The sequence below is a fragment of the Dromiciops gliroides genome, chromosome 5, assembly GCF_019393635.1.
Source record: "Dromiciops gliroides isolate mDroGli1 chromosome 5, mDroGli1.pri, whole genome shotgun sequence".
Taxonomy (NCBI): Eukaryota; Metazoa; Chordata; class Mammalia; order Microbiotheria; family Microbiotheriidae; genus Dromiciops; species Dromiciops gliroides.
Window position 1 is genome coordinate 160668855 of NC_057865.1, and position 72089 is coordinate 160740943.

A 72089-nucleotide genomic window follows, 5' to 3' on the forward strand; every position below is an offset into this window, starting at 1 on the left:
AAATGAGGAATTTAACAGGAACACTGCCTCTAAAAATTGTTTCTCAGCTTTCTGATTTCCTTCTAATCTTCGTTGCATTGGTTTTGTTTGTGTAAAACCTTTTTAATTTAATATAATCAAAATTATCTATTTTGTATTTCATAATGTTCTCTATTTCATCTTTGGTAATAAATTCTTCCCCTCTCCATAGATCTGACAAGTAAACTATTAATTCCTTTTCTAGTTTGCTGACTATGGTATCACCCTTTATGTCGAGATCACACGCACATTTTGATTTGACTTTGTATATAGTGCTAGATGTTTGTCTATGCCTAGTTTCTGCCATACTATTTTCCAGTTATTCCTGCAGTTTTTGTAAAATAGTGAGTTCTTACCCTGGAAGCTAGAGTCTTTGGTTTTATCAGAGAGGAGATTAATATCCCTTTAGAATATTAAAGTCTTCAAAAGGTATTGAGAGAGTTAAATAAGACAAGGATAGTATCTGGTATCCTAATTTGTAATAGGGTTTCTCCTTTTTTGATGTATATAAAAAGGAGGTTAAAAGAATTCACAAGTATATAAAGGAGGAGAAGGGATATGCAATACATTATTTATATTCCCCACCTTCTGCCTATGAGTTTGGAAGGCACCATATTAATTTTTATTTTATTTTTAGGTTGTTACAAGGTTTTGCGATTATTGTTGTGGTAAAAGAGATTTCAAGCTATGCTAGTAATAGTGATTTTTAAAAAATGAAAAATAATAACAGAAAAAATGTCCATTAAAACTTTTTTTTAAATGAAAAGATGTGAAAAGACAAATTTACAAGGAAATGCAGAAATGCTTAGAAAGTAAAGTATTGAATTTATTGTAGATTTTTTAAAAATTAAGTAGTGTAGAATAGATTCAGGGTTTTAAACATGTGTGTGAGTATGTATGTGTTCTACTTTGTACACAGAACTGCTAATTTATTTTTGGGGGGAGTGTTGTTTGAGAAATCCAAAATTTAATTAAAAAAAACCCACAGCATTCTAGTCTATCAAGGTTTCAAGATTTCCTGATTCCAATGTTAGTTATATCCCTTTGGACTGTTATCTAATTTGATAATCATTCAAACTATATCTTTATTTAGGTAATTGATACATGTGGAAAAAGAGCAGGACCAAGGGCAGATTCTTTTCTTTTTTTTTTAAGGGAAGATTCTTGAGCCATTCCAATAGTGATATTGAACCATTAATTACTACTTTCTTTTGGACTAGCTACTCAGCCAATTCAACATATAACTAGTAGTATTATTATATAGTCCACAGCCCTCATTTACAAGAATAGAATAAGACAGGACCATAGATTTGATTTATTTTGCTTTTCCAGTCCTCCATTCAATCATCTATAATTTGGGAATAGTAGTATTTAACATTACCTGTTGTATAGAAAATCCTTTCTAAATCTTAAAGTTTTACATGAACGAGTTCTTTTTAATTTACTTCCTTATGGGGCAGCTAGGTGGCGCAGTGCATAGAACACCAGCCCTGGATTCAGGACGGCCCGAGTTCAAACCCGCCCTCACCTCAGATATTTGACACTTACTAGCTGTGTGACCCTGGGCAAGTCACTTAACCCTCATTACCAACCCCCACCCCCACCAAAAAAGTACTTCCTTATAAGGTAGATGTCAACTCTGCTGGCTCAAGAAAAGATAGAATATAAGAACTGGATTAGAAAAGAAACTCCTTGAGAGTAGGGATTATTTCATTCTTTGTATTTGTATCCCTAGCACCCTGTACCTGACACAAAATAGCCATATAATGAATCTTTTAAATTCATTAATGTATTTTTTGATTCTCTGACCCTATTTCCTCATTTCTTATTGTTTGCTGAAAGTCTCATCTGTCCTTTTTTCTGTCAATATTACATTGCTCTATTCACTCCTGTATGCATCCCACAGGATGGCTGTTTGTATGGATTTTAAATGTCCAGCGTTGCCCTACCCCATAATATTTTTGGCCTCTTTAATTTCTATTTGCCTATGAGTCTTCTGACCATTGCTGGCATAGCCTTAGAGTTTTACCTGTGTTTTGTTTGCTTGTATTAGCCCTTTAACACCCTCATGTGCTCACATCTTAGCACATCCTTTATTGACCCAGTCAAGGGAATATTTACCTTTTATCCTCTGGGAATTTTGCTCTACTGTGTTGTGGTGTTTACTATTTCCTCCTCCACCCCCAACTTGCAAAGCACTTGCATTGCATACATTCTAATGTAACTACCAGATAGCAAATAGTACAATTTTAAACTAGAGATTCTAATCACTGGCCAAAACCAGATTGTTCTCCTGTGGTGTCACCCTTACAATTGCCTACTTTACTTAAAAGCTCTGAATTGCTTAGATACAAGAGAAACCAATTTGAAAATGCATGGTTCACAACACATAATCTTGTCACTGGATCAATTCAATCCAGAGTCCTTTTAAAGTAGCTCAGACAGTACAACCATGTTTCCCAGAGATGTTTTATCAACTGGGAATTGAATTCTGACTTGTTTGGTGTCTGTTTAGTTAAGGCAACACAAAAGATATGCCCTTAAAATGCTTTTGTGATAGTACAGAAGCAACTAAAAAAGTTGTTGAAAAACTCTGAATACTACTCAAGATGGTACAATGCATTTTAAGTGAAGACAATCTGGGAATAGAATTCCAAGTAAAGAGCAGTGCTTTACAAAGTTGGCACTTGAAAATAAATGTTGAAATTTAAAAAAAAATAAATAAATCATCTTCACTGCCTACATCAACATTTTGATGGAGTGATTGTAATCATGTCACTCTACAAGCATCTTAGAAGAGAGATAGATGATTCAGAAGCAAATACCCTCTTCTATATAATGACCATATATATGGACTTTGTCAAGGTGGTAGATTGAATTGATGGTACAGTGAGGTTGGATTGTGACCACAACAATTATAAAGAGTTCTGTCATTAAAGACTTGGATGTTGAATAAAGCTGTAATCAATGGTCAAATTTTGATGAGTCATGGGTATAAGTATATGCGTGTATGTGTGTACATATGCATGTATATGTATATCTGTGGATATGTAAATAATGAAGACATATATACATATTCATATTTTATATAAATATTCTACAAATGCCATATATATGTATGTGTATTGTGCAATTTAAGATTCTAAGTGTGGATTCTAATCTGTTCCCCCAGTTTTGGGGGAAACTGACTAAAATCACTGATAAAACAAGTTTAGGTTTTTAAGGGTTTATTGGAAAATAGAAAGAAAAAGATTGAGAACAGAATTCCAACAGCCTGGCATTCCTATCTTTCCTCAAATTTCCTGTGAAGTCCTCTGCCACCACCACCATCAAGTCAGGAACCCAAAAGCGCGAGAGCTCTCCACGCAGGTTCCCTTTCCTCCTTCTTGTCTCCTCCCAGAAAATAGGAGGCTCCTCATGTTGATTGGCTGGTAGCCTTGATAGACAGCACCCATGAGTAAATGTCATTTCCTGACGCCAAGGAAAAGCCACAATGCCTCTGAGGCATTTTCCTCATGGTGGAGCTTTCCCACAGCAAGTCTCTAGTAGGTGGCATCATTCCAATCATTACAGTATATATGTATATATATATATATATGTATATATATATGTATATATATATATATATACACACACACACACACACACATATATATATATACATATGTATGACTAGAAAAGACAATGTATGTATATAGAGTGGATAAATATACAAAACTTTAAACGTACCCTCAAATTCCTAGAATTAAAGGAAGAAATACCACACAAATGATGCTCAACAATTTGGAGTCTTGAGGCCATAACCAACTGGTACTTTCCTACTGGCCCTACTGGCTATGGCTAAAAAAAGTCATACTTATTACTTCCATAACCCCAGTAAATCAGCAACAAAGTATTTCAGAACAATAAACTTTTTCCCCTGCTACTTTCACACAACTAGTTTCCATGTACAACTCTTTCCTCTTCTACCCTCCTTTTCCATTGTATTCTCAGAGACTTCTGTTCTATCACTAACACACCTTCCCCAATCCTTAATCTCTTCTCTTTATTCATACTCTTTCAATTTTCTTGCATTCAGAGGAATCTGGTTTTTTTGCAAATATAATACCTCTGACCACCTTATCCAGGGTTGGTTGTTGTTGCAACTCCCAACACACTATGGTAAGAGCAAAAGTGGACCTATTCCCTACTCCAGAACCACTTTCTGAAACTCCTTCCAATATAACTCAGCAACTTGATTTCCAATGAGCTTTACTACATTATCCTCATAAGACAACCCTGGTCCTTGATGGTTTGATCTATCAGCCTAGAATTAACTAATTTTCCCTCCTCTTTCAAGGAGATTAGTAACTGGTTTACAATATTTCCATCAAAATCTTTCTATTCAGTTTGGGAATATCAGATTATAAACTGACATCCCTTCAAAGAGAGTAACTTTTCAGTTTATCAATCTACTCAAAGTCCATGACCTACAGCTTTGAGATACCTGTCAACCTATAGGCATACATTAGATATGATAATTGTACATTAATTGGCTCTGCTCTGATACAGTATAATTTTCTTCACTCTTTATCAATTGCCATACATTCAGGTTTCCCTGAATCTTTCCTATTTATTGTTTCTTGTATTGCAGATTGCAGGAATGTTCCATTTTACTAATATATTGTAATTTATTCATCCATTTTCTCATTGCTGAGCATACACTATATTTTTTCCTTTTTTGTTACAATAAATAATGCAAGCATAGTTTCTTAAGGCAAAACCACCTCACCTTTCCCCATCACTAGTCTTATTAATAGTGGTAGGATACAAATAGGAATTGGGCATATAATTTTATTGATATAGGAGCCTCTCAGTTAGAAAAATATACATCTCTAGCAACGTAAGTCAGCAATTCTCTAAAATGTAAGTTCTTAGAGCACTTTCTAACATCTTTTAGAAAACTGAAATCACTTTCTTGGCTCTCTCATTAATCACTTATCACAAAGCTAATATATATTAGGCTCAGGACTTGAACCCAAGTCTTTCTAATTTCTAGTCAACTCAGTATCCAATATACCATGCTCTTTCTCATACCATGCTGCCTGTCATGTTGCCAATGGGAGCAGAATGGTGTTAAAAGGGCAGAGGGAACCAGAAAGTATGCATCTTTTGTTTTGTTTTGTTTGTGTTTTTTATTTTTAGGGCAATGAGGGTTAAGTGACTTGCCCAAGGTCACACAGCTAGTAAGTGTCAAGTGTCTGAGGCTGGATTTGAACTCGGGTCCTCCTGAATCCAAGGCCAGTGCTTTATCCACTGTGCCATCTTGCCGCCCCCAGTATGCATATTTAAACCATTTATAAACATCATTTTACTTTTGTGGTGAGATAGTTGTCCAATGAGTGGGTTAGTAAAGGAAATCTATCATTGACAATTCTGATATTCTTTTCATAAAACAAACAAGGAGAAAAATGGAAGTTTCAGCTAAATTGAAGAATACTTTAAAATTCTCTTCCCGAGAGACAAAGAAAAAAGTTGGTAGAGTTGAATTTATCACTTATGCAAAGTTTAAAAGAAATATCACTTTGCATATTTGGTTATGTTATAAATACAGTACTTTTTAATTTTTGCAAAAAAAGAAAGAAAAAGAAAGGAAAAATATGAAAATTATTTACATTATAATGTGTCAAATTCTTTTGTATTGAATGAAAAACTAAAGAAACTCTGAAGAATTCAACAATACTGTATTGAAGTAAATTAGCATAACTTTGATACACACTTCATTCAATGCAAACATAGGAATGTGCAAGGAGAGTATCAACAATGTACCTGATGTTGCAGTTGCTATTGTAAGCAAAGCCAAAAATCAAACATGCTTTCACTCGAGAAGCTTACATTTCATAATGAGAGGAAGTTGGAGAGAAAACCATGTTTTGTTTTGTTAATTGAACAAGTACAATTAAACTTTAAAATGATACAGTGTATAAATGAGTAACATAAAATGTGTTCAGGTGGATTACAAAATAATTGATGGTAGGTAGAAGGGATTACTAGCACTTACTAGAGATCAGGATATGTCTACTAGAGGACATGCAGTTTCTTTATTCATATCTGTAGAAGAGATCAGTGTCCTAGTCAACCCCTAAGTAATCTTTAAGTCTTCCCTTTCTTTAATGAATCATATTGAATTAATTGCCAAATTAAAAAAAAAATCAACCCACATAACATAATCAGTTTCTTGATCTCTACTTATATTTTCCACTCTAGTTCGGGCCATTTCTTTTTACCTGTAATATTAAAATTGCATCATTATTTAGTCTCCTTGAATTAAGTCTCTCCCTTCTCCACAGAGCTGCCAAACTGACATGCCCAAAGCAGACTTGACTCTTCTACTTCTCTGCTCAAAAGAAGCACCTCCTGGCTGTAGGATAAAATACAAGCTCCTGTTTGATTTTTGAAACCTTTCAAAATCTGGTTACAAATTATCTTTGCAGGCTTGTTACACATCATTCTCCCTTGTACTTTATTTCCTCCTAATTGTCCAGTTTCCCTATGCATACTATTCTACCTCACTATTTAAAATTTGCATAAACTGTTTCCCCTTCCATGTATAAACTCAGTCCTCATCACCACATCAATTAGTTTTGTACTTACATTAAGCTCCTCTAAATTAGTTGCCATAATGAAAACATTCAAAAAGCTTAAATACCACTTCATTAAGCAAACACTTGGCCTGATTGTCTGGTATAGATTTAACAGATAAAGGTAACATCAGTTTAGAATATATACAGAGATCTGTAAAAGCATGCAGTGAAGAATAGTAGAAGATTGTGAGCAATATATTTAATAAAACAGTGAGAAACAATGCAACTGAAAAAATAAATTTAAAGCAAGCTTGTTCAGATATCAAAATAAGAGAGGTCATCCTGAAGGCATTTATTGAAGAAAATGTCAGAACAACAAATAATACAATAATAATACAAGATAGAAAAGAAATTTAAATGTTATTTTTTGGCACACAATATTTTCATCATCACTGATAATAGATGCACCAAATTTGTATATCACATTATGATTCTTGAAAATACGTTGTAAAAAAGAGGAGATGGCATTGAATAAGACAAAGATTATGAAAACAGTTTGCATACATAAAATATTTATAAATATCTGTGCTTTAGCTCACATAATTTTGAATCTATTGAGGGATCAATCATCAAAGCACAGGAAAGAGCAAATGATATCAAAAGTGTGGAGGATCAGAAAATAATCTAGCTATTGATATCAAGTGATGAATAATTATAATTTAACAAGAATATTTATCCCTGCCAAAGATGTTCACTACTACCTTATAGAATATTTATTGAGGCCAAGATAAGTGTCAAAATCCCTTTTGGTTTTCTCAGATGCTTCTAGTTATGGGTAACACTGAGGTCAGGCCCAAGAACTTTGAGGATGCTTTATAAGATCCAAAATCTCTCCAACCTAACTGGACACACCAGAAAAGCCATAATTGTTGTCCAGATTATGATATACATCTCAACAAAATATAGACCTTGCCCACAGGTGTGTGTATGTGTATACTATATACTATGTCTATAGATAGACATAGTATACATATATATAGATATATAGATGTAGTACATACATATAGGAGAGAGAGAGAGAGAGAGAGAGAGAGAGAGAGAGAGAGAGAGAGAGAGAGACTGACTATAATTTGAATAGTTGAAGGACATAGGGCTGAATGGCTGAATTTCCTTTGGGACGTTTCAGTTCATTTAACAATTCTAAGCTTCTCTTTGAAGCAATGACCCATCTTTCAAACCTTAATGTACCTCTGGAGTGCTGAATGGTTGTGACTATAATGGAAAGCTAAACTACCATAGAACAATGCTTTATAGTTATGTATAGGCTGCAAAGCATTATAAATAAGGAATCACGTAGGAAAAGCATTATAAACCATGTAATCAATGCAATGAATGGCAAAAAAAGGATGGATTAATAATGTAGTGAGGTCAAAGGTTAACTAGTGCCCAGCCAATGAGTTTTATTTGTATCTAGGTATATCTAAATGTAGAAAATTTACATTATATATGTCATATGTGTATCTGTGTATATTATCTGTTTGATATATGTATAAAATATAATTATATATCACAAATAATTTTTTTTTCAAAATTTAAAAAAGAAGAGAGGATGCTGAGTGATAGTTTTTTTCAGTCACTTCAAGTGATATCTGACTCTTTATGACTACATATGTGGTTTTGTTGACAAAGATACTAAAGGAGTTTGCCATTTCCTTTTCCAGCTCATTTTACAGTTGAGGACCTGAGAGACACAGAGTTAAGTGACTTGCCCAGGGTCACACAGCTTGTGTCTGAGGACAAATATGAACACAGGAACATGAGTTTCTATGATTCCAGGCTTGGTACTCTATCCACTATGCCACCTAGTTGACCATGAGAGCAGTAAATTTTGGATTTACCAGTTCTAGAACCATTTCTTGAACCCTCTTTCAGACTCAGTTTTCTCATTTGTAAAGTTTGAATGATAATAGCACCTACTTCACAGTGTTTTGTGAGGACAAAGTGAAACAGCATGTAAAGTACTTTACAAGCCTTATAAAGCTACATTAATGCTTGTTATTGTTATGATATAATACTGCTATGATTGCCTTCTAGAATATGGAAGGAGAGCCAAGTTTTGGGAGGTACAAAAAAATTGTGAAGAGTGAGAAAAGAAATGAGAGTAGAAGGATTTTGATCATGTGAGTGGCCACAATGGAAGTAGAAAGCAGAACTGGATAGGAACTTAAGAGTGGGGCTGAGGTGGACATAAATAAGAAGGTAGGAAATTGTAGTGGATAAAGAGTTTTTGATTACTGAATACTAACTGTTATACATTGGATAAATAAAGTTAACTCTATGGGCCAAATTTCCTTATTTGTAAAATAAAAGGATTGGCCTAGATGTCCTCTAAGACCACTTTCAGCTTTTAATATATAACACTATGATTATACAGCTGATAATCATGAATAATTGATGTCAAAAAGGAAGGGGAGGAATTTTGCTAAAGAACAGGGCAGACCTACATAATTTCCAATGTAATATTTCTAGAGGAGAGGTCTGAATGAAGTAACAACTTTACTCAAAAAGCATATTTTCCCCCATTGTTTATAGAATTAAATACCCATACAAATTTTATACTCTGATATATAAAGATTTCCAAAACCTGGTTCCCAGCAATGATTCAGGAATTATTTTATATACTTCCTGCCCCCACTTTGTGTATTCTACATTCTAATGAAACCGGAACAATCACTATTGCTCCTTGTTTTCTCCTTGGGACTCTATCTCCTGCCTCCAACATTTGTATGTGCTCCTTCATATCTCAAATATACTCCCTCATCACCTTCTCTCAGAGTTTTTAACTAAGGATTCTTTGATATCTTCTTCATAGTCTTTTCTTATCCACCTAGTCATCAGTTTTCTTCCCCTCCATTTACCTAGTACTATAATTTGTTGTTACATATTGCTCCCTCCTATCTCAAATGATATAAAAATTCTTTGAGGATAAAATTTATTTTTTTCTTTTTTTATAATAGAAGAGGCATTATGCCTATCATAGTTTCTTGCAAATAACAAATGATTTTATATATATGTATATGTATATGTATGTATGTATATACACATAAATACGTATACATGTATATATGTCTCTCGCTATATATAGATATATAAGAATTGATTTCATCTGAAAAACTCAAATATAGACATTCTAGGATTTATTTTAACTAATAGTAACTTCAGAATTTTTATAATATAACTTTGAAGAATCACAGTGCTAGAAGAATTAGTGTATGACCCAGGTAAAATAATTAGTGAATAACAGAGCTAGGAATTGAATTCGGGGCTTCTAAATTTTAATTCAGTCTTCTTTTCTGAATACCACATTGCTTCTCTACTTCAAATCAAGAAGTGAGACAAGATATTATATATTACAGGAATTTGAGGGGCATCAAGATGAGGCTACTTAAAATAGGAGCATCAGAATAGCTTTATTAAAAATGTTCCTAGAAACTCATTATCAATTTTGCACACAATTATGTTTAATGTCTAAGACTGCATATGTTTGGGCTAATGTATTTGAATATTGTATAAAATATTCATGAACTTGACTAAATGATATGTAAAAATGTAGTAAACTAAGTTACTATTAATCAAATAATTTGTCTGCTTATAATAATAACAAATGAAATATTTAAAATGAATTCATATGCTTGTAGCATTCTTAAATATATAAGAATTTAGTCCTTGGAAGTGTTCTACAAATACCATTGGGTCCCTTGGGCAAGGAAATTATGGCTTCACAGTACTCTGTTGGACTGAATTCACTCAAATCATAGCTCATAAGACCACACCAATGTGTTAACCTTACAAATCATTCAAAGCATATAATCCACAGCAAAAAATTTTTTACCAATGTAGCATATCAAAAAACTAGCCCAAAACCACTTCCCTCACAAATGTGGGGGACACATTTTATAAAAGTAAGAAAAAGTATGAAGGAAGAGAGGCTGTGACTTCCACAAGCTGCAGATAAACCCATCTACTCACTCCCAAATAATGCCAAAGAAAAGAAGTGAACAAACAGAAAAACAAATGAACAAACAAAAAAGAGTAGCCTAACACACATAATTACAGAGTGAGACTATTTTCCAGCCAAAGACAGCAATTTGGATCACCTGCTGATTGGGCTGATAGAGGAGCTCCACATGCCATGTGGACCCATCCAGAAAAAGACAGAGTTGAGGCAAAGCACCCTGGTCCTGAACCAGTGGGACAAATCAAGTGGTGGCAACCCAGGGGGGGAGGGGGCCAGGCACACCAAGATTCTTACCATAGAGAATCAGAATTCAATCACACATCTGCTTCTGGCATGACAGGAATATGCAAAGAAAACAGCAGACAAGAGACAGCTTTCTTTTTTTTTGGGGGGGGGGGGGTAGACCAGAATAAACCCTCAGAAGAAGATAATAACAAACAAGCTCCAACATTCAAAGATTCCAAGAAAAACATGAATTGGTCTCAGGACAGGGAAACACATAAAAGGAACTTTGAAGAGAAGATAGGAGAGATAGAAGGAATATTAAGAGAGATGGAGGAAATAATGGGAAGAGAAATGAGAGCTACAGAGGAGTGTCATGAGGAAAAAAGTCAACAGTTTGAAAAGCCAAATGGCAAAGGAGAAGCAAAAGCTCTCTGAAGAAAACAATTGCCTATGAATTAGGATTGACAAATGGAAACTAGTGACTTTATGAGAAACCAAGATATAATAAAGCAAAACCAAATGATTAATTTTTTTTAAAAATAGAGAGAAATGTAAAATATCTCCTTGGAAAAACAGCTGACCTGGAATATAGATCCAGGAGAGATAATCTGAAAATTATTGGGCTACCTGAAAACGATGATCAAAAAAGGAGCTTAGGGGACAGCTATGTGGTGCAGTGGATAAAGCACTGGCCCTGGATTAAGGAGGACCCGAGTTCAAATCTGGCCTCAGACACTTGACACTTACTAGCCGTGTGACCCTGGGCAAATCACTTAACCCTCATTGCCCCAGGGGAAAAAAGTAGCTTAAATATCTTCTTCCAAGAGATTATCAGAGAAAATTGCCCTGATATTCTAGAAGCAGAAGGGAAAATAGAAATCGAAAGAATCCACTGATCACTTCCTGAAAGAGATCCCAAAATGAAAACTTCCAGGAATATTAGAATCAAATTCCAGAGCTCACAAGTCAAGGAGAAAATACTGAAAGCAGCTGGAAAAAAAGGAATTCAAATACTGTGGAGTTACAGTAAGTAGATCTAGCAGCATCTACATTAAATGATAGGAGACCATGGAATATGATATTCCAGAAGGCAAATGAATTGGGATTACATCCAAGAATCACCTACCCAGCAAACCTGAGAATAATATTTCTGGGGGTAAAATGGGACTTCAATGAAAAAGAGTACTTTCAGGCATTCATGATGAAAAGACCTGAACTGACTAGAAAATTTGACTTTCAAATATGAGATACTAGAAAGTCATAAAAAGGTAAACAGAAAAAAGAAATCATGAGAGATGTTAAAAGGTTAACTGTTTACATTCCAACATAGGACAATGATATGTCTAACTCATAGAGCTTTCTCGGTATTAGGACAGATGATAGGAATGAATTTAGACAGAGGGCACAGGCAGGAATTGATTATGAAGGGATGATATATGTAAAACATTTATTTTTTGTTATTTACTTTTTTGTGGAGTGGTTAAGGTTGGGTGGCATGCCTGGGGTTGTTTGAGGTGGTGAGGGTCTTGTGTCTGAGACCAGATTTGGGCTTGGGTCATCCTGGGTCCAGGGAGGGTGCTTTGTCCACTGTGACACCTAGCTGCCCCATGATGACTTCTTTAACATAAAACTGGGGAGGAAGAAGATTGCACTGGTGGAGGGAGAAGGTGAAAGGTAGAAAGGGATGAAATATATGAAAGAAGCAGGAAAGTGCTTATGGAGTTGGGGGAGAGATGGGGGAAGAGTGGGGAAGTGAATGAGACTTACATTCATACAAATTGGCTCAGACATTACTCTCATCATAGTTGGCTCAAGGAGGAAATAACATACACACTCAATTAGGTGGCATAATCTAACTCTGCAAAAAATAGGAGGGGAAGGAGACAGGGAGGGGTAAAAGAAGAGAGGAGTGAGTGGGGGAGGGGCAAGTCAAAAGTAAAACACTTTTGAGGAGGGATAGGGTAAAAGAAAATAGAATATAGAGTAAATATCATGGGGGAGGGAATAGGATGGAGGGAAACAGTTAACAATAGTAACTGTGAAAACAATTTTGAAGCAGAGACAAGAGTAATGTAAGATGATGATGACTGAAGAATTGATGATGATTGAAGCAAGATGAGGCTTGACTGATGAGGATTGATGGATGATGAGGAATAATTGATTAAGATGAGGATTGAATGATGAAGATGAGGAGGATTGATGGATGATGATGTTGACAAAATGTATAGTCCTTATTTTGCTGGGCTATTGTGAAGAAAATTCTTTGTCAGGTATAAGGTACTATATAAATGTTATCTGTTACTGTTGTTGCAATAATCAACCTAATGGTTTTATTGTAAGGAAATCTCTCTTTAAAATACTATATAAATGTAGTTCACTATTGTGGAAATTTATTTTGATTTGGGGACGCTGCATTTGGGCTGAGATTAAAAAGCCTTAGGCCCTCAGGTTTTTTTCTGTGTAAGAGGAGCTAGGGCCCCTACCCCTCCATTTCAGCTGCGGGAGGGCCTCTGAGCCGGGCTAAGCTGCGCTGACCAAAAACCTCAAGCCACAGGTGTGCCACAGTGCTGCCCATGTGCACAGCAGGGAGGCTCACAAAAACCCTCAGAGACACTGGGGTTTGCTCCACCCAGCCCCCAGCTTGGCCTGGGGAGCAGGGGCTCAGTCAGCCCTGGGGGTGGCCAGCCCTGGATTTCACCTGAGAGACAGAGGTAATAAAAAGGGTCACTAGAGATGCTGAGTTAGGGAGACAGAGAGGTTGGGAGAGGCTGGAAGATTAAGAAGAAAAAAGAGAAGAGACAGACAGAGGAAGGAGGGTATGGAGTAAGGTGCTTTTCAGGGGTTCATCTCTATGGCAATGAGAGAGCAGTAAAAGTGAAGCAGGAGAGCCAGAGTGAAAGAGAAAAAGAGTGAAAGTTGGAGAAAGCTGGAGCATACCCTAAAGCAAGTGGCAGCAATGGCCCTTATTATATTAAAAGTAGACAAGTTGTATAATTTGCATTTCTTAAACCTTATCTCTCACATTTATTTTTATAAATAAATTTTGCTTTGGTTATTTAATTAAAAGGCTTCTTAATCATTTGCTTATTAATTTGGGAGCAGAGCAGAGAAATTTTTAAAAGGCCCTAACATATTGGCCCATATTAAATTGATAGCAGTCAGATAGCCAGCCAGTCAAAAGTCCTCAGATTAGTCCTCCAGGTAGTCTAGTTAGATTAGGCCCCCCAAGTCAGATTAGGGCCCAGTCAGTAAAATATTTCCATCTTTTGAATGGTGACCACGGCAGGACTTGTGGACCAATTATAATTTTCCTACAGATATAATTTTTCCTATACTCATAATTTTTATAATTACTGCTATTTATTTTTTTTCAGATGAGATTATAGTTAATTTTTTTTACACTATAAAAAATGTTGATCAGGATGCTATCCAAAAGTCCTGGAAGGACCTGCATGAGCTGATGCAAAGTGAAATGTACTGTATACAAAATAACAATATTGTGAGATGATATACAGTGAATGATGGTTATTTTCAGCAATGCAATGATATAAGACAATTCAGAAGGTCTTATAAAAAATGCAGTCTCTTTACAGAGAGAGAACTGATGGTATCTGAATGTAGACTGTAGCATAATTTTTTTGTTAGTTCCTTTATCCTTTGTCTGTTTTCTTTTACAACCTGGCTAATGTGGAAATGTTTTGCATGACTGCTCATGTATAGCTTATATTGAATTTCTTGAGTTTGGGGGGTATGTGGGGAAGAAAGAAGGAAGAGAATTTGGAACAAAAAGTTTTTTAAAAATTGATGTAAAAATTTGTATTTTACATGTAATTTGGGAAAATAAAATTCTAAATAAAAATGTAAAAAAAAAAGTATATGTGTATGGAACTTATATATAGGTCAGAGTTATTTAGTGATGTACATGTAGAACGATGTGTGGCCAGAGTAGACATGTGGAAAGCTAACATACCTGTTAGAAGACAAGATTACTGATATTTTAATGGTGTTATTACACTATTACCAATGAGTCTTTACCTGGTTAGTCTTATGAGTTACATCTCTGATGTGTGTGTGTGTGTGTGATTTCTACAGGACCTCTATTCTCCATAGGTATTAGAAACTCTGTTAGTAGTTGCTCTTTACTTTTAAAGAATAGCTATCACTTAGAATTGCATGGCAATTTGTCATTATCATACATGATTACAGTTGCCATTTGGAAATGTAATATCTTTCTGCTTCCATTTTTTTTTCTGTTTGTTTCATCTGTAGTCAGTTATGGTGTTATTTTCTTCCTTGTAGAGCAAGGTGAGCAAGCTCTAGCACTGCAGTACTGGCTTAATCTCAGGCTTTTTTTCTGCTCTTGCCCTTTTAGGAAGGCTTAAAATGTATTATATTCAGATAGAGAAGAGAAACATAAGTTGTGGTGGTTTTTATTTTTTCCTCCAATAATTAGATTCTCAGAGCCTCATCTAAAATAGGCTTTCTTTTCAAGAAGGAGATTCTTCAGTCTAGATACCAAGCTCTCTGCATGTCAGAGCCATCCTCAAGCAAACCTTCAGGCTTAAATTTTTTTTTCACCTAAATTGTCTCTTCAGAGAGGCAATATAACAGTGAATAGAAAACTAATCTCAGAAAGAGAAATTTGGAATGAAGTCCCATTTCTGAAACAAACTAGATACATGATCATGGGGAAGTAACTTACATTTCAGTGCTTCAAAGAATTCTTTTTTGTCCCCCTATACATACACACACATACATGTGTGAATGCACATATACATATGTGTATATGCATGCATATATGTATGTATACACATATATTTCTCTAAATGCACATATACATATATATTTGTTTCATTAAATATTTCTCAATTCCATTTAAAAAATTAGCAGTTTTTTAAAAAAAGAGTTCAAAATTCCCCCAGAATGCAATCAGATATCAATTATTCATGTGAAGTTATGACAAAATACATGTCCATATTTACATATTTCAAAATAACCCCCCCCCAAGAAAATAAAGTGAAAAATTTTATTTCAATTTGCACTCAAAGATCATCAGTTCTCTCTCTACAAAAGGATACCATTTCTATTAGGCATACTGAAGATGGTGGAGAGGAAGCAGCAAGCTGCCTGAGCTCTCCTTCTGTTCCCTCAAAAAGAACATTAAATCAAGCCTCTGGACGGATTCTGAAACTACAGAACCTGCAAAGGGACAGAGAGACACAGTCCTCCAACCAGAGATAATTTAGAAGACTTCAGGAAAAGGTCGATCTGACTCGGGCAAAAGGGAGGCCCAGCGCAGGGCAGCAACCCAGTGCTGAGGGGGTCAGGGCAAGTCAGCAGGAGCTGCAGACCACAGCCGATCAACTGAGGCCCCTGGAACCTGGTTCAAAAATCTGGTGGCCAAGAAGGACAGTCGAAAAACCTAGCTGCACCAGCCAGGAGAGCAACGAACGGGTCAGGTGGGAATGGACGCCAGGAGCGGGCGCCTGGATGGCCGAGCACACACAGACAGGAAGTGCAGGGCAGGGGATCTCCACACACCATAAAGGCCTCAGAGTAAAAAGCCGGTCACACAGCACCTATACCCCTGCACAAGAAGCCCAAAACAGGGACTGCGGTGCCCCGAGAGCAGACCTCAACTTAAAAAATAAATAAATAAGCTGCAATAATGAGTAAGAAGCAAAAAAGAGCCCTCTCCATTGAGAGCTTCTGTATCAATAGAAAGGAAGCCAACGCAAACTCAGATGAGGACAATACCCTCAAATTGCCTACATGTGAAGCCTCACCAGGGAAGGTGAATTGGTCTCAGGAACAAAAAGCCTTCCTGGAGGAGCTCAAAAAGGATTTTAAAAATCAATTGAGAGAGGTAGAAGGAAAAATGGGGAGAGAAATGAAAGCAAAACAAGAAAACTATGAAAAAATAATGAGCAGCTTGGAAAAGGAAGCACAAAGATTGACTGGCCAAATGGGGAAAAAAAGTGCATAATTTCACTGAAGAAAACAATGCCTTAAAAAATTCATCTGGCCAAATGGAAAAAAAGGTGCATAATCTCATTGAAGAAAACAGTGCTTTAAAAATTCACTTGGCCAAATGGAAAAAAAGGTACATAATCTTACTGAAGAAAACAATGCTTTAAAAATTAAAATTGGACAGTTGGAAGATAAGGAATCCATGAGACACCAGGAATCAGTCAAGCAAAATCAAAAGAATGAAAAAATAGAAGAAAATGTGAAATACCTCATTGCAAAGACAACTGATCTTGAAAACAGATCGAGGAGAGACAATTTGAGAATCATTGGACTGCCTGAAAGCCATGACCAGAAAAAGAATCTAGACACCATATTCCAGGAAATTATTAAGGAGAACTGCCCTGATATCATAGAATCAGAGGACAAAATCATCATTGAAAGAATCCACCGATCACCTCCTGAAAGAGACCCCAAAAGGAAAACTCCAAGGAATATTGTAGCCAAATTCCAGAATTATCAGGTGAAAGAGAAAATACTCCAAGCAGCCAGAAAGAAGCAATTTAAATATCATGGAGCCACAGTCAGGATTGCTCAGGACCTGGCAGCTTCAACATTAAAGGACTGCAAGGCTTGGAATATGATATTCTGGAGGGCAAAGGAGCTTGGATTGCAGCCAAGAATCTATTACTCAGCAAAAATGAGCATTCTCTTTTCAGGGGAAAAGATGGACATTTAATGGCATTGGGGACTTTCAATCTTTCCTGGTGAAAAGACCAGAACTGAATAGAAAATTTGATCTCAACCTACAAGACTCAAGAGAAGTTTAAAAAGGAAAACAGAGGGGGAGAAAACAAAAGGTTACCCTATTAAGTTAAACTGTTTATATCCCTACATGGGAAGATAATACTCATAACTCTTAAGAACTGTAAATGTATTTGGGCAGAGAGGACGACTTTACACAGAGGGTATAAATATAAATTGTCTTTGATGTGATATAAAAAATTTTTTTAAGAGGTTAAAAAGGGAGTCTATGGGGAGGAGAGGAAAGGGGAGGTGGAAGGGGATGAATTATGTCATATGAAGAGGTGAAAAAAACCCTATTGTGATAGAGGGAAAGAAAGGAGGGGTGAACATTGTTTCAACCCTATTCTCATTAGATTTGATTCAAAGAGGGAATAACATATATGTTCATTGGGATAAAGAAACTTAACTCATTCTTTAGGGAATCAAAAGGGGAAGGGAAAGGGGGGGACTGATAGAAGGGAGGACAAAAGCAAGGGAGAAAAGGGTAAAGAAAAGAGAGGGGGGTTATAAAAAGGGAGGGCAGATTGGGGGAGGCAGGGGTAAGAAGTAAAAGGTCGGTGAGGAGGAATAGGGTGAAAGAATGGGGGGAAAGTACAAAGAGGGTAAACAGAATGGAGGGGAATGGAAAGTCAGTAATAATAACTGTGAATGTGAATGGGATGAACTCTGCTATAAAACGGAAGTGAATTGCAGAGTGGATTAAAAACCTGAATCCTACAATATGCTGTTTACAAGAAACACATTTGAAGCAGAGAGATACACACAGAGTAAAGGTAAAAGGCTGGAGTAGAATATATTAGGCTTCAGCTAAAGTAAAAAAAGCAGGGGTAGCAATCCTTATCTCAGACAAAGTGCAGACAAAAATAGATCTCATTAAAAGAGATAAGGGGGGCAGCTAGGTGGCGCAGTGGATAGAGCACCAGCCCTGGAATCAGGAGTACCTGAGTTCAAATCCGGCCTCAGACACTTAACACTTACTAGCTGTGTGACCTTGGGCAAGTCACTTAACCCCAATTGCCTCACTAAAAAAAAAAACAAACAAAAACAAAAACAAAAAAGAGATAAGGAAGGAAATTACATCTTGCTTAAAGGTACTATAGATAATGAAGTAATATCAATATTGAATATGTATGCGCCAAGTGGTATAGCATCCAAGTTTTTTTGTTTGTTTTGGTTTTTTTGGGTTTTTTTGTTGGTTTTTTTTTTTTGCAGTCAATGGGAGTTAAGTGACTTGCCCAGGGTCACACAGCTAGCAAGTGTCAAGTGTCTGAGGCTGGATTTGAACTCAGGTACTCCTGAATTCAGGGCCGGTGCTTTAATCACTGCTCCATCTAGCTGCCTCTAGCATCCAAGTTCTTAAAGGAGAAGTTAAATGAGTTACAAGAGGAATTAGACAGTAATACTATACTAGTGGGGGATCTGAATCTCCCCCTCTCAGAATTAGATAAATCTAGCCAAAAAATAAGTAAGCAAGAAGTAAAAGAGGTGAATAGATTCCTAGAAAAGTTAGACATGATAGATGTCTGGAGAAAATTGAATGGGGATATAAAGGAATATACCTTTTTCTCATCAGTACATGGCATATTTTCAAAAATTGACTATGTATTAGGGCACAAAAACATCATAGTTAAATGTAGAAAGGCAGAAATAGTAAATGAATCATTTTCAGATCATGATGCAATAAAAATTACATGTAAAAAAGAGCCAGGGAAAAGTAGAATGAAAATCAATTGGAAACTAAATAATTTCATTCTAAAGAATGAATGGGCCAAACAAGAAATCATAGAAACAATCAATAACTATATCCAAGAAAATGACAATAATGAGACAACATACCAAAATCTATGGGATGCAGCCAAAGCAGTGCTTAGGGGAAAAATTATAGCTCTAAATGCTTACATGAATAAAAAAGAGAAAGAGAAGATCTATTAGGTATACTTTGGAAATGCCCTAGATCATCATCATGAGAATACTTAAATCCTTCAAAGTTAAGTATCCTTAAAATATTGCTGTTACTACATCCAAAATTCTCCTGGTTCAATTCCCTGCACTTTGCATCAGTTCATATAACTCCTCCCAGTTTCATTAGAAACCATTCTACTTGTTATTTATCATAACACAATAATATTTCATTATATTCACATACCACAACTTGTTTAGCCATTCCTCAATTCCCTCAATTCCCAATACTTACTAACACAAAAAAGAACTTCTATAAATATTCTTCTAAATTTCTCCCTTTCTTAGATCACTTTGGGATACAATTCTAATAATGATATTGCTAGAACAAAAATTATGCACAGGACTCCTGGTGCCAAGATGGTGTAATGATGAAAAAAAAATATCCCTTCCAAACCAATAGAAAACTGCCTCTGAATTGGTCCAGGAGCAGAGAAGCAGCCTACCATCCCTGCAGAAAAGGTCTGTCTACCTGGGTGGGAGGGAAGTTGGGTCCAAGAGTAGCAGCAGCAGCTTTTGGGGCTCAAAGCAGAGAAACTGAAGCAGGGCTCTAAGCCTGAGGCAATCCACCATGGGCCCTGCCCATGTGCAAACCAGCAAGCCCCTGGTCAAGTGAGAAGTCTAGGGAACATATCAGGGGCTCGCAACACCACCACACTCCCAGCTCAGACCACCAGGGTGGCATTGACCCCCACAGCTGACCAGTTGTTAAGCCCCACTGCAAGGATGGTCCACAGCCATTTCCTGCCCATGAGGACTACCAGTAGAGAAACTTTTTTCCAAAACAAACAAGCAGCAGGGGACCCCAATCCACTAGCAGATCTGCAACAAAATTACCCTTGAAGGGTCAGCTAGCAGAGTGACTCTGTTACCATAGCAACCTTGCAAAAGGGCCCCTACACTTGGGCAGATTGACAACAAAATTATTCTTCCAGGACCTGCTTACAAGAGGCCCTGTTAACAGAGCAACTCAGCAATAGAGCACCATACCTGGGAAAGAAAAGCAGCACAATCACTCTTCCAGGCTCAGAGACCAGAAAGACTTTGTAAACTTTTTCAACCGAGCAGCAGGACACCATCCCTTTAGGCCAGCCCACACAAAAAGGAGGCCAAAAAGGAGGACTAATACCCAAATACCAGTCAGAAGGGAAACTTACTCTACAGAGAAAGCAAGTAGCTAAGGCCTTAAACCCAGTGAAAGCCACCAGTGAGATCCAGAGCCTCAGCATAAAAACTTGGGACGGTGTAGGAATAGACGCCAACTCTCTCATAAAAACACCAATCACAAAAAAGGCACAAAAATGTGGGCGAAGGGAAGCTTGACTATTGAATGTTACTACAATGATAGGAAAGATTGAGGCAGAAACTTAGAGGACAATAGTAAGAAAATGGCTACAGGTAAAGCTTAAAACAAATTACAAAGAAATTGGCCTCAGGCCCAAAAAGAATTACTAGAAGAGTTTTAAAGGGACATTAAAAAAGAAATTAGAGAAGTAGAAGAAAAATTGGGGAAAGAAATTATATTAATGCAAGAGAACCATGAAAATGATATACAAAAATTTACTAAGGAAAATAACTCACCCCTCCAAAAAAAAAAATTCAACTAAGTGGAAATGTAAGTACAAAAGGTCATTGAGGAATCTAATTATTTCAATATTATAATTGAACAAATGGCAACAAATAACTCTGAGACATCAAGATACAATAAAACAAAATTTAAAAAGTTTAAAAACTATAGAAGGAAATGTGAAATTTCTCATTGAAAAACAACTGACCTAGAAAATAGATCCAAGAAAGATAATATAAAAATTGTTGGACCACCTTAAAGCCATGATCAAAAAAAAAAAAGCTGGACAAGATATTTTAACAAATTATTAAAGAAATCTTTCCTGATATATTAGAACCAGAGGGCAAAGTAGAAATTGACAGAATACAGTAAAAAAAAAAAGAAGAAAAGAAAAGAAAAAGAGAGAATTCACTGATTACCACCTGAAGGAAATCCCAAAATGAAAACTCTCAGGAATATCATAGCCAAATTTCAAGGCTCAAAAATCAAGGAGAAAGTATTGAAAGCAGCCACAAAAAAAAAGAAACCATTCAAATATTGTGTAGGTACATAGGATTTGGCAGCTTCCACCTTAGAGAACTGCAGGGCTTAATATATGATATCCTGAAAGGCAAAGGAATTAGGTTTACAACTAAGAATCACCCACTCAGCCAAATTGAATATAATCTTTGGGGGGGGGGATGGGGCAAATGGGCATTTAATGAAATAGAGGACTTTCAAGCATTTCTTATTAAAGGGCCAGAGTTGAATAAATTTTAAAATGACCTCCAAAACAAGACTCAAGGGGAACATAAAAAGGTTAAAAAAGAAGAAAGAAAAACTATAAGAAATTCAATAAAGTTAAATTGTTTATATTTCTATATGACAAGATAATATTTGTAAATGAACTTTATTATAATTCAAATTAGAAGTATATGTAGACAGAATATGTGGTTACAAGGTGACATTGATGGGAAGATAATACTTCTAAGTCTTAAATGTTTTATAAGAATAATTAGGGGGGCAGCTAGGTGGCACAGTGGATAGAACACTGGCCCTGGAGTCAGGAGTACCTGAGTTCAAATCTAGCCTCAGACACTTAACACTTACTAGCCATGTGATGCTGGGCAACTCACTTAACCCCAATTGCCTCACTAAAAAAAAAAAAAAAACAAAAGGAATAATTAGGGAACAGCCCATTATGCTGGAAAGGCATTAAGCTCTCAGAGCTTCTGACACAATTACTCTTAAAATCTCCAAACACATTCATAAGACAACTCCTGGATCAGCAGAACCCACAAAAAGACAGTCTGAGACTATTTTACAGCCAAAGACAGCTTAGAAGTTTGGCAGAAGTGGGTGCCAGGCTGGGAGTTGAGTTCAACCCCATGATCATGCTTACATAGATCCAACCCCACGCAGGGTATGCTAGAGAAACTTACCCTGAGCCTCTGAAACAGCTGCAGCATCAGTGCCTTCTGGAACTAAGCTCACAGTCTGGAGAAAGGGCTGAAAGGTTGTGGGGAGGGGTGGGGGGGAAAGAGAATACAGAGGTGTCTGTGGGGCCCCAGGAGAAATTCAGCTGTCCAACCTAAGTAGGGAACCAGGAAGAAACCTTGAGCATGATGGCTAAGGTGGGGTAGGGGTATAGGCTCATCAGAGCTAACAACCATAGCATTCAAAATTTTGTTGCCTGGTTAACTAGCAAGTTGGTCTGGGGTTATTTATAGACCAGAGCATAGGCCAGGTGATTGATGAACCTTCCCCTCCTCAAATTGTACCACCTGTGACCCTCTGAAGCTTGGGATAGTGTAGCCTAGAAGCAGGGCCCCACTTTAAGAAGGAGTTAAAAGTCAAGTAAAAGATGGGCAAGATGAGCAGGCCCACTGATTACTATGCTTTCTAGTGTTTTTAATTGAAATGGGTATTGTATTACTGATTTAAATCCCACCTGATCATAGTCTAGTATCTTTATGATATATTGCTGCTATGTCAAATAGAATTTTAATTTTTTTACATTAATATTTACTAGAGAAATTGGCCTATAGCTTTTTCCCCCTATTGTTGTTCCCTCTGGTTTAAGTATCAATACTCTGCATCGTAAAAATAGTTTGGTGTGATTACTTCTTTGTCTATTTTTATCCAGTTTATATAGCATTAGAATTGACTATTTCTTAAATGTCTGGTAGAATTCACTTGTAAATCAATCTGTTCCTAAAGCTTTTCCCCAGGGAGCTCAGTAATGGCTTGTTCAGTTTCTTTTTCTAAATAGGGTTATTCAAGTATTATATTTCTTCTTCTGTTAAACTGGGCAATTTATATATTTGTACATATTCATCTAAGTTTTAATTGGATATTGCCTTATTGCCTAAAGTTTGTCTTAATTTCATATTCATTGATTGTACTCTTAGTTTTACTTTTTACTTCAAAATTTTTTTCTTTTTCACTTTCAGTTTTATTCATCTCTCCTTTGAGTTTTAGGATTTCCACTTCAGTATTTTATTTGGAATTTTATACGTGTGGATTTCTTTCTATTGTTTTAAGCTTGCATGCATAATTCATTTCATCTGTTCTTTATTTTATTGTTTTACACATTTAGAGATAAAAATACCGCCCCCCCCAAACACTGTTTTATCTGCATGTCACAAATTTTGGTAGGTTGTTTCATTGTTTTCATTCTCTGTAATTTTATTAAATGAGGGAGTAAAAGTGGAAAGGGAAAGGGGAAAAGAGAAGGTCAGGGGGTGGGACCATAAAAGGGAAGGCAAATATAGTGAAGCACTCTTTAGAACCAAAACAGACTTTAGAGAAGGAACAGGATAAAATGATAAAGAGATAAAAGGTTCAAAAGAAGAAAATAGGTTGAATAAAATGACAACTTAATACTTATAACCATTAAATTAAATGAAATTTATTCATCCATAAAACAGGAGATGGTAGCAGAAGGAATGAATAGAAGGAAGTGCTAGCAATACAAGAATATACTATTTACAAGAAACACTTGAAACAGAGAGGCATACAAAGGTAAAATAAGGGGCTTGAGCAGAATCTATTATGCTTCAGCTGAAATTTTTAAAAAATAGGGGTGTCAATCATGATCTTAGATAATGAGAAAGGGAAAAATGTAGGAAAAGGAAAGGAAAAAAAATGATTAAAAGAGACAAGCAGAGAAACTATATCTTCTAAAAGACACCAGAGACAATGAAGTAATATCAATATTAAACATGTATGCACCAAATGGCATAACATCCATATTCTTAAAAGAAAAGTTAATTGCAGGAAATAGTAAAATTATAATAGTGGGGAACCTCAAATTTCCCCTCTCAGAGACAGATAATTCTAATCATAAAATGAATAAGATGAATTTAAGAAGATAAATAGACTTTAAGAAATTTAGTTATGATAGGCATATGGGGAATAGTGCATGTAAATAGGAAGGAGTATATATATTTTCTCTAATATACATAGCTTTCTCTAATATACATAGCTTTTTCACATGTGTGTATATGTATATGTGTATATTGTATATGTATGTATATACACAGGAACAAGAATAAATTAAAATGTCATGCCCTGACTTAATAGTGTCATATTTATAATAATAGCTGCCATTTGTTTTGTGAATTGTGGTATTGACCATATACTGGGACATAAATACCTCACAAACAAATGTCAGAAAAAACTAAATATTAAACGAACCCTTCTTAGATCATATTGTACTAAAATTATATTCAATATTGGTCACTGGTCTATACCTAGGAAGGGTCCCTGATCCTTTGTGATTGAAGTTAATACTGCTTCTCTGGGCACTTTCTCCTTCTTAAGCCAAAGTGTTGTGCTCTACCCTTGAAATATAAACCAGAAGAGGATATAGAAAAAGGAGCTGCCAGACAACATCTGGTCCTCTGTCCAGTGCTAGCACAGTAGTCCTGTGTAATCTCTCTCTGATCATTTGACTAGTATTTCTGACCAATATCTGGTTTGAGACCTCCTGAAGCTCATGATGATACTACTGAAGATGCAAAAACCTAGGCTCTGGGTTGACCTCCATTCGATGTTAGGGATCTTTCCTTCCAATCTCCTACTTTTTTTTCCTAGAATAATACCTCACCCTAACCTTTTGTTTGTTCTGCCACTCCAGAATTTGATTGCAGGCCCTATTTTAAAATTATTTGGATAGGAATATTGGGAGAGCTTGGCTAAGCACTTCCTCTACAATCTTGGCTCCACCCTATGCTTCAGGTAATTCTTTAACACAAAAGTAATAACATTGTTTTCTGTCTTCATTGGAAGAAGAGTTTCTTCATTGAGAGTCTCTAGTAAGGCTACAGGTCCAGACCATTGCGAGGGATGGGGGGAAGGTAGTCATCTTCACTAAGGGCTCTGCCTCTTTTAGGAGTCACTGTTTTATCTAGTCAGAAACTCAGTACATGAATATGATTTGTAAATGTGAATTTGTTTTTAGTCAGTCTCCATTTATCTCACAGTATCTTAACCTTGAGTCTATGAATTTGATAGATTTTATGTATATGCATTCATGTATATATGTATGTATGCATTCATGTATGCATGTGTGTATATGTATATGTGTATATTGTATATGTATGTATATACACAGGAACAAGAATAAATTAAAATGTCATGTCCTGACTTAATACTGTCATATTTATAATAATAGCTGCCATTTGTTTTGTGAATTGTGGTAATAATATGATGTGAGAAAAATCCTGTCTTTCCCCCACCCATGACCACTTCAAGTCAGTGTAGTTTTTCATTAAAAAATGTTGTAATTGAAAATCTCATTCTTTAATTGGCTCAGGTTGGGGTCTTTCAGGAAGCATCCTTTGTAGCTAGGCATAAAACAGTGAGGAATTAAGTGACTAAAGCTCTTCCCTCAGGCTGGCAAAGACAGACCAGCAACATGAGTAACACTAGTTTAATTTGGTAGGAAGCTGTACTCAACTGATTCGAAACATTTTCCTCAATATCCCTTCCTTTTTCTGAATGTCCTTCCTCTGCCACAGCTAAGCAAATTGCGTTAAAAGAAACTAGCAACTATTTGATGGACAATGAGTGTATTATTGTATTCTAATTTTGAAACTAGGCCATCATGTGAATGATCTGGGTCAGGCCAAGCCTGTGATAAATATTTAATTATTATTCAAACCAAACAAAATGGTGAGTTACATAGTATATGTTTGCTATGGTTATTTTGTATTGTTTTACTCTGCATCTGTGATTTTCCTGGCATTTGGGAGCTCGCACTGTCAAATTAATCTCCAGGAATGCATTTGTCTCAAACTTAAAATCTTAGTGACTTTCCTATTGTACTGAGATGCTACCTGACTTGCCTACTAGTGTTTGCCAGAGGTAAGGCTTGAACAGAGGTCTCCTTAAATCAAAAGCTAGAGTCACTAGCCTACATTACTTTTTAGATTAGATATTATAAATATTCTCATTTTTTTCAGATGAAGAAACTGAGGCAAAAAATGTTAAAAGCTCATAAAACATTTACAAATGACAGGCCAAACAACAAATCATATTATCTGACTTCAAGTCTCATTTCTCTCTATTAAACCAACCGTGGTATGAAAAATATCACAATTTTTATACATTAATTTAGGAGGAAATTTAATAAGCTCTAATTTTCCATTTGCCATATTTTTATTATTATTTAACTTTTATAATGACCTGAGAAAAATATTCACCTTCTCAAAAACTGACATCATTTCCTGAAATAACAAGATTTTATTGGCAGCCACCAATATAAGCTAACTAATAATTGCAGGCAAGGATTTCCTATCAATTAAATTTCCTACTGTGATGAATAGTAATGGTTCTTCTTGGTGCAACATTGTTTTGCCTAACAGAATGATTCTTTCAGGTCTTAAAGCCAAAGGGGATAATGAATTTTAGTGGAAAGTGCAATGGACCTGGGTTTGGGAAATATCAAGTCATCCATTACTTAATTGGTTTGAATTTAGGTAAGTTATTAAATTGCTCTTTGACTCAGTTCCTTCAGCATTAAATCAACAAACATTTTTTTTAAATTAAGTCATAACACATGCAAGGAATTGTGCTACTTTTATTTTAAAAAAAAGTTGATAAGAGTAGCTAACATGTATAACACTTAAAAATTTCCAAAGTGCTTTTCCCTTATTTCTTGTGATCCTCACAAGTAGTGCTGTTATTATCTACATAGAGAGAAACTATGGAAAAGAGAGCTGTTAAGTGAGTTGCCCAGTCACATTACTAGTAAGTATTTGAGGCAGGATTCAAACTCAAGCTATTTTAATTTAGAAAGCCCAGTATTCTCTCTACTACACCTCCTTGTTGGCTCACTAAGGACATTTCCAGTCTCTACTTCATAGATTTATCGTTAGTCTCAAATGAGACTACAGTCATATCAAAAGTCATATCCTGACATGTCATCAATAACTTCACTGATGCATCATTATCACACCTAATCATAATTATATTTGACAGTATCTTGCTCTAAGGTGTGTAGAACATACTATTATTATCATTGTTGTTGATAATGAAAATGAAATGCACTCTTATGGTTTGAAAAATTCTTTAGTAAATATTATCTCATTTTATCCTCACAACACCTCTGAGAGACATGTACTTTTATCATCCTATTTAACAGATGAGGTAATTGAAGAAGACAAAGTTGAAGACTTGCCTGGGTTCATGAATCTAGTAAAAGTCTGAGGCAGAATTTGAAATTAGGCTTTCTTGATTCCAGATTCAGTTCTCTATGCATTGCACCACCAGCTGCTTCATAGGCATCATGTATTCTGAACCTGAATCCAGGAATATATCCCGATTTACCATGATGCCCTGGGCTTGTCACTTAATCTGTAAAATGGGAATGATGAGGATGGTGGTGGTGGTGGTGATGATGGGAGTGGTAGTAATGGTGATAGTGGTGTGGTGGTGATCTTGGTGGTGATGATGATAGTGATGACAACAATAATTATACATACTTCCTAGAGTTCTTCTGAGGATCAAATGAGATAATAATTTTAAGGTGCTTAATCCAGTGTCTGATGCATAATAGTTGCTACATAAATGACTATTCTCTATCTACTGGGTCACCCATCTGAATATATTTATGTATGTATTTGTGAATGTGTATGTATGCATAGGTCTATGCATATGTAAATATGGTTAAGTATGTATTATAATATTTATTCATTTTAATAATCCTGTGAGATAGGTGCTATTATTATTTTGTAGCTAATAAAATTAAGTTTTAAGGGACTTGTCTTGGCTCAATGAGTTAGAAAATACCCAATGCATGTTGCAAACCAAGAGATAGGGTCACAAAAACCTCATAGAGTTGGAAGGGACCTGGGAAGCCATCAAACCCAACAGCCTCCTCCTTCTACCACCATTTTAAAAATGAGGAAACTAATACACAATGAGATAAAGAGACTTGAACATGGTCATAATTAGTAAGTACCAAAGGTAAAATTTGAATCCAGGTCTTTCTTCTGACATTAAGCCCAGTACTCAATTCCATGTTGTCCCCAAAGTTCATACATCTCTACTGTGTTGCTCTACCATTCACTTAAAATGCAAAGAAGAGTCAAAAGTGATTAAAGTTCATGGTTAGGTATGAAGGCTTCAGTTCTGTTGAGCATCGATCTATTTATTTTTCAATTTTAAATATTGTTCTTGTGGGATAACTACCTCCTATTATATTGTTTCTCCCTAAATTGTGCTTTTGTGAAAGCACTTGATTATATTATATAAAGAGTGAGTTTTTGACCCACTTGCATAGCTTACTATTATCATATGGACTTTTCTAAATGGAGCCTGTTAGATAAAGAATTCTTCTTCTTCTCTCTCCTTTTCTTATGAAGTTCACCGTTGTATTGAGGTTGTTGTTTAATTGTTTCAGTCTTGTCTGATGTTTCATGACTCCATTTGGAGTTTTCTTGGCAGATAAACTAGAATGGTTTGTCATTACCTTCTCCAGGTTATTTTAAAGATGAGGAAACTGAGGCAAACAGGGTTAAGTGAGTCCTCCATGGTCACATGGCTAGTAAATGTCTGAGGCCAGGTTTGCATTCACATCTTTGATTCTAGACCCAGAATTCCCTCCACTAAATCACCTAGCTATCTACTTTGCTCTACTTAGCCTCTAATGTATAAATAGAAGATACAGATTTTATATGATGCTTTAATTATAAAAGCAGAAAATTCCAATTGTCACTAGTTAGATAGGTATCTCTTGTGCACAGATATTATGTGAAAGTTACTTTAAAATGCCATATTACTTTGAAGACTTTCAGATTTTCACTTCCAAAATCCATGTTAATATAATGTTATGATCTAATGAAATATAATTATCACTACCAGATTAAAAAATTATCAATTTATCTTTGTACTTGTGACTTTAGCACTTAGCATAGTGCCTGACACATAAGTACTTAATAAAAACTTGGTAATTCATTGACCCAAAGAATGCATTTGTTGCAATGTAACTTAAATACTTTGTGAGCATGTATATATATATATATATATACACACACACACATGTATATATACCTGTTCACACATATATACACATACACATGCATATACATATATATGTTATACCTTTAGATATGGAAATTATAGTGTTTATAGAACTTGTGTTTATAACTACAAAGAGGGGAGGAGAAATTATGACATCACACCTTGGCCATATGTTGCCTCATCATTATGTCGCTACTGTTTTCCCAGGGTTTATATTAACTATCAATTATGGAGAATTAAGGTGAAAGTAGAGTGAAGGAACTAAAGAAATCATGTATTTGTGTTCATATGTGTAGCAAGTGAGAGGTGGCACAGCATAAAAGATAGTCTCAATGTTAGAAAGATTTCGATTCAGGTTCCCCCTATGTATGACCCTGAGAATTTCCTTAAGATTTCAAAGTCATAAATCTGATAAATTATTAAATTGTGGAATTTTGCAATATAAAGGGATGGAATATGGTTTATATTGGGCTTGATATAAGACATAAAATGACATTGTGAACCTAAATGAGTATAACTGAATCATGCTTCTATGGATATCTCCTTGTGCATGCTATTCAAGAAAAAGTTCTTTTTATAATGGAATTCAAGATTTTGAAAATAAGGGCAAAAGTTCAAAAAACCACTGGAGGCTTAGGAATGAAAAGCAAGCATCCAGTAACTTTTTCAGACTGAAAATGATTTGGCACAAGGGGAGAATCTAATACTTCTTTCTAGATTGTAATGCCTATTTTATAGTCTTGAATGTATTGAAGTTTGACATGAATCCTAATGTTTTGGGACATTTGAACAAAGAACAGTGTGTGTGTGTGTGTGTGTGTGTGTGTGTGTGTGTGTGTGTGTGATTTCAAATTGTTCTACTACCTTGAGGTTTTCCCTTTAATACATTATTGGTGAGGGGCTAGAATGCAAATCACCTTTAGGATCATGTTCTTGGCGGAAAATGTCTTTATCATTCAGTCATCTCTTATTTCATTTCTTTGGTATGCTTGTTGATATGACAAGTGTTAGCCATCTACTAGGAATGTGATTGATAGGAATATTATTAAGATGGATTGGACCGGCATCCATATGTTGACTCCGGAGAAGTGTCAAGAGACTGATAATGCCAGCTGAAATTTTATTTATTTTGTGGTATGAAGTTTGACTAGTGGGATTTTTTAGTCTGACTAAAATCACATTTAGATTTAAAAGGTATCTAATAGTTAAAGAGATAAAAAAATATCATAAGATCAGAGCTTGAAGAGGTGCTCATTTTACACATGAGGAAATTGAGGCAATGAAATGTTGTGTTATATCTGAGTTCATATAACTAGTGATTACCTGAGATGGCTTTAAATTCAGATCCTTCTGACTCTAAGACAAATACCCTATCAATTTTGCCACATTAAACACAAATAGACTGTACCTTTATATTCACATAATTCAGTTCAATTCAACATTTCCACATCCCCAACTATACCCAAGACCCTATTATTGGTACCATGCATTGAACAGGAGTCTTATTTTGTAAATAGCTTGTTGATTGTATGTGGAGGTGGGGCAGAAGAGCATTTGACTAAATAGAGCAAAGTACAACCTTAAGAGCTCTCCAGCTAGAAGGGAATTCTGGTTCATATGCTAGTATCATACAAGATTCATTAATAAATGAAATCCTTGACATGACTTTAATTACCTGTTTGATGATTATTAACATCATAAAAGTTGAAATTAACTAATTAATTAAGTCATCAAGCACATATTAAGCCCCTAATTTATGTGAGGAAAAGAGGATAAAAAGACAATTAAAAAAATTAAACTTATAGAACTTTCATCCAATGGGGAGAGATAACCACAAAAGAAAAATAAATTTAAAATATGCAGAGTAGTTTCAAAGAGAGAAAACTAGCAAACAGGGGGATCATGATAAGTCTCTAAAATAAAGGACATTTTAATGGAGGTTTAAAGTAATTTTGGGATTCATGGAGGCAGATGTTAGGAAGGCTTTCATTTACATTTAGGAAACTTACATAGATATTGCTAGAGGAAGAACTCTGGACTTATCAAGGGACAAAGGTGATCACAAAAGATAAAATAGATCATTTCAATTAAATGAAATTCAAAATTTTAATGCAACTAGGAAGAAAAAGGAAGTCTTCAATTGTGAAAAAAACAAAAGCAATTCTTATCAGTGTTTTATATCTACAACATATAAGTAACAAACACATACACACATAAATGTATTTATACATATGCACATAAATATAATGCATATATATGTATCAATATTCATTCATACACATATAAACACATATATGTATATATTTAGAGATGTACATACATATGCATGTACAAATACACATACACATGCATATACATATACACACATACATATATACCTACATATTATACATATGGAGGCACATATCCATACGCTCATATATATATATATATATATATATATATATATATATATATATATATATATACACATATATATATATACATGCATGGATGTGAGTAATATGTACATATGTATATGTACATGAAATTACATATTCCTCAATGCATAAGTGATAAGATATGAATAAACAATTCTCAAAAAATAGCAAGCTATTAATAATCACATCAAATGTAGCTACAGATCAGTATTAATTCAAGAAACACAAATTTTAAGAAATATTAAGGCTCTATCTCATACTCAGAAAATTTGCCATAATAGCAAAAGATGGCAAAAATATATGTTAGAGGAATTGTGTCAAGATAGGAATATTAACATACTGCTCCTAGAGCTGTGAGTTGGTTTAACCATTCTATAAATCAGTTTGGAAGTATTCTAAGCAAGGAAATAAAATGGTCCATACTCTGGCAAAGAGATCCCACTGATAGACATATTCTCCCAAATCATAAACAATAAAATTTTCTGAGGAGCTAATTTTGTAGTACCAAAGAGTGTTCTCTATGGTCCAGCAAAGCTGACCTTTTCTCTCTTCTTCACACACTATACTCATCACCTGTCTCCAATTCTTTGGAAACAAAACAAATGCCCATGGATTGGGGAATGCTTAAACAGATTGTGGCACACAAAGGTAATGGAATATTACTGGTCCATAAGAAATGAAGACCATGAAGAATTAAGGACAGAATGAGAAAATATATGTGGATTGATAACAAAGTACAGCAAGGTGAGCTAGGACCAAGAAAGCAATATACATGTTACTGTGATAGGTACATGGAAAGAATATTTCAGTACACTCAGATGATGCAGATTCTCCATTGTGTCAATGACACATTCAACTCTAAATCTGTGATTCTAAGGTCTTAAGTTACATGAGTTAGTTCTCAGTGATATACACAGAATATATTTTAAAATACTGTGTATTGAAAATCATCCATTATCTTATTCTTTCTCCTTCTTGTCCCATCATGTAATAAGTTTAATATGTAAACTAGTTGCTACCAACTCATCAAAGGATTCAGTACCTGTTGTGATAATGCATTTCAATTAATCAGGTTTTATAAGTTTTGTTAGAAGGTAAGACAAAATACAAAGGTTAATTATTTTAATCACATGTATCTGGGATATTTCTCTATATTGGTATATACCTCTAAGGTGCATATATGAAAATTCTCACCTCATTTTTCAGTTGATTAAAATGTGTTCTGAATAAATTATGTAAATTATCCCCTAATCACAGAAGTTTAATTCTCAATCCAGAAAGTGAACACAAGAAGCAAAATGACACTTTGTGAAGTTTTCCATATGTAAACATTATTTAAAATTATTTTTACATTGCAATTGTGAAATTGTTATCCTTGGGTCTTTCAGGATTATTCCTTTTAAAAATAAAACAATCAATATTCAGCAGCTTGGTAAATTCTATTGTCCTTAATGATTTTTAGAAACAAAAATAAATGCCCTAACACTGTAATCTCTGTTACCTCCAGTGGATTCGCACTTGGTTTTCACAATTTTAAAGTCATCATCAGCCCTTTATGTCACCAGTCTGACAGCAGATGCCCTGCATTAAACTGAAGTATATGATATTAAGAGAAATGTTCCTTCCTTTCATTACTTGCCTTCCTTTTTCAAAAATGCCTTGCCAGAGCAGATCTCTTCCTGAAATAGTAGATAATGAGAAACTGTGCTCATTTCCCTCCTGGGGGCAGTCAGCCCCTTTATTTCTTACATCCTTCAAGTTTGTTCTGGGTTTATTTAAAAATCTAGGCATCACCCACGCAGTTTGTATATTCAGCTAGTCAAAGCTCGTTAATGTTCCCAGCATTCTGTTATTCAAGAATGATTTTGATCATTTGACATGTATTAAAAAAAAAGATGAAAGAGCACATGAAGCTTTCAGAATGCTAACATGCCAAAGATAACAAATGGTTCAGTGCCCTAAGGACCATGTTTAGAAATTTTAATGTAAATAAAAAAGTGAAATCTTTGTTTTGTACAAATTTTCTAAGCAAGATCTCTGTGTCCTACTATTCAGAAACATAACTATAGTGAACATATAGAACTTCTTAAGATCTAATGTGGCCTCTCCATCATTTAGACTCATCGAACTCTATTAGTAAATATCATTGTTAGAGAATTTAGAGTTGTCTGTAAGGGGAAACTTTTAATTCCTCCTTCAGACTATGACTTTAGCTCAAATCATTACTACCAAACAACTAATGGTGCCTCTTTTTATCACTCATCCCCATTCCCATGAAATTTAGCCATCACGAATATTTAACTATGGAGATATATAGGCCTACTGAAAGAAATCACAGACAAAGATAAAAAAGCCATAATGGCAAACAATTGAAATCATGGATAATTAGGAGAGGAAGATTATCTAAACCTATTAGAGCATGAAGTGAATGTGACATATGAAAGTGAAAATGGATGCTATGTTAAATCATACCAGCCTGATATACTGTGGAAGAAAGGAAGGTGGAAAAGATACATAAATTTAATGGGATAGTAAGTCAAATAGTCAAGGAATTCTGAAGGTCACTGTCAAGTTAATTATAATTAATAGAGTAATGGGTTGTGTAATGAATAGTCCCTGTATTCCCCAGTGTTTGGTGACAAGGAAGTGTCTAGTCCATTTGGGGAAATTATTTGGACTCTCTCTCCAAGATTTATGTGAAGGAGTTTCAGGGCACCATGTCTAAACTCTATGTTTTGCGGCTGTTCCCATGGCTGGAATGTTCTCCCTCCTTTACCTCAATAACTTATCTCCTTAGTCTCTCTCAAGTCCCAACTAAAATCCCAACTTTTAAGTAAGTCTTCCCTAACCATTCTTAATTTCAGAGCTTTCCTCTTTTAATTATTTTCTATTTATCATATTATCATATATCTATCTATATCTATCTCTACATTATCTATATCTATCTCTACATCTATCATCTATATCTAGCTAGCTATCTGGAGGGAGGGAGGTTACTGTGCATATATTTATTTGCATGTTGTCTCCTCCATTAGATTGTAAGTTTGTTGAAGGCAGGGACTGCATTTTGCTTCTTTTTGTATCCTATCATTAGCACAATACTTGGCAACTAGTAGGTGCTTAATAAGTGTTTATTAATTGATTGACATAAGGATGTCATTGAGTATGTGCTCTTAATGAATAGTTATCCTTCCAGTATGCCCACTTTAAAAGACCACAGGGATTTTGAAATATGGGATCATGACTGCTAGGATACATGGGTTTAACTAATAAAGGATAGGAGATGGCTCTCTGAGCTCTAGAATCTCATTTGGACCTTGATTTAGGGCAACCAAGGGATAGCATAAGAGAACTGAGTGTCTAAGATTTTAGTGGTTTAGATCATAGGAGAAGGGAGAGAAGTACTGAGAGACAGAAGGCAAGGATAGGAAAACTTTGACCACTTCACAATTTTATTGTTAAGTCATAATTATATTATATTTTTGAAATAATATTTTAGTGTATGTGAAAATTCAGTAAACATGACTATATAGAAGTCACTAGCACAGAATGTGGTTGAATATTATGTTAATTTGTTTAATTATTTTTTAAAAGTTAGAAAGCAAATTATGTTAGGAATTGACTGTTAGTCTATGATCATATTTACTAAAGAAAGAATATTAGCAATGTATTCTCATTTATAATTATTAACATTAAAATCATGACATAAGATAGAAAGGTTTTTCAAATGGTTTATTTAATGAATGATTAGAATACTTATTGAAATTAAGTTATATGCAAATAAAAAGAAGATATCTTTAAAGTTACTAAATACTGGTAATTTGTTAAACATGATCACATTTTTGCTTTAGAACTCCTTCAGGTCTCTCTCTTTCAAGAAGGGACTGAGGGGAAATGTCCCCGGGTTGAGCTCAGACAGAGTCCCACTTTGAAAAGGAGGAAACTGAAGGACAGAATTACTGCAGGATCACATTGGGGTCACCAAAATTGTCGGGAAAATTTCTAAGTCCAATGGAGGAACAGAAACAAAAAAGTCTCCAAGCCATAGAAAATAGGTTTATTGAGAGAAGGCCTCATCTCACAATAAAGCCTGCCTCTGGCAGGGGTGAACCTGACAAAAGGCCTTGAGTTACAAAATCCATGGGTTTATATATCCTTTCAAAAGTTGCACTTATATAACATAGTATTAATTTTTTTTTTTTTTTTGCAGGGCAATACAGGTTGAGTGATTTGCCCAGGGTCACACAGCTAGTAAGTGTCAAGTGTCTGAGGCTGGATTTGAAGTCAGGTCCTCCTAAATCCAGGGCCGGTGCTTTATCCACTGTGCCACCTAGCTGCCCCCATAGTATCAATCTTAATTATTAATTTCTAAAATTAGAGCATATTCTTAGGAAATATAGAAACTGCCTACTTGAACATAATGTCAGCATTTTCTAATACTATTATCAGTCTTATGATGGAAACAGGGTGGGTCATAGTTATGCTGCATGACCCTCTTCTATTAGTCAAGCATGCCACTGGTGAACTCCATGACCCTCTTGAGTCAAGCATGATGCTCGTGGTTTCTAAAATATAATGTTGCTGACTACTGTATCTTCTGATATTACTTAATTCTTGACATTTGAAAGTGAGTCAGAAGAAAGACTTAACCTATTAACATAATTGCAATAATAATATCTAAATATAATAAATAATAATTTTAGTTAATAGATTGATTATTATCTTAATTAAATCACTTATAACTATATTAAATCTCTTATAACTAAGGGATGGGGAAAATCTTACTCACACCACCTGAGAATTATAAAAAGAAACCATGGAATAATAAAATATTGTCCAATTAAGGGCTTTTGATGCATCAAAGTACATCCAGAAAATCTTACTCATCAATACACATAGTGGATAATCATGAGGCAAAACTGAGGCTGTACAATTGGGACTAGAGGGATTCACTCAGCATGGACTAGAAAGCATCTTAATTACTATAGTAGGTTAGCATTTCATGTTGTTTCATTATTTCTATAACTGTGCAGAAGGATATCTGATTATGCCTTATTAGTACATGATGTTAGGGTTTTCATTTGAAACTATTCTATGCATTTCATTTAACTTTTGAAATATTTGAGGAAAAATTATATTGTAAATTTTAAATGTAGCAATATGTACTATTCTACTAATATCTTACTTAGGTGACTTCATACTAGCCGGGGAAATAACTGTGTTCTTAAAGCTTATACTAGGAGTTGACAAGCTATAGAAGTTGTGTAGAAGCTAGAAATATTTCTAGCATGGGTAGCCAAATAGCTTAGTGGAAACAACAGTGAGCATGGAGTTAGCAAGATGAGAACTCAAATCCTACCTCAGAAACTTTTTTAGTGAGTAATCATTTCACTTTAAATTCAGTTTTCTCATGTATAAAATGAGGAAAATCCTATAAATGAGGTAATATGTTTAAAGTCCTTTCCAAATACTAAAGAGCTATAATAAATGGTTGTTATTATTATTACTCAAGAACCAGTCTAGTTAAATTCAGATAGGTCTGTGATGCTAGAATATAACAATTCATAAAACTATAACCTCTTCGATCCCTCTGAATTTTAATATTCTATGATTCTAATACCCTTTAGGTATATAACACCATTTAATTGCTTCACCTTTCTTTTTGCCAAACTAAATAACATATTTAATACTTCTTGACAAGAGCTAAATAGTTTTCATCTCCTTAATCCAGTCAAAACACATTTATTAAATGCCTCCTCTCTACTAGGATATAGATATATGTATATACATTATTTTTTCAATCAGCAAATATTTTAAAGCATCCACAATTTTCCAAGCAGTGTTCTTGATCTTAGGAATAAAAAGACAAAAACGTGACAGTCTCTGACCCTAAAAAGCTCATAGTCTATTAGGGAAGACATGTATAAATATTAACACAATAGACAAAATGAATTCTAGAAAACCAAAATCTCTCAGGTTCCCACTAACTTCATCCCTCAGAAAGGCACAGAGCACTAAGTAATCTATGGATAGAGTTGTATGCAAATAGATTTGGAACTGATGGTTTCAAAGGTAATTTTTCAGGGAAGCAGGAGCAGCTGGTGGGAGCAGGAAAGGTTTAAAGTAGGTAGTGGCATTGCAGCAAATTTCTTCCTCATGCATTATATTCCAGAGTAGAAACATAGGAAAAATAGTATAAAATAACAAATGAGTTAAAAATAACTAAAACAAAATTCCAAAGATTTTTTTTTCCTTTTTGAAGAATGAGTGAATTGCAGAGATTTATTAAGTAGCCCAGCATCATGGTGGGTGACTGATTGTTCCACAGGGCTAATTATGGGTATATAGTCACCAAGCTGTTTTATCCTTGCAAAATTAAAATCTTCATCAATGTCAAATATCCACCTACCACCCACTATCAGATATCTTAGTTTAAAAGAAACAATAATCAAGCACTTTTTAAAAAAATACCTTTGAAACATCCTTGGAAAAATAATATCTGAAGAAGTTATAGACTTGCATTACCCAATTCATCTACTGTTTTAAGCAATATTTCTTTAACCTAATGATAAAATTATCTGAATTATTTTTTTCTTTTTTCCCCATTTCTCCTCCTTCTCTTGGCATAAGCATAGCTAATATATGCTAAAGAAAGCTAAATGAACATGTTTAAAAAATTCCTTAAAATGAGAATTTTAAGAAGGAAAAAAATGATTCAAAGAGAAGATATTTATCCATACACTCACAAAATCAAAGATTACATGGATGAAAAAAAGAAAAGAAAAGAAAAGATAAAGCTGATTTTGAAAGCAAGAAAGCCCAGGTTCAAATCCTGCTTCTGAATCATAGTGACTGTGTTACACTGGTCAAGTTACTTAACCTCACAATGCTCAGGATAATCCTCTAATACTATACATTCCAGAGAAGGTACATACCTGAATTGGCACAAGTTTTTTTCCCCAGGAGTTCCCTCACCAGGGAAATCACAGATCAAATCTCTAGCCCTTTATGGAAAGTAATTTGATGTGACATTCCTATGTTCTGTTAAAATATGTAAAATAGGGGCAGCAAGGTGGTGCAGTGGATAAAGCACTGGCCCTGGATTCAGGAGGACCTAAGTTCAAATCCGGCCATAGACACTTGACAGTTACTAGCTATGTGACTCTGGGCAAGTCACTTAACCCTCATTGCCCTGCAAAAAAAAAAAATAGGTAAAATACTTTTAAAGGGGGAAAACAATGCCAAGCTAGTAACAGTTTGACTGATACACAGCCACATTAAACTGGAGAGGAGTGAAAGAGGTTCATGACTAATAATATGTCTTAGAAAGGAAAGACTATAAAAAAAGAATAATAAGAATTAGTTGTGCCAACAGCTTTATTCTTTATGTTCTAATCGGAAGATAAGATAATTTGGAGTGGGAGGGGCAGAGGAGAGAAGTAGAATCTCTGCATTAATTAGGTCCTATATTTGTGCTCTGAGAATTAATATAGAACAATGGCTACAGAGCTGCACTGGATCCATAGCATTGATTGAAACATGCTTTTATATCTAGCAAACTCAAAAATCCATTCAGACATCTCCTAAATGGCAAAAAGATTAAACCCAATAATTATATTTATTTGTCACCTTTATGTTTATGCTATCATTGTTCAGTCATTTAAGTCATGTCCAACTCTTCATGACCCTATTTGGTGTTTTCTTTGTAAAGATATTGGAGTGCTTTACCATTTCCTTCTCCAGTTCATTTTACAGATGTGGAGCTGAGACAAAGAGGGTTACGTGACTTTCCCAGGGTCACAGACATAATAAGTTTTTCAAGAATATTTTAATTCAGGAAGAGTTGAAATGGTGTGATGTTAGGCCAGCATTCTATCCACTGTACCACATAATTGCCCTAGCTACTCTGTTTACAATTGAAAGCAAATGAAGTAGAATGAAAAAGAATACACATCTTTGGGCTTTACTATTCATGAGGAGTGTTGCATATATTTCAGATTATTTGTTTCTAGAGTAGATGATAAAATAAGTAGAACAAAGGACTTGAGTCAGGAAAACTTAAGTTCAAAAATGATTTCAGACACTACCTGTGTGAACCTGGCCAAGCAACTTTATCTTCTCTGTGCATCACTATCCTATAAAATCAGGATTGTATTAATGCCTACCTCAGAGAGTTGCTGTGAAGATCTAATGAAATAACACATGTAAAGTACTTTTCAAGTACTTAAAAGTTGTGGATGTAAGCTCTCTAATACTAGTACTAACTGATTAAATATGCTAGAGCTTCCCTTTTTCACAAGAGCCAGACAATGAAGTAGCACCATAATTAGCCAATCAAGAGAAATTCTGATGCCTAGGGCTGCTTGATATACAAGTGATCTTTTGAAAAGTGAACTTTAGCTGAATTCAGAGATACCTGCAACTGCTGAAACCAGTCTTGACCAACTTTGAGAGAAAAATAAACATCTTGCTTTCTGATGTCTAAAAAGCAGCAATCCTGCTTTCTCATTTATTGCATTTTCAGATATGTTCTCCTTTGACCTTTCAATTTCCACCTGACTTCCCAATTTATTGTTTTTCTCCCTTAACCCTTATTTAGCATAAATACCTCAAAAAGTCCTAAGTACCTCAAATATTTATAAGTATGTCATCTTTCCCACTTCCCTTTGAGCAGATGAGAACATTGTCTCACTGTTTCAGCATGCAAACTTCTTCTAAGGCAATAAATGCAGTTATAATCTTTGTATGCTGTGATTGGACTCTGGTTCATGTCAGGTTCCTCTTTTGTACCTGGAGTGTTTTTTGTCTTTGCAATTCCTAGGACTTTTTTTTAATTTTAATAATGTGCTAAAGGAATGATAGCTTTTGTTATTGATATTGTTGTTGTTTATTAGATGACTTTTGCTAATTTTTCCCTTTATTATGTAAGGGGCTAAAATTTTAGCTATACTATCTAAAATCTAATGGGTGGTCACCAATAAATTATAAGCTTTAGCAAAAGTATTTAAGTATTTATTAATGAGCATTAGGATCAGAGAGAAAGGTAAAAATCAAACGATTTCTAAGAGACCCCATCATCTGACCTGCCATGGCGAGGTCAGGAATGAAAAAAGCCCAATGACTCCTGTGAAGTTGGGAACATCCCCCCCCCCGCCCCCCCCACACACACATGCACACACAACTCCAAGCTAATTGGCTGGCAGCTTTGATAGACAGCACCCAAGAGCAAATGTCACTTCCTGACGCTAAGAACCTAACCACATGGCTTGCCCTCAGATGCCTTCTCCTCATGGAGGGGCTTTCCTATAGTCACTCTCCAGCAGGTGGCATCATTCCAATCATTCTAGTCCACTCTTTGTTTCTTCGAGGAACACCGTAGTGTTTCCTTGACGAAACAGTCAAATATAACAGAATATAATACCGTATGCTAACAAGCAATATGTCAATAACAATACAGAAAAGGGAGAAAAGGGAAATTTTGTCCAGAGGGGTGGTCCCTCATGAACAAGCACTTTGACATTGGCCTACAGAGGGAAGGCCTCTGCAGAGAATACGTTACAAATGGTGTATATAATAACAGAAGGGAAAACAAAACAAAACAAAACTGTTCATTTAAAGTCTCTGAAAGTCTTTTCTCAGATGATTGTTGGGTTGTCCTCTGAGTACAGTCATGGAATGGAATTCATTTCAGGCGTTGATGTGTGGATGCTGGTAATCAGCCAGGAAATGTTCCTACAAAATTGAGCTTAACACAACTTTAAAATAGCTTTGACAATAATCAAATCAAACAATGAGAGTTCTCAAAAACATGTCTAAGGGAATTCAGAATTTTAGTTGTCATACATGAAACATATAATAAAACAAAAACTGAAACATTCTCTAAAACTTAATATTACTATAGTCTCCCCTTGTGGAGGGTAAATTGAGAAGACAATTGCTGCAATATCAATTTAAAGAAAATAATTTTTAGCTTTGTTGCATCACTTTATGCATCATCTGCCTAATTATCCTCATGCCATTATGAGAAATTAAAGAATCTAATATGATTGGTAACAGATGTCAAAGCCAAATTCAACACTGAATTATTTATAGGAAAGTCATCATCATATAATATAGATTTCAAACATATGAATATATAACTACTTTGGGTTGTCAGTGTATTACAGAGTGAAAAAAGGCATTTAATTACCTTGTAAATCAATTACAGAAAACCCATACACACATTGATTGTAAGTATCCCAATTAAAAATAGATACTTTTGGTAAAAATTATATGGAAATTTGAAAAGGAATGGGGGAATAGAACCACAATGATTAAAGGGTTAAAAATGTAGCCTATCAACAAAAGATAATAAGGAAAGGCTAAAAATTAATTAGATAATAGGGATTTTGGAGAATTAAATCTCATCTTTTAGCTATCAAGAAAACAGGGGAAATGAAGTTTTCTTCCCCAAGTTGTTTATATTCTTGATTTTTTTAAAACAGTGATAAATCATTTTGCCTGAGGATAGAAGGTTCAAGACTCTAACAGAAAATATTTGAGAAAGATGTATCACTGTATCTAACAATTCAGTAAATGTGATTTTGCATTATTTATATGAAAGTGAACCCAAGTGAGAGTAAATGTTATAGAAACAAATAAAACTTGAGGAGTCCAAAGGAAAACAGGAAGAATAAGAGAGAAAAATAAAATAAGGGAATATATATATATATATATATGTGTGTGTGTGTGTGTGTTTGTGTATGTACATATATAAATACTTGTACCTATACATGTATTTTTAAAATTCTAATAAAAATATATATGTATACACACACATATATATGTAATATAATTCTAATCAAAATTAAATCACAGCTTGGAAGAGGATTACAAGACATTGCAAATATTATCACATTTACCATATACTTTATTGATACCTAATTTGATTTGTTCAAGTAGGATAGGTTCTCCTTCTTATTTATCCAAAATAAGGAAAATAAGTCCTGTAATGTTACCAAGAGCTCCAAAGGGTTGAAAAATTTATAATAATTTCTTCCTTATATAGCACTAAGTGAATTACTAAAGGGATTAAGCATATGTCTCCAGGTCACAAAACATTTTATTTATTGATTATATTAAGTAATCTCTAATATATTCTAAGTTTCATTTTCTTTAGGAATAGTACTACTAGTTAAAAACATATTTACTATAATAGTATTGATAATGATTGAATTCAGTGTTCAGAATAGTAATCTCACAAAAATTAGCATTGAGAGCTGATTGGCCTAAGGACTAGAATTCTAAGGTGAACTTTAGGGTGAATTATGCATCCAATTAAATTTATTTATTTATTTATTTATTTTTAGCAGCTGACATTTTATAATTTTATTTAAATGAAGTTCAATTTAGTTTTCATCCACATTGACTGTCTGTAAGCTTTTGAAAGTGGTGACAGGCACATAAGTAACCAAGGTATACAGTTTGTTTGGTGAATCTTCATCCTCATTGCGTTTCCTGGACAAACGCACTCGGATACGGTACGGAACATTCCTTATTCCTTTGGCCCAAACAGCTTTGTTGAGTCTGGTGTCAATGCGTACATCTGGAGTTCCCATTTCTTTCATGGCAAATTTGCGGATTTCCTTGAGAGCACGAGGAGCTCGCTTTTTGAAGCCTACTCCATGAATCCGCTTGTGAATGTTGATGGTGTATTCTCTGGTCACCACCTCATTGATGGCAGAGCATCCCTTCTTTTTCTCTCCACCTTTCTTTGCGGGAGCCATCCTGCCCGGGACCAGGTTGGAAAGGAACGCATCCAATTAAATTTAAAATGTGCATTTAATAAGCACCAAGTAAATTATAGTACTAAGCCCTCCAAAATATGTTTAAGCAATTATTTCCGCAAAGAGCTTACATTACAGAAGAAAGAAAATGAGTGGCAATTTGAAGATATAGTACTAACAAAAATCTTAGGTTGGGATCAAAGGCAAAGTTATAAGGGTAGAAAGGAGAAAGGACAGATTTATATCAAAGATTGTTTACTGCTATAAGGAAGGATGAGTGAAGATAGATATTTTGAGGTAATGAAGAGAGAAGCTTGAGTTCATGATGGAAGACCTCTATTTTTTTTCTGAATAAAATAGAAGGTAAGTTTGTTGGTTTCATTCAGTCATTTCAGAATCTCCATGATGCGTTTTGGGATTTTCTTGGAAAAGATACTGGAATGGTTTCCTATTTCCTTCTGCAGTAGATTAAGGCAGAGGTTAAGTGACTTGCCTGGCATTACACAGCTAGAAAGTGTTTGAGATCAAATTTGAACTCAGGTTTTACCAATTCCAGGCCGAATTCACTGTGCAACTTAGCTTGAAAAGAAGGTAAAGGTATCTGAAGAAAAACAGAAAGGGAGAGGAAGTGTTGACCTTTCAGAGGTATACTGGAGACATATCCTACCAGCTCTCCAGAGGTGATTACTAATTTTTTAGTGTGAACATTATAAGACAGTAACTGACAAGCATTTACAAACCATGACTTCATTTACTGTTTTGTTATTTGTCTATACTTAAGGAAGTCAGGAAAATGGAGAAAATGTTAATAATGTAGATTGAGCTAAAGAAAGTATTGTCAGGGCAGCTAGGTGGCACAGTAGATAGAGCATTGGCCCTGGATTCAAGAGGACCTGAGTTCAAATCCAGCCTCAGACCCTTGATACTTACTAGTTGTGTGACCCAGGGCAAGTCACTTAACCCCAATTGCCACACCAAAAAAAAAAAAGTGAACAGAAGAAGGTATTGTCTATCCTGTCTTTTTCCTAGAGAGTCAAGTGTTGTTCTGTTGTTGGTTTTTGTTTTTGCTGGGTTGCTTTTTTTTTAGAGTCCTCAGGCCCTCTTCATTATTTTATTTTTGTTTATTTTAATAAAAGTATTTTGTTATTTTCCAATAACATGTAAAGATAATGTTCAACATTTGTTTTCATAGAATTTTTAGTTCCAAATTTTTCTCCCATGCTCCCTGTCCTCCCTCCTCCCCGAGACAGAAAGCAATCTAATATAGGTTATATATGTGCAATCACATTAAACATGTTTCTGTATTAGTCATATTGTGAAAGAAGAATCAGAGCACAAGGGAAAAACCTCATAAAAGAAGGAAAAAAAAAACACAGCCCCAAAGTAGAAATAGTGTGGTTCAATCTGCATTTATAATCCACAGTTCTTTTTTGTGGATGTTGAGAACATTTTCTAACATGAGTTCTTTGAAATTGTTTTGCATCATTGTATTGCTGAGAAGAGCCAAGTCTATCACCACTATTCATTACACAATGTTGTTGTTACTTTGTATAGTGTTCTCCCAGTTCTGATCCTCTCAGTTAGCATCAGTTCATGTAAGTCCTTCCAGGTTTCTCTGAACTCCTCCTGCTCATTGTTTTGAACAGCATAATAGTATTCCATTAAATTCATATACCACAACTTGTTTAACCATTCCCCAATTGATGGTCATTCCCTTGATTTCCAATTCTTTGCCAACACAAAGAGAGCTGCTAGAAATATTTTTGTACATGTGGGTCCTTTCATCTGTTCTATGATATCTTTAGGATACAGAGCTAGCAGTGATAACACTGGGTCAAAGGAAATGAACAGTCCCATAGCTCTTTGGGCATAATTCCAAATTTTGGAGAGCCAAGTGTTAAACAATTACTAGCACACTGTGAAGTTGAAGAAAATAAAATGTTTAGAACATATGCTGAGGAAAGTCAAAGTTAGTCAAAGAAAATGAAAACTTTTGCTATACAATCAGGATGGCCCAGTTAAAATTAGGTACTGAATTTATAGAAAATCCAGTTGTTGTAGGATGACATGTTTAGATTTGTAAGGGACCTCAGAGGCTATCCTAGACTGGTATTCTCTCATGTTGATTCCCTGGACAATTTTGAAACAATATTGGCATGAGATAAGACAAACATGAGACATTGAAGAGTTTACTTGACAATATGAGGGAGAGGAAATTCAACTAGAATATTCAATGAGAACAGTATATTGATTCATCTAAGCATTGTCCTGGTTGTATCACACTGCCAAGGTAGATGACTATATCTGAAATTTCTTCTAAGGAGTATATTTACACATCTTGTTGTTATTGATTTGAAGAATTCAAGGAAATTCCTTTTGCTTAATTACCAGCTGAGGTTTCCTATAAAGTAAGTTTGTCACATGTAGTAATTTGCATAATATGTTACTAACTGCCATCTATGCTTTGATAATTGATATTTTAACCCAACATGGAGTTTTTTGAATGTAAGTTTAACACAATGAACAAATTAAGAATAATGTCATATATGAACAATTTTTAAATGACAGCAAAAGCTTTAGTCATTTTACCCCCAGTTAGAAGTGCAATTGCCAGAAAATTGAAAATTTTGGCAGAATTTTTTACTAGCCTTGAAGAATCAATGTTATCCCTATGTGGTAATACAAAGTCAATGCAAGAAAAATAGAATTGATTGATTTTTTTTCCTATGTAGCTGCTCATGCGTGAAAGTCATTCTGAAGTTTAATTGAAGTTGAGAAAAACCAGCCTTTGACCAAAAGCATTTGTTTTACTTACTACACTGAAGATGAATGTGATTTTTCATTTACCAAGTCAAATGGCTCAGCATGTCTAGATAAAGGAAGGATTATTAAAATTATCTTTCTCAAGTTGCCTCTCTTGTAACCATTCAATCATGGTAATACTTAAAAGTTATTAAAATGGCTTCATTCAAAAGCAGGAACTAGCAATTAAATAAAATCTTCTAAATTCAGATTTAAAAGATTATAGATACCAACAATGTTCTAAAAGACAAAACATATCTTTTCCTCTCAAAATGATTGTGGAAAATGGAAAATAATGGACTTTTAAAAAATACTTTGGTGACTTGAAAGACAGCCTAACTTGTGTGCAAGGAATATGAAATTTATATAAGGAAACACCAGAGGTTTCTGTTCTGTTCAAAAGATCCATGTAATTACATTCTAAATATTAGTATTATGGAAAATACCATCCCCCATAATCTGATCTTTTTAATGTCTTAAATCAATATTTTATCTGCCCCTCAGCAATATCTCCAAATTACTTTGGCATAAAGAAATTTCAAGTCATTTACAATTAATCCTTAACATTCCAATGTTTAGTTTTCTCCACTTTGTGTTCTCATGATTTTATTAACAACATGATTTTCAATTTTGTGTTGGCAAACAGGCACATTCGTGACTATTTGCAATAGAGAAACCCATAAGACATGTGATAACCAAATTTATATCTATAAAAAGGAGGAAAATATTCATAAAAGTGTACAGAATTCTGTTCTAGAAAATAATACAGTAACCTCTCAATTGCTCAATTAAGCATTTGAAAGAATGGAAAAAATAGGTAACTTTGGGTAAAGGAGATAATGATCAAACCTGTCCTTTTGTTGGAGGTGACCAAACAGTGTCCCACTTCCCCATGTTACTGGGATCCCAAACATCCAGACCTGTGTATAACTGCGCTGGGTTGAGTTGAACAAAACATCTGAGTAGGAAATTCAAAATTCAGACCAAGGGCCAGGACCTCACCCTGAAGCATGTGTTTTTAAGCAGGGAATTGTTACCCACTGAGCAGAAAGGGAGATTAGAGATGGCAGGTTGCCCCTTTCCCTTTTGTACTTAGGAATTCTTCTGACATTGCTACCCCTGGCCCTCCCTTCCCTAAACCTTGCCTTTCCTCTTTCCTGCATTTAATTGGTTATTTCATGGTTACCATATTAGGAAAATAGAATATTATCAGAATTAATATTTTGTTATAAAGAATTATATAGATCATGTGGGTGGAGCCAAGATGGCTGAGAAAAAGAAGCCACTCACCTGAGTTCTCACCCAAACGTTTCTGAACACCTTTCAATAATACTATAAAAATTCCTGGAGCAGGAAAACTTACAAAAGGATGGGATGAAATAATTTTCTAACTAAAACAACCTTAGAAGGTCATAAGGAAAGGTCTGTTGAACTTGCGTCAGAATGGAGCATAGTCCAGCACAGGCTACACCAGCACAGAACCATAGCAAACCAGGAACAGGCTTTTGGAGCCACTGAAAAAGCAGCAGCAGTGGGTGCATGTGAAACTCTCACCCTCACAGATAGTAAGGAAGTCAAACAACTGGTCAAAAAGGAGAATACAAAGGACTCTGCTGGACTGGAGGAAGGACTCCGTTGCTTTGTCCATACTCAAATATGGGCCCTAGTCATAAGTGGCAATCACAGGACAAGAGGAGCACTAGCACAACAGAGCATGCAGCTACAGTGGAGCAGGGACTTTCCTCACATTTCCAGGGCAGAAAAGAGTGCTTGTGATTACTTACAGATGAGAGTACAGGCAAGGAGATTAGTAAACACACCTCTTTTTAGATCAGTGATTCTTGAGCTTTTTCTACTTTTGACCCATTTTCACTTCAAAAGTTTTTTTTACGATCAGTTATATGACCTCATTTGGGGTTGAAACCCACAGTTCAAGAAACTAGGTCTTAGATCATATCACCATGGAACAAGTAAGAACTTAAAGTTCCCTGGAAGTATCTCTGAAAACAGCTGCACAAAAACCTGAAAGCTTGGGACAGTGCACTCTCTGCCCTGGAAGCAGAACCCTACTTTATAAAGAGTTAAAAGTCAAGAAATACAGTGGGGACAAATGAGCAAACAATAGAAAAAACATGACCATAGAAAGTCACTATGGTGACAAAAGACATCAAAACACACACAGAAGAAGACAATAAAACCAAAGCTCCTATACCTAAGCTTCCAAGGAAAATATGAATTTGTCTTAAGCAATGGAAGAGCTAAAAAGGATTTTAAAAATCAGGTAAGAGAAATAGAAGTAAATAATGGGAAGAGAAATTAGAGTGATGCAAGAAAATAATGAAAAATGAGTCAACATCTTAGAAAAGGAGACACACACACAACTGAAGAAAATAAAACTATCACTCTTTGTGAATGATATGATGTTTGGTCTAAGATAGTTCCAAAGGACTCATGATCGAAAATGCTCTCCTCCAAATCAAGAAAAAAAGAACTGTGGAATCTAGATGAGATTGAATTATACTATTTCTACTTTATTTTTGTTCTGATTCTTCTTTCACAGCATGACTAATGCAAAATTATGTTTAATGTGATTGTACACACACACGCACATACACACACACACACACACATATATTTAAAAAGAACACTGTAGAAAAAAATTTCCTTAAAAATTAGAATTGAGCAAATGAAAACAAATGACTTTTATGAGAAATCAGGAGACAATAACAGAAAACCAAATGAATGGAAAAAACCTAGAAGACAATGTGAAATATCTCATTCGAAAAAAACTTATCTGGAAAATGAATCCAGAAAAGATAACTTTAAAAATATCGGACTGGGGGCAGCTAGGTGGTGCAGTGGATAAAGCACTGACCCTGGATTCAGGAGGACCTGAGTTCAAATCTGGTCTCAGACACTTGGCACTTTACTAGCTGTGTGACCCTGGGCAAGTCACTTAAACCTCATTGCCCAGATCCCCCCTCCCCCCCGCCAAAAAAAAAAAAAAAAGATTGAATAACATTTGGTCCTAGAGTCAATAGGGAGTGATTGGCATTTATTAAATAAAGTAGAGTTAAAAAAATATTGGACTACTAGAAAGCCATGAACAGTAACAAAAAAAATATCTTAGACATTATTTTTTGAGAAATGATCAAGGGAAACTGCCCTGATATTCTGGAACTAGGAAAACTTCCCTGATATTCTGTAACCCGAGGGTAAAATAAAAATTGAAAGAATCCAAAGTTCACCTCCTGAAAGAGATACCAAAATGAAAATTCCCAAGAGTATTGTAGCCAAATTCCAGAGCTTTCAAGGTTACAAAGAGAATATTGCAAGCAGCCAGAAACAATTCAAGTATTATGGAGACAAAGTCAGGATAACACAAGATTTAAAAGATTCTACATTAAAGAATCAGAGGGCTTGGAATCTATTCCAGAAGGCAAAGGAGATATAATTGTAAGCAAGAATAAGCTACATCGCAAAACTGAATATAATCATTTGGGAGGAAGAAATGGATATTCAATGAAAGAGAGGACTTGCAGGCATTTTTGATGAAAAGGCATAGAAAATGTGACTTTCGAATACAAGATTCAAGAGAAGCACAAAAAGATAAAACAGGAAAAGGAAATCCTAATGGATTTAATAAGGAGTATATGTGCATATATGTATACATATATATATATATATATATATATATATATGTGTGTGTGTATGGATAGATAGATAGATAGATAGATAGATAGATAGATAGATAGATAGGCACAAGTGTGAGTTTAATATAAAGGGATGTTATCTAATAAAATAAAACTAAGTGATGAGAGAAAAATGTGCTGGGAGAAAAGGAAAGGGAGAGGTGGAATGGGTTAAATTATGTCACATACAAGAGGCAAGAAAAAGCTTTTACAGTGGTAGGAAAGATGGGGCACATGAGAAGGAGTGAGAGAATCTTACCCTCATCAGAATTGGCACAAAGAAGGATTAACATAAACACTCTATTTGGAAACTATTTGGAAAAATAGGTGGAGTTCTACCAAATTTGAAGCTTTAATATAAAGCAGCAGTCATCAAAAGTATTTTGCATTGGCTAAGAAATAGAGTGGTGGATCAATGGAATAGGTTATGCACAAGAGACACTGTATTAAATTACTATAGTAATCTACTGTTTGATAAAGCCAAAGACTCCAGCTTCTGGGATAGGAACTCAGTAATTGACAAAAACTGCTGGGGAAACCTGGAAGGTATTATGGCAGAAACTAGGCATAGAACAACATCTTACACCTCATACAAAAATAAGGTCAAAATAGGTTCAATATGTTGACATAAAGGGGGATACCATAGATAAATTTGGAGAGGAAGGAATAGATCTGTGGAGAGGAAAACAATTTATGTCCAAATAAGAGATAGAGGATATTATGAAATGCAAGATGGAAGACTTGGATTACATTAAATTAAAAAGTTTTTGTACAAACATAAGCAGTGCAGCCAAAATTAGAAGGGAGGCAAAAAACTGGGAAACAAATTTTACAGTCAGTGTTTCTGACAAAAAGCCTTATTTATAAAATATATAGGTAACTAAATCAAATTTATATGAATGTAAGTCATTCCCCAACTGAGAAACAGTCAAGAGATATGAACAGGCAGTTTTCTGATGAAGAAATCAAAGCTATCTATTGCCATATGAAAAATGCTTTAAATCACTATTGATAAGAGAAATGCAAATTAAAACAACTCTGAGGTAACACCTCATACCTATCAGATCAGCTAATATGACAAAAAAGGAAAATAATAAATGTTGAAGAAGCTGTGGAAAAACTGGAACACTAATGCATTGTTGGTGGAGCTGTGAACTCATCCAACTATTCTGGAGAGCAATTTGGAACTACGCCCAAAGGGCTATAGGACTATTCATACCCTTTGACCCAGTGGTACTACTGCTAGGTCTCTTTTAGGGAATATCATATTCCAAGCCCTACAATCCTTTAATGCAGAAGCTGATAGATCTTGTGTTATCCTGACTGTGGCTTCACCATACTGAATTGTGTCTTTCTGGCTGCTTGCAATATTTTCTCCTTGATCTGGGAGATCTGGAATATGCTGAAAGTTTAACTTTAGGGATCTCTTTCAGGGAGTGATTGGTGGATTCTTTCAATTTCTATTTTCCCTTCTTGTTCTAGAATATCAGGGAAATTTTATTATGGCTTTCAGGTAGTACAAGACTTTTCAAATTATCTGTCCTGGATCTGTTTTCCAGGACAGTTGTTTTTCCAATGAGATATTTCACATTGACATTTTTTTTCATTCTTTTGTTTTTGCTTTATTTTTTCTTCATTTCTCATAAAGTCATTAGTTTCAATTTGCTCAATCCTAATTTTTAAGGATGTTTTTTTTAGAGAGCTTTTGTACCTCATTTTCCATTAGGCCAATTTGGCTTTTCCACCTGTTGGCTTTCTTTTTCATTATTTTGCTGCATCACTCTCATTTCTCTTTCCATTTTTTCCTCTAACTCTCTTACTTTATCTTCAAAGTCCTTTTTGAGCCATTCTATTGCCTGAGACCCATTCACATTTTTCTTGGAAGTTTTGCATGTAGGAGCTTTGATTTTGTTATCTTCTGAGGGTGTATTTTGGTCTTCCTTGTCACCATAGAAACTTTCTACGGTCAGCATTTTTTTCTGCTTCTTCAATTTCCCAGCCTATTTCTTGAATTTTAACTCTTTCTTAAAGTGGGGCACTGCTTCCAGTGTGTGGGGGGGGTGCACTGTCACAAGATTCACAGGGTTTGAGCAGCTCTTTTCAGATAAACTTCTAGGGATTTGTAAGTGCTTAGTTCTTTCAAGGTGGCAGTATTTAAGGAGAGGTATGTTCACCACTCTCCAGGTCTGTGCTCTGGTCTGCAAGCAACCACAGGCCTGCTTTCCTGCCTTGTAACTAGGAACAGAATCCTGCTCCACTGTGGGTGTAAGCTCTGGTGTGCTTGTCCTCTTCCCCTGCCTGGGACTTCCACCCAAGACTGTGACCTAGATCTGAGTATAGGCAAAACAACAGAGTCCTGCCTCAGTGCTAGCAAAGTGACCTTTATAAATTCCCTCTGGCCAACTGCTCAACCCCTTAATATCTGTTTAATGTGTTTGAGAAGCGGCTACTGCCACTGCTTATTCAGAGGCTCTGGAGGCATGTTCCTGGTTTGCTGGGGCTGGGTCTGTGCTGGTGCATCCTGTGCTAGGCCATGCTACACTCTCACCTTGATACACCAGACCTTTCCTGCCAACCTTCTTGGTTGTCTTTGACTGGAAAATGATTTCACCCTGTACTTTTGTGGGTTCTGCTGCTCCAGGATTTATCTTATGTCATTATTTTAAGGTATTTGGAGGGGTCTTGGGGAGACCTCAGGTAAGTTACTGTCTTTCCTCTGCCATCTTGGCTCTACCCATCCCAGCCCTTATGACAGAAATTTTGTCTATAACTTCATTTTCCTCTAGACCACTGTTCTAAGAAAAGCAGTTATGTCAAAGTTTATACAATATTAATATATTATTTATTAATATATTATTATCAAATATCTATGGCTATATGTCCTTGAATTACATAACCTTAAGGAAGTTACTTAATCTATTTTAACCTCTTTTCCCAAATGTATAAGAAATTTGAACTAGATGATTTCTAAGTCCCTACCATCCATAAATGTATAAACCCAGGTGTATATAATAATTGTTCTTGTTGAGTTATTTCAGTTGTGTCTGACTCTTCATGAGCCCAGTGACATTTCTTTCTCCAGCTCATTTTACAGATGAGAAAACGGAGTCAAATAGGGTTAAGTGATATGCCAGGTTTGCATAGCTAGCAAGTGCCTGAGACCAGATTTGAATGCATGAAGATGAGTCTTCATGATTCCAAACATAGTGCTCTATCCACTGCAATGTATAGAATGTCAGGCCTGAAATCAGGAAGATTCATCTTCTTGAGTTCAAATCTGACCTCAGACAATTACCAGCTGTGCCAGCCAGAGCAAGTCACTGAACCATGTTTGCTTCAGTTTAAGTAATAATTATTGATGGTGCTAACCCCAGTACATTAAAGAAGTTCAGCAACTTGGTAATTAACATTTGGTGGAACAGGTAGAGAGCTAGGATTCAATTGCAAGTATTTTGTATGCAGTGCTGGTGTTCTTTCCCCTCCCTCACCATTCAACTCAAACAGGTTTTAAGTATTGAATGTGATCAAGGACCTGTGCAATAGTTCTGGGGATACAACTATGAAAAAACAATGTAATACTCTCCCTCAATAGTGTGTAATGTGATAGGCAAGAAATTTACCCCAAACAGTAATATATTAGGACAACTAAGCACATATGAAAAGTCAGAATTCACCCCCACCAAACTCCCCCCCCCTCCAAGAAAGATGTTTGTGTGTGGAGTAATTTGCTTCAGATAATATAAATACAGAATCAAGAATACAAACAAACACAAAAGAATGCTATATTCAATAAAGGACATTTTCACTAGTCAAGTCAGGTCAATGAATAACTCTGATGTTTACTATTTATAATCAGGAACTTATTAGAAAAATATGTAAGTTTACTTTTAGCACAAAGTGTTCCGGTTAATATGTGCCCCAATATATAAAACATAAATACCAGCATGCCTACGTATGCAAAATGTGTTCCAATCCATTTCAAACAACTCTAAAAGAAGGTAATGAGTCAAGTAGAAAGGGACAGTTTGCCCTTTTCCATTCTAGTTACAAACTTGGTCAGTAAAATAAATGACTTTTTTGGCATTATCCTCTCTCATTGTTAACATTGTCATGAAGAAGGGACATATGAAATCTAAAGTGTCAAATCCCCCAAAGGTGTCATAGGAGCAGAATTAAAGTTGACAAGACACTGTTTCCTTGACCTTTTCAATATTTGAGAGGTTGGGCAGATGACATTTGTATTTCTTGTTGTTTACAACTTAACTTTGAGGAAGGGGTTAAGTAGCCAATGAACAGTAACTTTCAAAATTAAACATTTTCTCCTGCAGAGAAAAGAAGCTAGAATTTTCATACTTGATTTTCGACCATTTTTATAACTCCAGTTTTATATTAGTTTCTGTGAATACTGTATGAATATTCATAGGTCAAGAGCTGCAAAGAATCTTAGAGGCTATTTAACACAAGTACCTCATTTTGCAGATGAAGAAAGAGAGACCCAGAGAGGTTAAGTGAAAACAGCAGGAATAAAACTATATTGCTCTATATGTTTAGAATCAGTTTGGCTTCAACTCAACATGTAAATTTTTACATATTATTTATAAATTTATAGCATAATTAGAGGAAGAACATACCTGGAGTTACTAGAAAAATAATAGCTTTAAGCAATTTCCAGGCAAGAAATATCAGGCATGATTCAAAACCAAAAGAAGAAATTTATTTCTACTTAATAGAAAAGCATTTTTCTCATTAAGACAGTTTTATCTTTTCCATTTAGTCATCATTTAAATGATAAGCAGGTGATTTTATTTTCATGTATTTACATTTGCTTTGGAAATTTTGCCTCTCTTTTTAAATGTTAGTGGTCAATGCAATAAAACATTAAATACACCTCAAAGGGGAACTTTGTGTGCCAAGGGTCACACAGCTAGTAAGTGTCAAGTGTCTGAGGCCGGATTTGAACTCAGGTCTTCCTGAATCCAGGGCCAATGCTTTATCCACTGTGCCACCTAGCTGCCCCCTCCATTCTTTTTTAATGGCATTTTATTTTATTTTTTCCAATTATACATAAAGGTTGGTTTCAACATTCATTTATTTTAATCTTAAGAGTATTTTATTTTTTTGCACTTACATATAAAGACACTTTTCAACATGCATTTCATAAGATTCTGAGTTCCACTTATATTCCTGATTTTTCATATGAATTTTGTTATTATTTTTTCCAACTGTATGAAATAATTTTTTGGTAGTTTGGTTGGTATGGTATCGAATAAGTAAATTAATTTAGGTATAATTATTATTCCTATTATATTAAAATGGCCTACCCATGAGTAATTTATATTTTCCCATATGTTTAGAACTGAAATTATTTGTGTGTAAAGTGTTTTGTAATTCTGTTCTCATAGTTCCTGGGTTTGTCTCGGCAGGTAGACTCCCAAGTTTTTTATATTTTCTACAGCTATTTTAAATGGAATTTCTCTTTCTATCTCTTGCTGCTGAGCTTTGTTGGTCATATATAGAAATGCTGATGATTTATTTGGTATATTTTATGTCCTGCAACTTTGGTAAAATTGTTAATTGTTTTAAGTAGTTTTTTATTTGATTCTTTAGGATTCTCTAAGTATATGATCATATCATCTGCAAAGAGTGATAGTTTTCTTTCTTCCTTGTTTATTCTAACTCTTTCAATGTCTTTATCTTTTGTTATTGCTAGGGCTAACATTTCTAGCACAATATTGGGATATAGACCTAGTAGTGGTATTGCTGGATCAAAGGGTATGCACAGAGTTATAGCTTTATGGGCATAGTTCCAAATGGCCCTCCAGAATGGTTGGATTTATTATTTTCTTTGTTTTGTCATATTATCCAATTGGATAGGTAGGAGGTGGTACTTCAGAGTAGTTTTAATTTGCATTTCTGTAATCAGTAGTGATTAAGAACATTTTTTCACATGGCTGTAGATAGCTTTGATAGATTTGATTTCTGAGTATACTATCATATCATCTGCAAGAACTTATAGTTTTCTTTCATCCTTGCCTATTCTAATTCCTTCAATTACTATTTTATTGCTAAGACTAACAGTTCTTGTACAATATTGAATAAAAGTGGTAATAATGGATGTCTTTGTTTCACCCCTAATTTTATTGGGAATGCCTCTAACTTATCCCCATTTCATATAATGCTTGCTGTTGGTTTTAGATAGATATACTTTTTATCATCTTATGGAAAGCTCCATTTATTCCTATGCTCTCTAGTCTTTTTAATAGGAATAGGTGCTGTATTTTGTCCAAAGCTTTCTCTGCATCTTTTGACATAATCATATGATTTTGTTTAGTTTTATTATTGATGTGGTTGATTATATTGATAGTGTTCTTAACATTGAACCAATCCTTCATTCCTGTTATAAATCCCACCTGGTTATAGTGAATTATACAAATAAAAAATTGCTGTAATCTCTTTGATAATATTCTATTTAGAATTTTTACATCAATATTCATTAGGGTAATTGATCTATATTTTTCTTTTTGCTTTTTTTCCTTCCTGATTTAGGTATCAGCATCATATTTGTCTCATGAAAGGAATTTGGTAGGATTCCTTCTTCACTTATTTTTTCAAATAGTTTATACAGTCTAGGAATTACTTAAAAACAAATGTTTGGTAGAATTCATTTGTAAACCCATCCCAACCTGGAGTTTTTGTTGTTGTTTTTTCCCCCTTAGAGAGTTCATTGATAGCTTTTTCAATTTCTTTTTTTGTGTGTGAGGCAATTAGGGTTAAGTGACTTGCCCAGGGTCACACAGCTAGTAAGTGTCAAGTGTCTGAGGCCAGAGTTGAACTCTTGAATCCAGGGCTGCTGCTCTATGCACTGTGCCACCTAGCCATCCCTCCATTTTCAATTTGATGCTGGTAATTTGATTTTCTTCTTTCTTTTTAAATAAAGAAATAAGGAAATCAAATTACCATTGTTTTTTTTTTTATAGAACCAGCACTTAGTGTTATTTATTAATTACATAGTTTTATTACTTGTAAGTGCCAAATTTAATATGGGGAGAATTAATTGGGTGGCTCATCAAAATATTGGGGTCAGAAAGGAGATTAACGGCCTCTTTTCAATAAACAAAACAGGGTTTATTAATGGGAACAAATTTCAAACACAAGTGAAGTTAAAACTAGGGACAATAAAAAAGGGAATAGGGGAAGGAAAAAAATACAACCCACAAACTCAACACCACCTGGAATCAGCAGTTTCAAAGAGAACCAGCTGCACAGCATCCCTCTTGCTCTCTCTTGTGTGCCAAAGTGAACTCTCCTCCCTTCTCTCTCCCACAGGAAACAGGGCCGTCCACACACACAGCCCCAAGCTAATTGGCTCGCAGCCCTGATTGACAGAACTAACAGGCAGCTTTACAAATGCAAGCCTCCAGGCTCTGAAAACAACCTGACTTACCCTCACTAGGCTTCTTGTCATGGCAGGGTTTCCCCACAGTACAATTTGGCCAGGCCTATGTAGGTGTGTGGGTGGCATGAGGCCAGCATGCACAGGCACATGATAGGCTCTCTAATCCTAACCAAAGATGGGGTCATAGAAACCCCAAATCACAATTAATTCCTTACATAGTTTTAATTTTATTGATTTCTCCTTCGATTTTCAGAATTTCGAATTTGGTATTTAATTGGGGATTTTTACTTTTTTTTTTCTAGCTTTTTTAGGTGTGTGCCTAATTCACTGATTTCCACCTTCTATATTTTATTTATGTAGGCATTTAGAGATATAAAATTTACCCTGAGAATTGCTGTGGCTACATCCCATAAGTTTTGCTCTGTTCTCTCATTATACTTATTCTTTTTGATGAAATAATTGTTTCTATGATTTCTTGTTTGACCCACTCATTTTTAAGATGAGATTATTTAGAGGGCCAGAGTCAAGGTGGCAGAGGAAAGGGATTAAACACACAGAGCTCCTGATACAATTACCCCCAAAACAGCAATAAAAGAACCCCTGGAAAAGCAAACCCCACAAAAGGCAGGCTGAGATAATTTTCCAGTGAAAGACAGATTAAAGTAGGAGAGATAGAAGGAAGATTTAGAGAGGTGGAGGAAAGAAAGGAAAGATAAATGAGAGCAATGCAGAAGAGTCATGAGAAAAAAGTCAGCAGCTTGAAAAGACAAATGGAAAAGGAGATACAAAAGCTCTCAGAAGAAAATAATTACCTAAGAATTAGGATTGAACAAATGGAAGCTACTGACTTTATGAGAAACTAAGACACAGTAAAACAAATCCAAATGAATAAAACAAAAGTAGAGGGCAATATGAAATATCTCCTTGGAAAAACAGCTGACCTGGAAAATAGATCCTGGAGAAGTAATTTGAAAATCATTGCACTACCAGAAAACCACTGCAAAAATAAAAGTTTAGACAGCATCTTCTAAGAGATTGTCAGGGAAAATTTCTCCGACATTGTAGAAGCAGAGGGTAAAATAGAAATTGAAAGAATCAACCAATCACCTCCTGAAAGAGATCCCAAAAGGAAAACCTCCAGGAATATTATAGTCAAATCTCAGAGCTCCCAGATTAAGCAGAAAATATTTCAAGCAGCTAGAAAAAAGGAATACAAATACTGTGGAGCTACAATAAGGATAAAACAAGATGTAGCAGCATCTACATTAAAGGACCAGAGGGCATGGAATATGAACTTCCAGAGGGTAAAGGAACTGGGACTACAGCCAAGAATCACATACCAAGCAAAACTGAATATAATCTTTCTGAGGAAAAAATGGGATCTCAGTCAAAAAAGAGAACTTTCAGGCATTTGTGAAGAAAAGACCTGAACTGAACAGAAAATTTGACTTTCAAATACAAGACCCCAGAGAACCATAAAATGGTAAACAGGAAAAAGAAATCATGAGGGATATTAAAAGATTAAGCTGTTTACATTCCTACATGGGAAGATAATACTTCTAACTCATAAGATTTTTCTCAGTATTGGGGTAGCCAAAAGGAATACACTTAGAGGACACAGGTCTGAACTGAATATGAACGTATGATATCTGTAAAACATTTTTTTAAAATTTATCCTTGTTCTTTGTAGGGCAAACAGGGCTAGGTAACTTATGTCTTGGGCCAGATTTGGGCTTGGGGCCTCCTAGGTCCAAGGCTTGTGCTTTGACCACTGTGCCATCTAGCTAACCCATGATGAAATCTTTAAAATAGGGTTGAATGGTAGGAATATTGTACTGGGGGTAGGGGGAAACAGAGAGGTGGACTGGGGAGAGGTAGCTCACATGAAGGAAACAAGAAAAAAGCTTATGGAGGGGAGGGGAAGAGGGGGAAGGAGTGAGAGAACATTATTATCATCAGAATTGGCTCAAGAAGAGAATAACATACATACTCAAGTGGGTATAGTAATATATTTTGCCCTGAGGGAAATTGGAAGGGGAAGGAGCAGTAAAAAGCAAGATACTTTTGAGGAAGGTCAAGATGTTCTGCGTAAATGCACAATTATGGCATATTGAAATGCTTGATTTCATAGGCAGGGTTGAGGAGGGAGGGAGGAAGAAAAATTTAGAACACAGAATTAGCTCAATGACCTTAACCTCATCAGAGTGGGCTCAAGGAGGGAATAACATACACACCCTATTGGGATGAGTAATCTATCTAACCCCACAGGAAAGTAGGAGGGGAAGAGGACTAGGAGGGAAGGGTGAAAGAAGGGAGGGCAGAGCAGGGGAGGGGGCATTCAGAAGTAAAACACTTTTGAGGAGGAAGAGGGTAAAAGAAGATAGAAAATAGAGTAAACATGATGGGAAGGGAATAGGATAGAGGGAAGAAACATGAAAGAAACAGGAAAAGGCTTATGCAGTAGGGGAAGAGATGGAAGAGGAGTAGGGCAGTAAATGAATTTTACACTCATCAGAAAAGGCTCAAAGACCTTAAACTCATCAGAGCTGCCTCAAGGAGGGACTAACAGACACACCCAACTGGGTGGAGTAATTTATTTAATCTGGGCAGTAAATGAGCCTAAAACTCATCAGAATTGGCTCAAAGACCTAAATCTCATTAGAATTGACTCAAGGGAATAATGTATACACTCAATTGGGTGGAGTAATCTCTATAACCCTGCAGGGAAATAGGAGGGAAAGCAGATAAAGAGAGAGGGGCAAAAGAAGGAAGGGCAGAGTGGGAGAGGGGACAGACAGAAGCAAATCCCTTTTAAAGAGGGATAGGATGAAAGAAGATGGATAATAGAATAAATATCATGGGCAAGGGAATAGAATGGAAGGGAAACAGTTAACAATAGTAATCATGAAAAAGAGAAAAGGTGGAAAATTATATAAAAAATATTTATAGCAACTCTTGCTGGAGGCTAAGAATTGAGAATCAAGGGAATGTCCATCAATTGAGGAATGATGGAAAAAGCTGTGCTATATGATTGTAGTGGAATGGTCTTGTGCTACAGGAAATGACAAACAGGATGATCCCTGAAAAACCTGGAAAGACTAATGAACATCGATGTATAGTGAAGTGAGCAGAGCTAGGAGGACATTGTGCATAGTGACAGCAGTATTGTTCAATGAGCAATTATGAATGACTTAACTACTCTTAGCAGTGCAATGATCCAGGACAATCCCAAGGAACTAATGAGGAAGCTTACTATGCACCATTATAGAAAGAACTGATAAAAAAAAAAAAAAAAACACTTGTGGATTGTACATATATCACCTGATTTGTAACTCTAAATCATATGAAAATGAATGTTGAAAACTACCCTGGGGCAGCTAGGTTGCACAGTGGATAGAGCACTGGCCCTGGATTCAGGAGTACCTGAGTTCAAATTTGGCCTTACACAGGACACTTACTAGGTGTGTGACCTTGGGAAAGTCACTTAACCCTCATTGCCTGCAAAAATTAAAAACAAAACAAAACAAAACAAAACAATTTTTGTCCTTCTTTTTCTAAGCTTTTGGCTCTATCTTGCAAACCTCTTATTTCTTTTCCAAATTTTTCTTCTACCTCTAAATCGTATGAAAATGATTGTTGAAAACTAGCCTTACATGTAACTGGAAAATAAAATAAATGTTTGTTGCTGAAATAATAAAAAAAATATTAGTAAGAGCTTAGTAAAGTACATTGCATATAGACAGAATTGAACATGTGTTGTTGAATGGATGAAATAAAGAGTAAACTATCCCTATAGTACTGATTAGGATAAATATCAGGCAAGAATTTAGGCCCAAAGTTTAGTCTATATTCTAAGTAACTCCAATAGATAGTGATAATTTCTTGGGGCCTTTTTCATTTTAAAACAATTGATTGCAGAAGTAAGAGCATATAATTACTGGCTCTCATTAGGTAAGATCTCTAGAATCTACAAACTGAAAAGATCCTTATTGTATGTTTGTATATATACAGGATTGTATAGGACCTAAATGGATACATTAATAAAGTATTTTCTCCAGCCATTAAGAGAGATTTGCACATGTATAATTTCTCCGAAAACACATACACACACACCCCATAGGTAACATTGTTAACAGTTTTGTATTCATTAATATTTCTTACAATTTAGTTCCAAGCCTGCCAGTGTATTCTACAGCAATTCAATTTTATAAGGAAAAACAATTGTTAAAAGATGTAATTTAGTAAAGTATTTTAGTATTGTCTTGATAATTTTTCAAGGCTTGATAAGCTTTCTGAAAAGCTTTCTCAACTCAAATGATAGCATGAGTAGTTCTCTACTTGTCCCAGCAAGGGGTAGTCATGACTGATACTAACTAATGAGAAATCATTAAAATGTATTCATTGTCCTAGGTAGATTAGCTTGAAGCATATTTAAGTATTTGGTTAGTAAACAAAAAGCACAAGCAATAGATGTTCTCCATTCAATAAGTAATATTTATTGATAATTTTTTTAAATGTATAATTATTTTTTAAAAATTCATTGCTGTCCCAAAATTCCTAAAGTCTAAATTAAAGGAAGATAAACAGCTAAAGAGATTTGAAGCTATCCGCCCTACATCATACATGGAAAATAATTCCCTGTACAATATAACATAAAAATATATATCAAAATTTCCAGTTAAGGAGAATCTACCTTCTAAGGCAATGTGTCTGTTTTCTATATAGCTCTCATTATTGGGAAGGTTTCTGTCCCTTACATTAAACCTAAATTTACCACCTTTAAAATTCTACCCACCAACCATCCCTAGGTCTGCCAAGGAGAATCAATCTAATCCTGCTTCCATATCATAACCTTTCAAATACTTCAAGATAGCTATCACCCCATTACCTTGTTTTCTCTTTTCCAGGCTAAACACTATAATTTCCTTTATTTAGTTCTCAGATGGCATGACATCAAGGCCTTCAAGTCAAAGAGGATATGTAGCACTATGAAAAGAGTATTGGTTTTGGAGTCAGGATGACTTGAGTTCAAATTCAGCCTCAGAAACTTACTATATATAAACCTGTCTTACTCACTTTTCTCAACTGTAAAATATGGATAATAAAAGTGCCTATCTCCCAGGGTTGTTGTGAGTATCAAATGATATATTTGTAAAATTCTTAGCACAGTACCTGGCACATGGAAAGTACTTCATGGTAATCTTCTTTTTCTTCTTTTCTTTTCTTTTTTTTTTTTTTAAGTGAGGCAATTGGGGTTAAGTAACTTGCCCAGAGTCACACAGTTAGTAAATATTTCTGGCAGCTCTTTTTTTTCTTTCTTTCTTTTTCAGGGCAATGAGGGTTAAGTGACTTGCCCTGGGTTGCACAGCTAGTAAGTGTCAAATGTCTGAGGCCAGATTTGAATTCAGGTCCCCCTGAATCCAGGGCCAGTGCTTTATTCACTGTACCACCCAGCTGCCCCTATTTGGTAATCTTCTTAAAGAAAAAAATGGGGGCAGAGCCAAGATGGCAGAGAGGAAACAGCAAGCTGCCTGAGCTCTCCTTCTGTTCCCTCAAAAAGAACATTAAATCAGGCCTCGGGAAAGATTCTGAAACTACAGAACCTGCAAAGAGACAGAGAGACAAAGGCTTCCAACCAGAGATAATTTAGAAGACTTCAGGAAAAGGTTGGTCTGACTCGGGCAAAAGGGAGGCCCAGCGGAGGGCAGTAGCCCAGTGCTTTTTCCTTCCTCCTCCCTCCAATTATCCCAACTGTTTTCTTCTAGACACTCTCTTCTTTATCAGTGTCCTTCCTAAAATGTGGCATTCACATCTTGATGCATGAAGATAGGGAAATATTTGAGCCAAAGATGCTGGTACAGATGGTAAGAATCTTACTGAAGTAGAACTTCATAAAGAACTTTCTATGCAGAGTATGAATCTTGAAAGAAATCATTTACTCTCTTATCCTTTGGCTGGTACTATACACAAAAAGTTATTGTATTTTATACTTGAAAGCATGATTAAAAACAAGTAATAATCGGGTAGAACAAAATATCTAGCTACTGCCAACTGTTAGGAGAAGACACCAACTTACATTTCATAGTCAGTCAAGTACAGTAAGTCAAAAGTGGTGAAAATAATATCAAGGCAGAAGATAAGTCACTTTTTCTTTTTTTTAATTAATAAAATGTTATTTTTTTCCCATTACATGTAAAGATAGTTCTCAACTTTTGTTTATACAAGATTTCCAATTTCAGATTCTTCTCCCTCCCTCCCCTCCCTCCCCCCTACCCTAGACAGCAGGTAATCTGATATGTTATATATATATGTGTGTGTGTGTGTGTGTGTGTGTGTGTGTGTATGTATATTATAAGAGAACAATCACAGCAATGATGACAAACCTCAAAATAGAAAAACATCAGCACCAAAAACAAAAGAAATAGTATGGTTCATTCAGCATCTACTCTACAAACCTTTTTTTTTTTTTTCCTGGATTTGGAGATCCTCTTCTATCATGAGTTCCCTGGAACTCTTCTGTACCACTACATTGGTGAGAAGAATATAGTCCATCACAGTAGATCAACACTCAATGTTGATGATACTGTGTACAATGTTCTTCTGGTTCTGCTCATCTCACTCATCATCAGCCCATGCAAGACCCTCCAAGTTTCTCTGAACTCCTCCTGCTCATCATTTCTTACAGCAAAATAGTATTCCATTGTATTCATATACCACAACTTGTCCAGTCATTCCCCAATTTATGGGCATCCCCTCAACTTCCAATTCTTTGCCACCACATAAAGAGCAGCTATAAATATTTTTGTACATGTGGGTCCATTTTCCCTTTCCATGATTTCTTTGGGAAAAAGACCCAAAAGTGCTATTGCTGGGTCAAAGGGTATGCACAGCTTTATAGCCCTTTGGGCATAATTCCAAATTGCTCTCCAGAATGGTTGGATCAGTTCACAGCTCCACGAACAATGCATTAGTGTTCCAAATTTTCCGCAACTTCTCCATCATTTATTATTTTCCTTTTTTATCATTTTAGCCAATCTGATAGGTGTCAGGTGGTACCTCAGAGTTGTTTTAATTTGCATCTCTCTAATCATTAGAGATTTAGAGCATTTTTTCACATGGGAATAGATAGCTTTGGTTTCTTCATCAGAAAACTGCCTGTTCATATCCTTTGACCATTTCTCAATTCGGGAATGACTTGGATTCTTATAAATTTGATTTAGTTCCCTATATATTTTATAAATGAGGCCTTTATCAGAAGTACTGACCATAAAAAAATGTTTCCCAGCTTTCTGCCTCCCTTCTAATTTTGGATGCATTCTTTCTGCTTGTACAAAAATTTTTTAATTTAATGTAATCAAAATCATCCATTTTGCATTTTATAATATTCTCTATCTCTTGTTTGGTCATAAACTGTTTTCCTTTCCAAAGATCTGATAGGTATACTATTCCTTTCACTCCTAATTTGCCTATGGTATCACCTCTTATGTCTAAATCGTGTATCCATTTTGACCTTACTTTAGTATAAGGTGTAAGATGTTGGTCTATGCCTAATTTCTGCTGTACTATCTTCCAGTTTTCCTAGCAGTTTTTGTCATATACTGAGTTCCTATCCCAGAAGCTGGAGTCTTTGGGTTTATCAAACAATACATTACAAGTGTCATTTACTACTGTGTTTCCTGTGCCTAGCCTATTCCATTGATCCTCCACTCTATTTCTTAGCCAGTACCAGATAGTTTTGATGACTGCCACTTTATAATAAAGCTCCAGGCTTGGTACTGCTAACCCACCTTCCTGTGAAATTTTTTTCATTATTTCCCTGGATATTCTTGACTTTTTGTTTTTCCAGATGAATTTTGTTATGATTTTTTCTAGCTCTATAAAATAATTTTTAGGTAGTCTGATTGGTATAGCACCGAATAAGTAAATTAATTTAGGTAGTATTGTCATTTTTACTATATTAGCTCTGCCTATCCATGAGCAATTGATATCTTTCCAATTATTTAGATCTGATTTGATTTGTGTGAAGAGTGTTTGGTAGTTGTGTTCATAGAGTTCCTGGGTTTGTCTTGGCAAGTAGACTCCCAAGTATTTTATATTATCTACCATTACTTTAAATGGAATTTCTCTTTCTATCTCTTGCTGCTGGACTTTGTTGGTCATGTATAGAAATGCTGATGATTTATGTGGATTTATTTTATATCCTGCTACTTTGCTAAAGTTGTTTCAAATAATTTTTGACTTGATTCTCTAGGATTCCTTAAGTATACCATCATATCATCTGCAAAGAGTGATAGCTTTGTTTCCTCCTTGCCTAGTCTAATTCCTTTAATTCCTTTTTCTTCTCTGATTGCTAAAGGTAACATTTCTAGAACAATATTAATTAATAGGGGTGATAATGGACATCCCTGTTTCACCCCTGATCTTATTGGGAATGCCTCTAATTTATCTCCATTGCATATAATACTTGCTGATTGCTTTAGGTAGATACTGTTTATTATTTTAAGGAAAGCTCCACCTATTCCTAAACTCTCTAGTGTTTTTATTAGGAATGAGTGTTGTATTTTGTCAAAAGCTTGCTCTGCATCTATTGAGATAATCATATGATTTGGGTTGGTTTTCTTATTGATGTGGTTGGTTATGTTAATAGTTTTCCTAATGTTGAACCAGCCCTGCATTCCTGGTATAAATCCCACCTGGTCATAGTGTGTTATCCTGGTGATCACTTGCTGTAATCTCCTTGCTAATATCTTATTTAAGATTTTAGCATCAACATTCATTAGGGAAATTGGTCTATAATTTTCTTTCTCTGTTTTGGCTTTGCCTGGTTTTAGTATCACCACCATATTTGTGTCATAAAACGAATTTGGTAGAACTCCTTCTTCACCTATTTTTCCACATAATTTGTATCATATTGGAATTAACTGTTCTTTAAATCTTTGGTAAAATTCACCCGTAAACCCATCTGGCCCTGGGAATTTTTTCTTAGGGAGTTCATTAATGGCTTGTTCAATTTCTTTTTCTAATATGGGTTTATTTAAGGATTTCATTTCTTCTTCGGTTAACCTGGGCCCTTTGTATTTTTGTAAATATTCATCCACTTCATTTAGATTGTCAAATTTGTTGGCATATATTTGGGCAAAATAATTCCTAATTATTGATTTAATTTCCACTTCAATGGTGGTAACATCACCCTTTTCATTTCTGATACTGGTAATTTGGTTTTCTTCTTTCTTTTTTAAAATCAAATTAACCAATATTTTATCTATTTTATTGGTTTTTTTCATAAAACCAGCTCTTAGTTTTATTGATTAATTCTATAGTGTTTTTTCTTTCAATATTATTAATTTCTCCTTTAATTTTCAGGATGTCTAATTTAGTATCTAATTGGGGATTTCTAATTTGTTCTTTTTCTAGGTTTTTAAGTTGCATGCCCAATTCATTAATCTCCTCTTTTTCTTTTTTATTCATGTAAGCATTCAGAGCTATAAATTTTCCCCTAAGCACTGCTTTGGCTGCATCCCATAGATTTTGGTATGTTGTCTCATTATTTTCATTCTCTTGGATATAGTTATTGATTGTTTCTATGATTTGTTGTTTGGCCCATTCATTCTTTAGAATGATATTACTTAGTTTCCAATTGATTTTCATTCTACTTTTCCCTGGCTCTTTCTTACATGTAATTTTTATTGCATCATGATCTGAGAAGGATGCATTTACTATTTCTGCCCTTCTACATTTGACTGTGATGTTTTTGTGCCATAATACATGGTCAATTCTTAAAATATGCCATGTACTGCTTAGAAAAAGGTATATTCCTTTCTATCCCCATTCAATTTTCTCCAGACATCTATCATGTCTAACTTTTCTAGTAATCTATTCACCTCTTTCACTCCTTTCTTATTTATTTTTTGGCTAGATTTATCTAATTCTGAGAGGGGGAGATTCAGATCCCCCACTGGTATAGTATTACTGTTTAATTCCTCTTGTAACTCATTTAACTTCTCCTCTAGGAACTTGGATGTTATACCACTTGGCACATACATATTTAATATTGATATTACTTCATTAGCTATAGTACCTTTAAGCAAGATGTAATTTCCTTCCTTATCTCTTTTAATGAGATCTATCTTTGTCTGAGATAAGGATTGCTACCCCTGCTTTTTTTACTCTAGCTGAAGCATAATATATTCTACTCCAGCCTTTTACCTTTACTCTGTGTGTATCTCTCTGCTTCAAATGTATTTCTTGTAAACAGCATATTGTAGGATTCTGGTTCTTAATCCACTCTGCAATTCCCTTCCATTTTATAGCAGAGTTCATCCCATTCACATTCACAGTTATTATTACTGACTTTCCATTCCCCTCGATTCTATTTACCCCCTTTGTACTTTTTCCCCCTTCTTTCACCCTATTCCTTCCTAGCGACATTTTACTTCTTAACCCTGCCTCCCCCAAGGTGCCCTCCCTTTTTATAACCCCCTCCCTTTTCTTTACCCTTTTCTCCCTTGCTTTTGTCCTCCCCTGTATCAGTCCCCCCCTTTCCCTTCCCGTTTTGCTTCCCTAAAGAATGAGCTAAGTTTCTTTATCCCAATGAATGAATATGTTATTCCCTCTTTGAATAAAATCTAATGAGAATAGGGTTGAAACAATGTTCACCCCTCCTTTCTTTCCCTCTATCATAATAGGGTTTTTTTTCACCTCTTCATATGATATAATTCATCCCATTCCACCTCCCCTTTCCTCTCCTCCTCATAGACTCCCCTTTTAACCCCTTAATTTTAGTTTTTTGGATCATCACATCAAAGACAATTTATATTTATACCCTCTGTGTAAACTCCTTCTCTCTGCCCAAATACATTTACAGTTCTTAAGAGTTATGAGTATTATCTTCCCATGTAGGGATATAAACAGTTTAACCTAATAGGGTAACCTTTTTTTTTCCTTCTGTTTACCTTTTTAAACTTCTCTTGAGTCTTGTAGGTTGAGATCAAATTTTCTATTCAGTTCTGGTCTTTTCACCAGGAAAGATTGAAAGTCCCCAATGTCATTAAATGTCCATCTTTTCCCCTGAAAGAGAATGCTCATTTTTGCTGAGTAATAGATTCTTGGCTGCAATCCAAGCTCCTTTACCCTCCAGAATATCATATTCCAAGCCTTTCAGTCCTTTAATGTTGAAGCTGCCAGGTCCTGAGCAATCCTGACTGTGGCTCCATGATATTTAAATTGCTTCTTTCTGGCTGCTTGGAGTATTTTCTCCGTCACCTGATAATTCTGGAATTTAGCTACAATATTCCTTGGGCTTTTCCTTTTGGGGTCTCTTTCAGGAGGTGATCAGTGGATTCTTTCAATGATGATTTTATCCTCTGATTCTATGTTATCAGGGCAGTTCTCCTTAATAATTTCCTGGAATATGGTGTCTAGATTCTTTTTCTGGTCATGGCTTTCAGGCAGTCCAATGATTCTCAAATTGTCTCTCCTCAATCTGTTTTCAAGATCAGTTGTCTTTGCAATGAGGTATTTCACATTTTCTTCTATTTTTTTATTCTTTTGATTCTGCTTGACTGATTCCTGGTGTCTCATGGATTCCTTATCTTCCAACTGTCCAACTTTAATTTTTAAGGCATTGTTTTCTTCAATGAGATTATGCACCTTTTTTTCCATTTGGCCAAGTGAATTTTTTAAGGCAGTGTTTTCTTCAATGAGATTATGTACCTTTTTCTCCATTTGGCCAGATGAATTTTTTAAGGCATTGTTTTCTTCAGTGAAATTATTCACTTTTTTTCCCATTTGGCCTGTCAACATTTATATTTTTATTTTACTATTAAGATCACCAGAAAAGGAGAAGATACAGAATTACTTTTATGAGTTGCATTGAGAATCAATGAAAGATGATCATTGTGTCCTACCTTGAAAGGTCAATGTGAGTGTGTTCAAAATAGGCAACATGATTCTGGGATGGTGTGTTCCTGCAAGGTGATATAGTTGAATTTGAAGGCAGGAAGATCTGAGTTCATATCCTCCCTCAGATAATAACTGTATTGCCCTAGGTAAATCACCTGTCCTCTCTCTGAGGCTTATTTTTTGTCATAAAAAATAATAAATAGGGGCAGTTAGGTGGTACTGCAGATAGAGCACCAGCCCTGGCATCTGGAAGACCTGAGTTCAAGTATAGCCTCAGACACTTGACACTAGCTGTGTGAACTTGGTTCAAGTCACTTAACCCCAACTGCCTCACCCCCCCAAGAAACCAGAAAGTTTAAAAAATGAGGATAATAATAACATCATCATATGAAAATTGTTGTGAGGATCAAATGAGGTAATAAATGTAAAATACTTTATAAATAATAAATTGATATGGAAATCATTATTATTAGTATTAATAACTTTTAATTCTAGTAGGATTTTATTGTATAATATCTAGAAAGCTGATTCAACCTCAAAAGGTATTTTTAAGAAATAGGTGATTACCAACAGTGGTATATGCCTATACCTTCCCAAAAAGGTCACCAAAACATTGCTATAGAAAACATATCAATATTGATTTTATTGATAGGCGATCATATTGAGGATGAAAGTGCTTTGCAAATATTATTTCAGTTAATTGTTACAAGAGCCCTAGCATTTTGATAGGAAAACGAAGCAGAAAGAGGTTAAGTGTTTTGCCTGAAACACAGCTAGTAAGTGTCTGAGGCTACAATTGAACTTAATTCTTCCTGACCCAGGGTCCAGAATTCTATTCACTGTGCCACCTAGTTTTCTCTAGGTAAACAGAGATCCACCTACACCTTATAATTTGAAGAAAGCAGGTAAGGATACCCATCCCTAAACTGTCTCCTTCAATTCTCAAAAGCTTCTCTGATTTCATAATCATAGTAATTTTCTTTAGCAATATAGAAATTAGGATTGTAGCCATCTATGCCTTTCTATTTTGTACAGTTTTTGTCAATGTCTTCATACAAGTTCACTATAGCAGTTAGCCCAAAATATAGGTAGTATTATCTTCTTTCAACATAATAAAAATACCAGTGGAGCAAGTAAGATGTACATTGGTTAGGCCTCGGTTTTACTACATTACTACATCATCTCTTTTGATCACATATTTCCTTGATGATATTCATTATGTCACTTCTTCAAGATTATTTGTCTCATGTTGCTACATGCCCACATGTTCCTCTCCATTGATATATGGGTGAGATAAAATTGGCATTCTTTGAAGACTCAATTACTCACAATCATAAAAAATTGCCTTAAGAACTGTGAAGTTTAAACAATAAAAATTAATAAAAGAAAGGTCTCTGTTTCAAAGAGCTTGGTGTCATTAAAAGAACTTTGTAATTTATCAAATACATCTTCATCCTTCTATTCAATTCTGGGCCAATATTTATTATGAATTTATGTTCCAACATTAGAGGTTTTTAAATTCTATTATATTAAATACAGGGACTTTTAAAAGAGGAGATTGGGAAGATTTGCCCCCTTTTCCATGAATGAAAGGAACATTTAGTAAAGATGTTCAGAAAGCACATGTCAAGATGCATGAACTCATCCAGGTTGAATAAGACCTAAATTTCCTGAAGCTATCTCTGTATAAACTTTTTGGATCATAGGTCAGAAATTATAACACCTAATGTTGAATGTTCCCTACCCAAAGATTTGAAATTTTGGTAGCATTATTGACATAGCAAGAAAGACATAGTAGGGTATTTCTGGAGTGGAGACAAGATGGTGGAGGAAAGGCAGTAAGTTCTCTGAACTCATGACATAATCTCTTCAAAAACCTACCAAATAATGCCATAGGAAAATTCCTGGAGCAGCAGAATCCACAAAAGAGTGGACTGAGATAATTTTCCAGGCAAAGATGGCTTAGAAGGTCAGCAGGAGGGGACTGCTGTGCCAGGGTGGGACTGGAACTCAACCCTAGGGTCACACTTACATAGATCCAGTCCCAGGCAGGTGTCACCAGAGAAAGAGATCCCCAGAGCCTCTGAATCAGAGGGAGTGACAGCATCTTCTGGAACTAAGTTCATGGTCTGGAGAGAAGGATGAGTGGTTGGTTGGGGGGAGATTAAAAGGGTCTCTGCTGGCATTGAGGTGGAACATGGGTGTTTCATTCCTGCTGGGAACCAGGAAGTAGGCTTGAGTGGCAGTGGCCCAGGTGGGGGAGGGGCACAGGCTTATCAGGGCTAACAACCACAGCACACAAAGGTTTTTTGCTTGGTTAATTAGCAAGTTGGCCTGGAGTAATCTATGGACCAGATTACAGGCCTGGTGAGTGAAGAACCTGCCCATCTTTAAATCATACCACCTGGGAAACACTGAAACTTGGGACAGAGCGGCCTGGAAACAGCGCCCCACTTTAAGAAACAATTAAAAGTCAAGCAA

At 35.2% G+C, this 72089-nt stretch overlaps 1 protein-coding gene across 1 annotated transcript; it reads right to left on the reverse strand.

Annotated features, from left to right (window-relative positions):
- Positions 1 to 43404: 43404 nt before the first annotated feature.
- Positions 43405 to 43838, reverse strand: LOC122728464 (60S ribosomal protein L31-like). Its single transcript, XM_043967117.1, has one exon. It carries the CDS (start codon positions 43815 to 43817, stop codon positions 43440 to 43442), a length of 378 nt encoding a protein of 125 aa, XP_043823052.1. The 5' UTR covers positions 43818 to 43838; the 3' UTR covers positions 43405 to 43439.
- Positions 43839 to 72089: the final 28251 nt, after the last annotated feature.

Bases quoted from the DNA above. Each gene is read 5' to 3' on its own strand.
- LOC122728464 (XM_043967117.1), bottom strand. From the start codon at position 43,817: ATGGCTCCCGCAAAGAAAGGTGGAGAGAAAAAGAAGGGATGCTCTGCC.